At 40.2% G+C, this 60,948-nt stretch overlaps 2 protein-coding genes across 3 annotated transcripts; both read left to right on the forward strand.

Annotated features, from left to right (window-relative positions):
- The first annotated feature begins 33,799 nt into the window (after positions 1 to 33,799).
- Positions 33,800 to 52,595, forward strand: LOC115035829 (serine palmitoyltransferase 2-like). Its single transcript, XM_029493851.1, has 12 exons — positions 33,800 to 34,158; positions 36,430 to 36,624; positions 37,663 to 37,817; positions 38,712 to 38,860; positions 40,486 to 40,610; positions 41,415 to 41,508; positions 42,446 to 42,551; positions 43,017 to 43,236; positions 44,055 to 44,181; positions 46,389 to 46,524; positions 46,985 to 47,114; positions 49,915 to 52,595. Exons 1-12 carry the CDS (start codon positions 34,006 to 34,008, stop codon positions 50,032 to 50,034), a joined length of 1,710 nt encoding a protein of 569 aa, XP_029349711.1. The 5' UTR covers positions 33,800 to 34,005; the 3' UTR covers positions 50,035 to 52,595.
- A 3,075-nt stretch (positions 52,596 to 55,670) lies between these two features.
- On the forward strand, positions 55,671 to 60,573 carry LOC115036450 (alcohol dehydrogenase 1-like). Of its 2 annotated transcripts, XM_029494645.1 has the most exons (10): positions 55,671 to 55,739; positions 55,832 to 55,888; positions 56,648 to 56,749; positions 57,829 to 57,970; positions 58,143 to 58,230; positions 58,714 to 58,933; positions 59,249 to 59,509; positions 59,648 to 59,780; positions 60,120 to 60,258; positions 60,355 to 60,573. In XM_029494645.1, exons 2-10 carry the CDS (start codon positions 55,871 to 55,873, stop codon positions 60,386 to 60,388), a joined length of 1,137 nt encoding a protein of 378 aa, XP_029350505.1. In that variant the 5' UTR covers positions 55,671 to 55,739; positions 55,832 to 55,870; the 3' UTR covers positions 60,389 to 60,573. The 2 variants fall into 2 exon arrangements, with proteins under 2 accessions (XP_029350505.1, XP_029350504.1); XM_029494644.1 differs by having other exon boundaries at positions 55,716 to 55,888.
- The last annotated feature ends 375 nt before the right edge of the window (positions 60,574 to 60,948 follow it).

Genomic DNA, 60,948 nt, shown 5'->3' on the forward strand with positions numbered 1-60,948 from the left:
CCTCACCTTCTTCCAGCCATGTTCAGCCTTGATCCTCCTTTCATTCCCGGCTCTGGCCCTGGCTCCCTCTGGAGTTTAGCCCCGGTCCTAGCTCTGGTCCACTTCCATTAATGTCCCTGCTCTGTCCCTGTTAGCCTGCCCCTGTATTCACACGCTGTTTGCTCCATAGACTCAAGTGGATGCAGACTCCAGGGCTAAGAAGTGAAGCCAATGCTGAAGAGCCTTAAGCCTGCATTGTATCCAATAACTAACAGGGGGAAACTCCACTGGTGGGAAAAAGGAGTGTGATTGTGGTGAAGTCTCCGTGAATATGGCCTTACCTGTCACTTGATTTATTACCTCAGTAAATAGTTTCCTCGTGAGTTTCAGGTCTTCTTCAAAGCAGCATGATGTTCATTTTCATAGAGAAAATTGGACCGGCAGGGTTTGCATTCGATTGTGCAGTGTGATTATCTGCCTGTAGCACACATAGCGACCCTTCTGCCAATCAGGACAGAGTAAAGAGCAGGTCAGATCTACCCCTCACTCTTCCTCGGCTCCATGTTCTCTTTGGTTTTGGTTTCAAAAAAATGTAGCTATGACACTTGTGTTGACACTGGTTTCCCCCCCCATGACTCCCACCCAGCTCCACATATATATCTATGTATGTATATCAGAGACCCAGTTACCAAACCAGCTCCACTTACTACCAGTCTGCAGCCGTTATTCAATACTTCTTCAATAAACTTTTATTCTAGTTTTTTCCTCCCTCCAGCATCTATATTGTCTGCAGAGCTTTGTTCAATTATAGACCTAGCAGTCGCTTCATCACAGTTACATTCTTTGTTAATGCTCCTTTTTACAATATGAACTCTGATTTATGTGTCTCTTTGCTAAAAACTCTTTTGCACTTAATTTGGTCCCAACCCATTAAGAGCAGCAACTAATGATTATTGTCATCATTAGTTAATCTGATGATTTTTTTTTTTTTTTTTCTTTCCTTTGCTCGTTTTGTCTGTAAAATGTCAAATAAATGTTAATCCCATTTCCCCGGAGTCCTTGGTGATGTCATCAGTCATCTGGTCTTGCCAACAGTTGACCTTAAATTGATGTAAAATAAAACTTTTTAAATGACTAATTCATAATCAGAAAAGTTGCAGCACCGCACGCCGAGTGATAGTTCCTCAAGCTGGCTGTCTGGGTTTTTACCAACTTGTCACTGTAAAACACAAAAATGAAAATTAAGATTTGAATTGTTTACACTCCGGTGAGATCTAATCATTACACATGAACTGTTTCAGCAAAAACGGGATATGCTTATTTCTCCATGTGTTATCTTCCATTCTTTTATGACGGGAGTGAGAATATTTATGTTATATTATGAGTGAATCATAATTACATCTATCTCCAAAAAAAAAAATAAATAAATAAACTGCTGAGTTTGGAACAAACAACATTTTCATCAAACAAGATGGCCTTTGTAAATCCAATGTCATTCTTGAAAATAACCAAAAGACATAAAAATGAGGGATGTGCCAATTTCTGAGTTCGTTCACATCCCCAAATTAACCCAACAGATTTTGCTGGATTTTCTCAGAGGCAGGGAGAAAACAGAAAATGAGCAATAAGGGCAATGAGGAATGGCATGCAACAAAATGATCAGTAGGACTCCTGATTTGTTTTTACTCCATCCCTCTCTTCCTCCACTTACGCGGAGGCCTCTTCCCAGTCGGACATGCCTCCACAAGAAGGTGCCCAGGGAACTTTATTACTTTCACATTTGCGAACCAGCTCAACCTTCTTTTTGGATGTAAAGGAGCAGCACCTCAACTCTGAGGTCAACTTATCTACGAAGTTCCTGCACAAAGGTCCACATTACTGCTGCTACTACAACCTCCGCTTCCAACTGACCTTCATACAAGATACTGGAACGTATTCACCTGGGGCCCTGGCTCACCTTCGATGTGGAGGGAGGACTCCACAGCACATTGAACTGAGGCATGTAAATCAAATGCAAAAAGAGTGCAGTTTGTGCAGGAGTGTGAGGAAATCACACGACTTCTGATGTTATTTATTAGCTCAGAAAGAATTTAAGTATTCGGTCTCAGTCCTTAAATGCAGCTCAATGTTCATTTTTGAAATCATGGTCCCATTTAAGAAAAAAAAAAAAAGCCCAAGCAGAGAGCAGGTCAGATCCACTTCACACGCAACAGTTCACTCCTGAGAGCGCCTTGGGGCCCACAGGAAAAAGTGCAATGGCACAAAATCATATTGTGGAAAAACTTTTATATTAAAACGCTGGTTCATTAGGAAACGGTGGACAAACCCACACACTCAGGGGTGTGTGTGCTATTTCAGCAAGGCTATTTCAGCAAGGTGGGCACTGGACGGGAAAATAAATAGACACTTGCATTGCAATTTTCTTGGCTGTAAGACAAGAATCCTTTTTTTTTTGCTTTGTCGTGAACATGAGATGCTGCAATTTGGTCACATTGTTTATACCATTTCCACTTTGGAAGCCAGGAATATGGGAGGGAAATTCAGGAGAGTTACTTCAGAGAGAGATACACACTAATCCCCGAACATACTCCTTTACTGTTGTCATACAATGAACGGCATATGATGAAATCCCTTTAAATCTCTTTGTGGTATGATTCAATTGAGTAACATGAGAATAAACACAAAGACACACACACACACACACACATACAGACTAACATGGTGAACTTCAAAGCTTATTTAACTTCTAGAAGGACAACCAATTAAGTATCATGTCTGGTTTCCACCAGACATATTATTTAGAATCGAGGCCAAACAGTTCAAACTCAGTTTCATCAGAGCAGAGTCTTGTTTCTCACAGTCGGGGAGTCCTTATGTTGAAGGTTTTGTTGTTGTTGTTGTTGTTGTTGTTGTTTTCTAAACCATCATTGAGGAGAGACAGGCAGCTCCTTGCTCTTCGGTGTTCATTTTTCGCTTGCATTTTCTGCTCTAGGATGCTTTTAACATGGAAGCATTGATACATGTCTGGTTTCACCTTGTCAGGTCGATTGAATTAAATGCAGGGTGATGAGGGAAACAATTTTCATCTTATTTCAGCAAGGTTACCAGATAAAAGTTGTGGAAAAAGTAAAGTAAAGAGGTGTGAGCACTTCCCAACTTGTGAAGTGCAGGAACAGTTGACCCCAAAACTAATCAAAAGCAATTAATTTTCTAAAACTATGTCAAACATAAATGGCATTGCAGATTTAAAGAAACAAAAAAAAAAAAAAACAAAACAAAACATGAAGATATTTCTGAATAGCACATCAGTGTTGTGTTCTCAACAGTGTTTTCCCTCCTTCAGGTGGTCCAATATTAGGACAAACTACTTTGTAGTTAGCTTGTTAGTTTACTTTAATTTTCTCTGACCATTAAAACTTGGCTAAGTTGCTAAATTAGTCTGTCTGAATGCAGTCAAAAGATAGCAGCATGAAACTAGTTACCAGTGTGGGACATTCAAATGTCATCATCTGGACTCTATTTAGCTATTTGTCATTTCTTATTAGACTCAATAATCAATGTGTTACACACGAGCATGCCGTGTTTTGGTGTGATTTGAGATTATACAAACTATTTTGTCCATTCAGGAAAGTTAGTTCAACAACTATTGGCTATGTTTATTCAATTTGATCTGACAACAAGCGCTAATGGATCAACTCAACTACAATCCACAGGAGGAGAAGGGAAAGTGCCATTTAAGTGGGTAGTTAACACATTTTGCTCTGATTTGATTTGTGTATCTATTCCAGGGAATTACTCAGGAATAGTGTACGCTTCCTGTGGGATGGCACTGGCATCCAGGCAGGCTGAGAAACTGTTCATTTATTTGATTTCTTTCCCAACCCTAGCACGATATCAATCAAGCCCGTAGTGGATCAAGTAAAACCAAATGAATCTGAACTCACTTGGTGCCTGAATACTTTGTTTTCATTTCCATGAAAAAAGAGAATAGACATTTTCATCATATATTGATGCCGTAAAGGCACAAATGGGTGGATGAAATTCCTCAGATGGCAGCAGATAAAATAATTGACACCAGGAGAAAAGAATTAAACAAGCAAAGAACAAAAAAAAAAAAGAAGGAGGAATTTAAAACTTTCCCTCTATGTCACCGGCAAACAAATCCTTTGTTTGGATTCCCCGAGAAAGAAAGCTGAAAGGAATGCCTTCCACACATCAGTGCTATTTTCTTTCAGTTTTTCATAGTTTTCACCTTTTTTTTTATACCAGTCATCTGTTGCTGATGCAGTAATAATATACCATTGTTGTCGGCAACAATGGTATATTGTTGCAGCAAATCCTGACATTTACATTCAGTTTTTCTATGCATCTTTTCAGTTCTATTTCCTTTCATTTTGGCATGAGTCTTTGTGGTCACGATGTTCCTACAGGAAGAAGATATGATGGATAAATGCAGAGGCTGGTTTTGGCTATTCTCAGAGGGTTATTTCAGATTTAATTAGTAATGAGATCACGAGAAATCAATCTGTGGGATTATGGTTCACAGGTATCTTCCCTCCTTCCCCCTTCCACTACCTTTTTAATCACACAACACAAAACATACAGCTATGCTGTGCCTCAGAGGTTTCCAGTATTGCATTTTATGATCCATTGATCCCAGCCCAAAAAAAAAAAAAAAAGACTTAATGAGACACTGCTTCCACTACACAATCAGTGAGCTGCTGAAGGTTCTGGCCTGTCATTACGCCATCCACAGTTCCAGTCATGACATTTATGGTGATTTATAATTTGGGGAAAATCCAATAATCGCTTTAACTAAAATTGTGGAATTGAAATTATTTACCAACACATCAACGCCGTAAAGTCTCCGGAGTCTTTTTGGTTGGATTTATGTGGATGGCGTCGAGGTACTGACTCACTCGGGCTTCCTCTCTTGTCCACACACAGTCACACCGGTGTGCACATTAATGGACAGTCAAGATTGGTTGGGAAGGAATGAGGGTGGCTAGATTGGATTTCCAAGGGAATCTCATTTCAGTCAACTCTAGTCTGAGAGGGAGAGAGAGACAGAGAGGACAGTATGTCCTGCCTATTATCTAGGTTACCACAGTGATAGTGTAGAGGTGTGTGATGGGAAGCGCTGTGCAGAGGATGAAACTTCCAACAGCGGGCCTTTTAATTTTGCCACTTGGAGAACGTGTGTCTGAAAATGTTCCCGTGTGTTCGTGTGTGAGATAAGTATTTTGGTCCTGTGAGAATATTTCTGAGGCTTCAAGGAGACTCAGTTTGATCCCTGCGACACACAGCTTGTGCCATTTTCTCTTGCACCACATGTGAATAATCACTGGGATTGAGAAAATTAAAAGGAGGAAAGATTCTTAAAAAAAAAAAAAAAAGAAAAAAGGATGGACGCATTTAAGATGCAATTTTCAGATGCGGGGAAGTAATGAGATATGTTTTTCGGTTGGTCCTGTCACATGCTACTTTACTACACTAACACTTCTGGTCTCATTAGCTCATAATTGCAGTTTCTTTGGAAGCACTCACTCTCTTTTTTTTTGGTTGGTAAAAAGCTCTTGGCTCAATTTCATTAAGCGCTTCTTCTTGATTGGTAGGTGAACAAATATTCATGCTAATGCCGGCAAAATCAAAATGATGAATAGTCCCTTTAACATATCTGAAAGATCTGACAGGGGAAAGTTGTGAACAAATTCTCATTAACATGCCCAGCAGATATTGTACGTTGCAACATCTGATATTATTTAAAGTCTTGTATCTATTTTAATCTCTGGTTTAGTCTCCATCAACCCCGGAGGGGAATGATTTAGGTATTTAATTGCTCAATTTTCCACTATGGTAAACAACTGGTTGTTAAGTGTGTCTGTCAGCTGTTTGGCTTTGTGCAGTGTGCAATTACTTCCTGGTACTTTTTTTTTCTTTTTCCTTTTTTTTTTTTTTTTTTGATTCACGAGAGTGGCGGGGGAAAAAAATTAATGATCAGTTCAAAATCAGAATAGTGAGAGGTCCTCAGCATGAGCGGGAGGTTAGGCGAACATTTTCTGTGTGTTTCTTCAGACTGAGACTTTCAGTTTGTCGTTCGATTACTGTTAAAACAGAAATGCTGATTAAATCTGCTTCATATTCTGCTCTAATGATAATGACAGATGTTCTATCAATACTACAGTTTTTTTTTTTTGTTTTTTCTTCTTTCTTTTTAGGAACTGAATGTCGTTCATAAGGTTTGTGTCCCGTTATTAGCAGCGTTGTTAGCTTGGCTTTTGACACCATGAGTTGGACTTCGACTCCTTGACTTGTCTCCCACCTAAGATACATAACAGCTCCACAGCTCTGTCACTCCCATCTGAGAATGTGATCACCCCACCTATGGTTTCCCTTTCCAGTCAGCCGGTGTGAGGCTCCTGTGGAACTTAATCTGTCCAAACTGCAGAGCTGAATGGCTTCTTCTCTGAGGCCCTCTGAGATCAGTTTCTCTCAGGTTTTTCGGGTCAGCTTGCCGCCATCTCCTTCATGGAACGCTTTCCTGAGAAGGATTGCCCCTCTCTGTTTGGCAAGTGCAACCAAAACGAGGCAGCTGGTTGTATGGCCCAGCTACCTGGCTTAGGAGTCCCCTCCTGTTCATTGGGTTCGGCGTCCCAGGTCTCACCTCTTCTTTGAGAAGATCCTTGCCAACTTTCATCTTCTGTTCCTTTTGGAAAAGTTAATTGAGGTCATATAGAGTTTGTCCTCTTCCATTTGGTATTTTCAACTTTCATTTGATTGGGAAGAATCAAGGTTTTACTTCGTCCTTACTTTCTTTCTCAGGAGTTTTGCTTCTGTTTCTTGCCCCCCACTGTCCCCTGAGCCCTTTGTCCAGCTATTTTAGGTCATTATGGGAAGTTAAGAGGTCAGCCACATAACTGTCCTCTTCAAGGGCTCAGCATTCATCCTCCAAGTGAGCAAATACGGGCAGTCCTCCTGTTAACGGCATAGCCAACTGTGCAATGCAACCAGCCAGTTTGTCCCCAATGTTGACTCTTGTGATAGCATATTCACTGATGTCTTCATCTGGACTCTGTCTCCAGAGAAATCTGTGCAAATGCATCTCATACTCCTCTAGCCACACTGAGTTAGACATTTCCTCTGAACCTCAGCAGAACAGCTCTGATTGGAACGAGAACATCGGGTCCCTTCAGCAGAATATCAGAATATCATTAATGCTGAGTCCTTTAAATTTCTGGCTGCTGTTCCATATAATTCTCACTGGAGTCGTCACTGAATGAAGGTTTGGTGCCACCAGATGGCTTGTATACCAAACTGGTCCTTTCCGGTTGTTCATCGTTTTTATGGCAGCACCTCGTTCAACCATCTCAAGGATTTGGGATGCATATTCAACTTACTCTTTCCTCAGCTGTCTTTCTGTCCTCAAGAACGCTGCCTGCCCTTCAGCTCTGTTGTTGGGGAGCGAGGCGGGATCTACAGTCCATGGATATTTTGCATCCCAGTGTGGTGTTGTTGAGTGAGCAGCCTATAGAGTATTTCTTCCTGATATTTTAGAAGTTCTAACAGCATGTCAAAGTAGTTTCCGGACCTTATTCTTTGGATCGTAAATAATAACATTGAAAGCCTGACGTCTTTTAGGATCTGGTCGTCCACACCATCCAGGAGCTGAATTTTCTTGACTTCTGCAGAGTCCTGATGACTTTCTGTGCATTTGCAGGTTTTCCCAGTCTTTCCTCCATCTGCAATATTCATTTTTACAGCCACTGAAGTGCTTGGCTTAATCTTCTCGATTTGTATTGCTGGTGTGGGCAGTGCTCTCCAGACTCCTGCAGGAACAAATTCAGCTTTCCTCAGTTCAAGCCTGTGACTGGCTGCTCCCAGCTCTCTCTGTCTGTTGTTTAGTCCTTCCCTTGACGACGCAGGGATCCATCTCTCTCAAGCTGACATGACTGTTGTGGCCTCCTTTATCTGCTTCTCCAAGAGACTCATACTGTATGTACTTCAAATCCCTCCAAGTTGGTGCTTTCTACACGTACGTTATTTGATATCAATAGTGTTTTCTGCTTCTAAGCTTGCTTTGGCCATACCTTTTCCACAGATTTGGCAGGACATTGTCTCTTACTTCTTCAAATTTAGTTTCAGCTTCATTGGCAGTCCTCTCACTGTTGCCCTCTTGCTGCTCTTGAAGAACTGCCTCCCCCTCTTCTTCAGGCCTTGAAATGTTAGCCAGCAATCCTGTCTTTTAGTCATCACTGGCTTCAAGACATTTCCTGAAACAGTCTGAGAGTTTGGTTAACTCTGCTCCAAGCATGCTGCTTGCCCCTCTGGTGATGAAGTTGGCCTGTTTGATGAAACAGTATTTTTGCAGTGGTCCTCTCTTTTTTGAGCTGCTTAACAGTCTTCCCCAGGACATTTTCTGCCATCTTGATTTCCTCTGTGTCAACAGCTAATCTTTGGATGTCTGAAGAATTTTATCCTCAGGTCCAGGCTGCTCCGTCTGCATTTCAACTGTCAAGTTATTAGCTTTTCCCTTTCAACTTCAGCCCAACTCGAAATGGCCTGGCTCCATAAACCCCAAAGGACGTGAGGACAACTCTTCCAACTCAACATCTATTTTTATTTTCTTGTTTGGTGAATAGTTGAGTGGAGTTCATCAGGTTGAAAACCTTCAAAGACATAAGGTAGACAAGTTAAGTTAAGTTAAGTACAAATTATAAATAACCAAAGCCAATATTATTATCTAATCAATTTCAACATTTTTTACAGTACATCAGTCAAAATAAATAATAAAAATCAAGGAAAGACTTTTTAAACAGTTTTAACCCTTTTAACTCTGTAATTGTTTTAACTGAACTATTTAACTATTTTTACATTTTTATTTTTATAAAATATTTTACATAAATAACAGCTTCAACATAAGTTAAATGAGCTGTATATTACAAACAAAACCCAAACTGAAATACATGCAGCCAATGTTTGAATCAACATCTATCTGCAAGTAATACAAGAACATATATAAACATCAAATATTATCAAGTCAACGTTTTGTTTTGTTTTTTTTTTACAATACCAGGGATATCTTCAGGAGGAACCATGAGTTGAATATTGCTTTCTGCTTCTGCTGAGATGTGTCGGAGTTCGTTGCCAGTGTAGAGTGAGAGCTGTTTTCCTCACAGGCTTATTCACTACAGTGATGAGCAGCCCGTTCTGCTCTGCTGGTGGTGCATTTTGGGACTCGTGGGTAATTGTTTGAATTGATGAGAATAACTGAATATCCTGAACCTTTTGCAGCTCTTAGATTTACCTCAACAGCCTGAGGTTGACATTGTACTAGATTATGATCCAAACTCAAACTCAAATGAAGTGCTGAACACATACAGTGTGTTTGTTCAGACTGAGTTCGAGGTCAATTTATCAGCAAACAAACACAAAACATTCAATTTCCCTTTATTCTTTTGCCTGCATTTGATTTTCATACAGCCAAGTCCAGATTAGCTTTGTTATAACAGTTTAGTGAAAAAAAAAACGTTCTTGTTGTATGCACAGTCAGAACAGCATCAAAACACACAGACCAGAGGAATACAAAACTAAAGCCAACAAGCAGAGATGAAAGTGGTACTTCTGCTGCCAAATGCGGGCCTTGATTTCAGATGATTGGATAGGAGAAGTAAAGAAGGAGAAGTTTAGAGGTCAACAGGAAAAAGAAGGAGACGGGCAAAGAAAAGAAAACTTCAGCAGCTGCCTATGACAAAGCTCTCTCACCTCTGTAGCTGGTGGATAAGAAGAAGGGATAAAATAAGAAAGTACAGAGGAGGGAGAACTGTGTGGAAAGCAAGAGAGGCAGGGAGGGAAAGTGGCTGACTGATAGAAGACTATAAAAGTCCCATTAAGCTCTCAGTCTTGATTGCTCTATAATTAAATGTCCATTTTCTTTGCCTACATAGACATTGTGTGTGTGTCTGTGTGTGCGTTTACGTGTGTGCATGTGGGCTCATGCCCAGGTGTAAAAGTCAGCCATTAGTTGTCGAGTCTGAGTGGTGTTGCTTAGACACTGACACTTGCACATCAGGGTGCCAGGTTCCAGTAGCCTGCCAAATTGATTTCAGGTCAGAATCAGTCAATTAAATAAAGACACAAACAGTTCCAGAGTCCAGAACCGAGTCTCTGTAATCATAGTGTGTTTACCCCGGGAGCTGACATGAAGGGAGTGCCATTAAACAGCCTTCGTGTGGCAGGATGGGAAATAAGTTAACAACAACCCAAATCACTGCGCTAGAGGTTATCCAATGAGGTTAGCCAAAGAGTTTGGAAAGCTGGAGAGAGTGGTAAATAATTCATACTGTCATTAAAGGCGGCGCAGGAACAAGCAGCTTCACAATCAAAGACAAAGTCCAGCTGCGAATGCTGGGCTGTGCAGCTTGGCTTGACCAGCAGAGCCCAGCGCAGGAATCACTGATACATGGTGATGTCCAGAGCCCCCGCTGCCAGCCTATAACACTGGCATAATTGTCTAAACCTCATGTTTAGTCATATCTATCGGAGGGATGTGCAGGAATCCTGCTGGTCTGTTAACCCTAATAAGGAAACATTAGTTACGCTGGCTCCAAGGGAGACAGAGGTAGTTGCTGCTGCCCATTCAAGGCCTTTTGCTGTCACTGAAGGCCTCAACATCATTGCATAAGGGAAAACTGTCAGCAGGATGGGCACAGGGAGAGCTGGCAGAGCGCCTCCCCTAACAGGATCGACAACTTCAGGATTGTCTCCCCCCTTCATCGGGTTGAACACTCCCTTTACAGGGTTTTCAGACTTTTCATGGATCACAAAACACATTCACAAGAAAAAAAAAAAAAAAACAAAAAAAACACAGAAAGGCTCAAGACATGAAGAAAATATAAAGTCTAAAATTTAAAAAGGAAATCATATTTTGTAACAGCTCACGCTGAAATCAGCAAGAATGCGTAGCTTCGGTTTTAATGGATCCAAAATCCAAAAAGGTCACGCTGGTCAGTTAACTTGGATTCTTTGTTGTCTTCAGCTTGCACTCACGCCCCTCCATCTGTTTCTTTTCATTTTGCGCAATTCAATACCTCCACAGCATATATCACTGCTTTTTAGTATGAGAGGCAAAATAAATAGAAAGCTGGAAACGTTCTACAGTGCAGTGTTTAAAATGTAGGTGTGTAAAAGTAACATGTGCAAAGTAGTTCATTTAGCTTTATATATAATGTGTTTTCTACTGAAATCTGGCAAACAAAAACAGCAAGTGAGCTGTTACGTACATAGTGAACAGGTGTAGCAACATTTTCTGCAACAAATCGGGACATTGACAAATGCAGTAGAATGAGATGCAGTTAATTTAAGCCTCTTTGAACATCTTCTGTTAAGGGTCCTGCAATCAGAGCAGGTAGAAAACTGGGGATGAAATGCAGTGGCATTGTGAAATAACTAGATTTCAGGCTTAACTGGTTTGGATTCAGTGTCAGCGAGTCAGTCAGGAGGTGTTTACCTGGAGCTGATTTATACACCGGTCTATTCTCCAATATAAACAGACCTGCTAGCTATAACTATTAAACGCCGTGAACAAAGCAGACGTGATACCGGCTGAAGAATTAGACGTCTTCTCCCCTCCAAAAACAAACAGACCCGCGGATTAAACCTCGTAGAAACGACAAATAAAGCCAAGCTTCAGATCCCAGCAGCAAACTGGGCGAGGGTGGACTGGATGCATGCATGTTCACAGTGCATGGGCAATCCAGATTTGACAATTCTGACGTGATGAAGTCTGAGCAACCAGGGGAAACCCACACATTCACAGTACGAAGATGTAAGATCCAGAGCCTTCTTGTGAGGCTGCAATTCATGGAAGGAAAAAGGGTAAAGCATTCATCTTCAACCACTTATCCGTTTCTGGGTCGTGGAGCCAATCCCAGCTGACATTGGGCGAGAGCGGGGTCACTCTGGACTGGTCACCACTCAGATTTAGAGTCACCAGTTAACCCAGATGTGATGTCTTTGGATGGTGGGAGGAAACCCACACAGACACAATAAAGCATGCAAACTCCACACAGTAAGGCCCCAGGCTGGGGCCTGAACCTGCAACCTTCTTATTGTGGGGCAACAGCGCTAACCACTATGCCACCGGGCATCCCCTTTGGTAGCACATGTCACAGAAATTTTTTTTTTAAATGTAATTTTAACCTTCTGTTAGACCAAAAGGCCAAGCCATAATGTCGCTGAAAGGCGACCAAATGATTAAAATCCCATACTTCTCTCGAGCTTTGAGAATTTGAGAATGCTACATTTAACTTCAATGAATTAATGGTAATTCATAAGCACATATCGCAGTTTCTCCATGAACTGCTCTTTCAAGTAAGTACTGCTTACAATGGAACATGCTCACATTCAGTCTTTCCGACAGCTATAACATGCTCATACACTGGCAGGAATGTGTGGCCACAGTAGTTGACCTGGGCTTCTGAGTTACAGCTCATCAGCAACAACCTGCTCAGTATCTCCTTCCACCCGTCTTACAGCATGATGCCAAAAGGCACACATTCGTGGGTTGGGGCTTTGAAAGATTTAGCGGGCACGAGTGGAAGAGAAATGCTTTGAAAAGTCCTGTGTGGTCTACTGAGAGCCTTCGTCGTGGAACAGCCACCACTCAGTGCTGCATCTGTCTTAGAGTGAGAGAGACACAAGTGCAGCAGCAAACACACAAACAAAAACGTAATAGTACATGGAAGCTGTGTTGGGAACCACTCGTGTGAAGTGTGTCTCTCCTCCAACAGAGCAGATCTACGCCTCCACCCTCTCCACCCTCTCCACCCCGCCTGACTGGTATGCTGCACTCACCTGTGGAATATTCAGGAGGACGCCAAACGCCCATATGTTATAGCGGAGCAAAAACATGCGAGCTTGTTTGGCAAATGCTTCTAGATGATGTCAGCTTGTAATGAAGTTATTTTGGTGTTTTTTTTTTTTTTTTTGTTTTTTTTTTTTTAATTCCTTTCTTTTTTAGCTAAGCAGCCATGTAATGAGCTGACTGATGCACAGGCTGATGTACAGGCTGCTGCTCAGGGCGATGAGGTCCACTTTGCATCAATTGATTTGCCCAGTTGGGCTTAATCTTGTGATAATGACCCCCTAGCATGCTGCATAATATTACTTAGTCATTGAAACTGAAAATGTGCTTTCTTCACTGAATTGTTATTTTACCTACAATTTTGTTGGTATATTTGAAATATTCTGAAATATTATATATGCAGATGTATTGTGCTTCCATACTCACCAAATACACCAAATACACCTACATCCGATCGCCTCCGCCCTTATTCATATTCTACTCTCTCTCTCTGGTTCACTATTTTATACAGTTTTTTATACAGTTGGAATAACTCAATGACCCTGCAGGGAAAAAATACAATTTCATCTGTGGCTTTGTTATTTTTTCGTGCCATCTATACAGATCAGAAAGAAGCAGTTAAAGCCCTGAAATGCGTGTTTGTGTTGTTTGTTTCTTCTCCATTGTTGCCCTAACTTTTCTATTTCTTGTTTCTGGAGCCTCAGGATGATCGCTGCAAATTAGCTCGACATCAATTTTGAGTGGTGACCTGATGACAGTCTCATAGCATGTTGTCAACAGAAGATGTTCCAGCAAATCCTGCCTGGAATTTCCGAACAACACGAAAAGCCAACAGCGTTGGAAAAAGACTAAATAGATCACCATTATACATGCAGCACTTATTTCTGCTACCATGCTGACAACAAACGGCACAAAGAGGATAATTGTTGTATGGCAGGCAGATTCTATCATTGGCATTTTGCCAAAATAAGCAGAGAGTAAATGTAAATTGGCAGGCGTAGTGAGCAAAATAATGAAGTTACAGTGAATGGAAAGTTGGTAAGTGTTTGGTGTTTATGACAAAATTAAAAATCCTTCCAGGAAGTTGAACAGTAGTGGTTTTAGTTCCAGAACAGCAGCTGGATTTTATACAATGAAAAGTAGCAGCACTTGTTCACCAACCAACTTTGTGAGCAGCTCCCCGCAGTAACTCTGAGCCTCCTTTATTCCTTTTTTGCATAATGACACAAGACAGTGGCACTAATGACACCAACCGGTGTTACATTACATCCCAGCTCTTTTAAGGCTTCTTAAATGTTTCAGAGGGTGAGGTTGCATTTTAGACAACTACCTCGTCCCCTCTCTGTGTGACTCAGTTTGAGGCTGTCTCAGTATGCTAATTTGCTCCTGAACACTCTATATTGGCACTGAAAGCTTCCCTAACATTTTCTATTAACGTGCCCCCCCCCCCCCCCCCCCCGTCTGTTAAGAAAGTAGCAAAATATATGTTTTTCCTCTTGTGTACCTTTTTTTTTTTTTTTAACAATGCTAGCAGCAGGGCTCATGGGATGGCAATGATGGTAAATTGTTCTAAATTTGTTCCACATTGAAATGTCTACAACTGTCACAGGGAGTGCCATGGAACTGTGCACAAATAGTCATGTTCCCAAAGGATTATCCCTCTTTCCTCGCCTGCCTTTTTATTTGCCATCAGAGGACTACATTTCTGCTTTTTGTCTGATGGTTCTCCAAAGCCATGGGTTTTTATATGACTAATATTCATTTGCTTTACGACTAAATACTCGAAAATCCAACGGCATTCCCATCATCCTCACCTGTACGTCGGAATGGGATTTTTAGTGTAGTTTCGAATCTTTTTGTTCCCCAAAGTGATTGGTAGTTTGAAAAAGCTCAAACATGAATACAATGAGGCTGTAAAGGTGGACCGGTGAGTTAATCAATTTTCATGTCCAGCATGATGATCATTTAGCTTGTCAACAGCCATTCTTTATAAGAGACTTAAACATTTAGAAGGAAATCTTTATTACATGTCTTGAATAAATGAGATGTCGATTCCCATAGCCTTTTAAATTTTAAACCTTTAAAGGTGTCTGGCTCAAGCTTCCAAATTGGAGCAAGGACGCAAAGGTAAAGATGTTGTGACACAATTTGTTGTGTTGTGATGTGTGTCCAGCTCATTTTCCCTTAGAGTTGATTACCCTCACCTGCATAAAACAGTCCTGATGCAGAATAGCTCCTCTGTTCTCACTGAGGTATTTAGTGCTCACCTACTCTGAAGAAACAGAAGCACTGGGCATGCTGGGAGAACAGTTTACACAGATTGACACATATTACCTAAAAGCCAGATGGATGTTCGTTGGAACATTTAGCCGATTATGACTTTGGCAACAATTTAAGTCCCTATACGGGCACTCAAGCTCCTCCCTAGTTCCCGGACAACTGGAGAGCATGAGGTATGAGTCCCTGCCCACCAATTAGTTTGCCTTGCTTTTTTGCTCATTCTTAAAAAAGGTACAGTATGACAAAAAAAAAAAAAAGTTTTGCAGTCCAAATGAATTGGATGGAGCATTCACTGACTCCAGTTCCGATCATCTGCCCACCACGGTGTTGAAACTGCATGGCTCACTCTGTGCTCAGAGACAACAGAGTGCACTGCAGCCCTAAAACAAGTTTTAAAAGCAAACAATAAGATATCTGTTTTTTATTGCTTTATTATTTTATTCATTGCTAGTTATTCAACATTTTTACTGTTTTATTAAGCAACCCAGTGAGGGTGACAGACAAAAGGTACAGCATTTCTTTGCATTGACTGCAAATTGTGTTTTTAATGTATTTGACGCGAAGGCAAATCTATCTGGTGTAGAAGTAGCCATTTATCTTTTCAGCAGGTTCAGCGCAAGCAGAGCCCAAAAGAAGTGGAATCTATACAGGGAGAGGATTTGTGCTTTCTTATCTGCTTTACGGGGAAATCCTCGTCACAGGTCATGTCAGTGTACTTAAGTGAGCAGAGATGTTTGGGTAAATCAAAGTTTTACCAATGGAAATCTGAATAGAAGAAGGAATTTGTCACTCGTGCTCATAAATGTCTTGGAAAATTGTGAATAAGCTTGCTTGTACTGCCACGTAGACGGAGGGGAAAACATGACAGGAGGGACAACAAAGAAAATACACAAAAACCCTGGAGTGTAGGGGAACCACGTATGCTCAGTATGCTCAGCGCCGGGAAGAGTGTTGGATAAATATCACTCTGTGTAGCCTTTATCCTGGTTTGGGACTGGTTATATCCTGGTTGTGTGTTATCCCCGATTCTTTTCAACAGGAAAAAGGCATTCTCAATGTCTGTAGGCTCATCATCGCTCTCTGCGAACTAAATGTACACACAAACACACACAGAAAAAATTTTATGCGTTAAATCTCAAAAAACAGGCCATGGCCAGTGCCATCAGAAAATCCAGCATACAGTATTTCATAAGTTCTATTTGCATTGTAATGAAGCACAGAATACACGTTTGATAACATGCACAATCATTTGTTTGCACAATTAATATTGATTGGAAAAGGTCCAATGTATCAGGAGAGGAACCGCATAAAGAAATTAATATTAAAAGTTCAATATTAATGTCAAAAAGTACACGGGCATTATCCCGCTAATTTTAAAATCTCCTTTACCAAGCTCAGGACCTTGTCAATGCAATCACACAGAAAACAGACTATGCACATTCTCATTATGGAGTGGTGTGAAAGTGTAACTAGTGTTGGATGTGAGTTGGACTGAAATATTTTTACACTGTGTGTAGGAGTGTAGCAACATAACAATAGAGTAACAAATCAATTTTATTCTGTGTATAATGTCAGACAAAAGTATAAAAAAAATATTGAAAGGGACTCCAATTTATTATATTTTTTTTTATTACCCACAGTTGAAATCACAGAAACAGAAAAATGACCAATACTGGTCATTTTAAAGGGAACCAATCAAGCTGATCTCCTGCTCTTTTTCATCTGAGGATTCCAAAAGTATCCATGTTTGATTTGCAGTTGAACAATAAACCTTTATATATCCTAAAAGGCCTCGTCATGCCAACCTTTTGATGAGACTGTGACTGAAATAGGCAATATCAGCAACAGGCTAATGTCCAACAGCCCTTGATGTTTTGTTTCAAAGGAATTACATTTGCACTTCATTATATCAAACCATGCCCATGTTTAATATGGGCACATCAACATTTAATCTTGTGCAATTGACAATCATCTTTAAATGAATAAGGTCAATTAGTTCTCCAAAGCATACTTCTCAGAGTGACACTCCAGTGAGTTACACATCTTCTTCTAAAGGACCGTGAAAGCAGGGAAGGTGATTCCTGTGTGTTCTCAGGTGAATTCATATTTTACTATTTAAATTTGATCTTACGTACGACCGAGATTCCTTGGCCTACAGAAAAATGCAGTAAAGAGCCATACATCAGTTTTCTGCCTGCTGCAGAGCCAGCATAGAATTGCTGTTTACTTACTAGCCTGGAAGAAGCGTTGCAAGTTGAACATCATAGTTTTACTTATTTCTCTGGTGGTGAAGAGCAGCTCTCTTAGCATGCTAACCAGTCAGCCTTGGCCTATTTTCGTCACTTTCATGGCAGCCCCCAAAACTGCACTGAAGATGTAGCATATCATAACCTCTTGTCCTGTAAATGCAACAATCTCTGAAGTTCTTTTCAATCACCACTGTGACCTCCTGTTCCCAAAATAGCACCTTCGTATATCACGCAGTTACAATAACACAATGAAATTGGTGTCTAAGCTGGGCCAAGCCAGTGACCATCATTTCAGGTAATTTTGAATGTAGGAGCAAGAAATTTCATGGTGGATAGGCAGACCTCTAGTATTTTGATCTTAGAGGAAATTGTCACCTTTATGGGCACATAGAGCTGAGTGTCTACAGCATAACAGTGGAAATTCATTTCAAGGTTGGGGTGAAATATAAAGGGAGAAAAGCAGAGGCCCAAGAACTGTGCCCTGGGGTTCCCAGTATTTCAGAGAGTCCATATAGCGTTATTACAGGAAGCACACTGAGTTAAGTCAGAGAAGACTTTCACCAGGTGAGGGCCAGGCCAGAGACACCAAATTTGCATTCCAGCTGGAAGGGGCAATGCCATGATCTCTGGTACCGAAAGCTCTCCTGCTGCTGCTCCTTCTGTTATGTCAGACTGGTGGAGCGGTTCTCCCTGTAGACTTTTTGTGATTCCTTGCCTTAACTAGTGCACTTAGATAGCATTTCAAGTCAGCACCACAGATCTGTTGTGTAATGACGCTGAAAGATTCATTAGGAGAAACAGGCTGCGACATCATCATTAATTTAACACATTTCCACTGTTGTTTCATTACAATTGTCCATGACCTGATCAGTCTCATTTAAAGTAAAAAAAATAAAATAAAATAAAAACTCAAAATTCTCAGTAGCAATTGAATTTAAATCCAGTTATTTTGACCAACCCATTAAGTTCAGCAAACGGTATGATTTGATCAAACAAAAAATCTCAGTTGGGAAAAACATTTTTTTTTTTTTTTTTTTGCTTCTTTCTTTCACCGTATCCTCTTTTTACTGTTAGACTGCGGTGCGCAGCCTCACCATTTTGTCCACGGCCACATTAAAGGCCGACAGTCCTGTAGAAACCATAGGTTGTTGTCGGATGATTTAAATCTCCCCTTTTCTCCTACCTCTCTATCTCCTTCCCTCTGTTCGCTTCTCTCTATCTTTGCCTCATGAATACTGAGTGGCACATCAAATATTCATAGCACATACACACAACGCACATGTGTGCTCTAGTATACACCCAAATGCGCGCACGCACGCACACACACACACACACACACAAGCTTTGATACAGGCTCTAACAAAATATCTGCACGCACTCAACCTTGCGTCCTGAGTCTTATGCACTTGAACGCACCCATACACACATATAGGTGCGACATTGCAATCATTCACATGCTGCAAGAGAAACATTGTGCAGCCATGAAAGTTTAATACACCGGGTGTCCACTGGATTCACAAACAGACACACAAAGCCACAACTGTGCACAGAAACACTACGTCTCTTTCTTTTTCACTTACAGCCATTAAAGTTTCATCTACAGAATGTCAAGTGGATTCATTTTATTGAGCTGTTTGTAGTACCTGTATTTTTATACTCCTGAAATATTTAAAACATATTCATACTCCTTGGCACAGCCAACAACATCATAAGCCCACTGTATGGTTTGGGACTGCTAGATGGTTTTATATCCATTGGCAAGGGAGAAAAAAAAAAAGTAATATAGCTCTTTATCATGCAATTCCCTGAGGCGTAAAGCTGTGCCAACTGCTGTACTGGGCTTTAAATCTGTCTGCAGTAGATACTGTTAACCTTCACTCAGTCTTCTGTGCCTCAGCAACAGCCTGGATAGGCCAGTATATTCACAGCTCATGAACATGGCTCCCTGTAAATGATTAGATCTCACCAACCTGTTATCTAATGACCACACCGCCAACTGACCAAAAACGAATGCTTTGTCTGCCACGCCTGAAGCCCAAAAGGCGATGTATAACTGAAGAAAATGACTATGTGTACATGAGAGCCAACAAAATCATCACACTGGCGCTCTGAGACAAAATAACATTTGCGCTCACATTCACAAATACAGGCATTTTCAACCAACACGATTGGGGGACAATGCTAACCACTGCACAGCTTTGCCACCCGTCTTACATTGTGATATTATGTAGCCGCCAAGCAACGATGAGACGAAGACCTTGTGCCGTTCTCAATAAAGCTGGAGCAGCATTTGCTCCACCCTGGGAATGGGAATGAAATTTGGCCACTGGAAGCAGGGAGGACATAGAGAGGTAGGAGAAGCATGTGACGTGAACTGGACTAGACTAGACTGAAGCTTCTGGCTTGGATCAGTGTGACATTATACATTGCATTGCTGGCGCATGGTTGCTCACTGCATATGTGAGGAGGTGTATAGGTGTTCTTCATAAAGTGCTCAGTGAACGTACTCGATATCAGAGGAAATGGCACACAGTAAACATAGATCACTAGGCAGCAAATATGCAGTAATTCTGGACAAAGCCCAGCTGTTGGTTTCAAGCAATCAACACAGCCAGTACAAGTAAACAAGCATTTTAACTGCAGGACACACCCTGGTACTATTTATGAGTGATCCATATTATGGACTACCTCATGTTGCAGGTCCAGAGAATGCAATGAATGTGTAAAAATGTTATATTATGTACCGTTTTCTACAAACTGATTCCTTTTTTTTTTTTTTTGTAGTCGATAAGGACCATCACATTATTTCACTTGTGTTTTGTTTACAACATTTATTTACAATGTGTAGACTAGTAGAACTTATGAAAAACCACTTACAGGAAGATAAGTGTGCCCTTTGGACAGATATTGTATTGAAAAACAGTTTCTTCCCTTTTCTAGAAAAGCAATGAGTTGTATAATATTAGAGAAGAAGCCATTTTTCAATAGGAAAACCTAATTTCCATATGCTGAGGTACCCTTGGAAAAAACATAGCCCCTGCCATTTCATTGATTTCTGTTTTTTGCTGTTGTTGACCTTACATTCAAACTCCCATTGGAAGGTGGTGAGCAGATGTTTTTTTTCTCTCTCTCTCTCTCTCTCTCTCTCAGGAATGAGAAGTATCACTTAAAAAGAGGCAGGTTTCACAGAGCCACTGATCTAAATTTAAGAACATAAAGGTTGCAAATGCAGGATCAAAGTCTGTTTGAAAAATAATGAGAGAAAGGGGGACAGAGGGAGGGCAACGCAATCAAGGCGAGAGGAGGAAGGATGAAGCAATGAAAACAGAAAATGGAGTGGATGCAAAGTCAGATGGTAACAATGGATTCAGTTCAGAGTTAGCTGGAATTAGTCTACCGCTATTGAAATTAGCGAGTTCTTTCATTGCCTGACCAAAAACATGAATAGCCCATATTATTTTGTGTGCATATGATTTTACATATTGGATATTCCATTCCAAGGCCAAATGCAGCAGTAGCCAATATTTAACGAAGGCCCTCTGCAAAATATTACACACTGACAGCAGGAATGTGATCTGATTCAACCAGGAGAGCTTTCAATAATGAGAGACGAAAGGTATGAGAAATATATTGTCAAGATTGGTGTGTGGGTGGTCCATAAGTTTAAGGCGTGTCCTATCAGAGGAATATTTTAACCCAGCACCTCAACACTGGTGGACATGATGAGGAATGGAGCTCAAAGATGGGATGTGTTAATGAAAATGAAATTTCTACTTGGATGGTTTGATTGTAGATAGCTTGGCATCCATTGTTGAGGCCAAAGGGTAGAGGTGGTTCACAGAAATTGCACTGGGCTGAAATGACAGCTGACCGGGAACAGCTTTAATGTTCAGCAACTAGCCTAGTGATTGGCTGAAGGCTAGCACATCGGGTTTTGACTGGATGAAGAGGAGATGTTTGTGACTTCGGAGGCATAGCGAGGAGATCTCCTGAGTAATTTTTGCTCAGCTTGATTAGCAGAGTCAACACTGATCCTGGGAGATAAAGTCAGGCTGGAGATCAGCTTTCCAGATGTTGCGTTAGTTTGAGGCAAACCGGGAAAAAACTTCTCTCATTGTCATGCACGAGCACATGTTACAACAAAGAGCAAGAGCCTTCATCAACTTGATGGCAAGATTTGTAGGGGCAGAAATGTGTAATACATCGGTAGATGTATGTACATAAGATTTCCTCGAAGTGGAAATCAGGGACTTCAAACCAGCCAATTCAACTAGCAGTAAAGGGTTGTTGTCATACCTCTGGCCACATAAAGTGGCGTTGAAGTACGACATCAACAAGGTGAGTTTTTTGTTTTGTTTTGTTTTGTTTGTTTTTTTTTTTTCTTTAAACTGTATCATTACTCTAACTCCAAACTTCACTTCCTTCCTTCTCAGCATACTCAGATTTGGTAGAGGTTCTGTTGATCTGGCGTTCTTCATGTATTGTAGCATGGTGTTGTTTTGATTTAAGGTCGGGTCAGGCTAACTGCTGTCTCTGTTGTGTATTCTTGGAACTGTGGGCTTGTTGTGTCCGCCTGGAGGTGTTAAGTCTGGATAACTCCCAGTTGGTGCTTGAGCCAGGATGGTCTGGTCTCTTTGAATGAATTCTATATGTGCATTGTCAGTTTCACTTAGCTCACTGCATCTCATCCACTTTCTGTTGTTACTCTCTGAGTCATCTGTGCTCAGTGGATGCAGCAAGCTTATTAAATATATGTATTTATATCTTGGAGGCTCTTGTGTGTACACAGCAATCTTCTGTCCTCACATATAAGTTGATTACAGCTGCCAACACTGGTCGGCCCATGGTCCTTATTCTCTATTGTTTCAAGAGGGAAATTTGTCGAGCATTCCTGTGGCAAAAGGAATCTGCGCTGGGAACTATAAACAATGTTCAGACACAGACCAAAGTGCAAAGAAAAGGCACAAAACAGAAGTCTCAAGTCAGCAAATGGGAGAAACTACATTATAACGCCGGCTGCCCTGTCACAAAACCCAGATCAACAGCGCTGAGCTTTCACTAAAACACAATCTGTGGCAAAAAGTGACAAGACCCAGGAGCAGAGAGAGGGAAAGTGTGTAATCACATCAACAGGTGTTTCTGAAGATTAAGCAGGCTCAGCCACTGGCTGAGAATCCTTAAAATAATTCCACTTGGTGCAAACTGGGTTCAGTGCCTTGGACAGCTCCTGTGGCGCCGGCAGCAGCAGGATGCGCCGAGGCTGCCGTTGGGCGTCATCCTCACAGGGACCGGTTACCAAGCCAACACGACATATTTGAAGTCGGGATATTTCAGAAGAAGCTGCTTTGATTTGTTGTTGCAGTGAAGTGCTCTGATTTTACTTCATGATTCAAGTAACAAACATTGTTGGAAATTTCTAAAAGGTTAACAGTCAGGTGAATTTAGCAAAAAATAAACTTAAATGAACAAAGGTACGCATGTCATATATAACTGCCACAGCTCCCAGCCTGGAGCCTCGCTGTGTGGAGTTTGCATGCTCTTCCCGTTCCTGTGTGGGTTTCCTTCGGGTTCCTCCGGGTTCCTCCAGTTTCCTCCCACTGTCCAAAGATATCATGTTTGGGTTAACTGGTGACTCTAAACTGTCTGTAGGTCTGAGTGTGAGTGGTTGTTGGTCTCTGTCTGTCTCTGTGTGTTGGCCCTGTGATGAACTGGTGACCTGTCCAGGGTGACCCCACCCTCACCCAGAGTGAGCTGGGATTGGCTCCAGAACTCCCACGACCCAGAAACGGATAAGTGGTAAAAGATGAATGAATGAATGTACACTGTGTATCATTTTAATGGTACAGCGGGTAAATGTGCTGATTTGAACAATTTTATCTATCTTGCAGGGTTGCTGATTAAACTGCTGATTATATTTTGTATTCATATTTTTAATCTACACAGTAACCAGTACGTACATTTTTTAAATAAATGTAACGCATCAAAATTTCCAACATTACACAAATGTGAAGTAGCATAGAATGCACAGCTACAAGTGTCTCAAATTTGCATGTGAAGTACTTGAGTAAATGTACTTCAGTGGGTGAATGTGACCTGCCTTTGGTTTTAGGTTGCTTGGAGACTGGAGTTTCAGTATGAATGTTGGGAATGCCCCTGATAATTGGCTCAAGTTTGTGATTAGGTAGGGTTAGGGTTAGTGGTCAGTTGGCTAGTGGGTCAAATATCATGTAATTTGGAATTGTTGACATTTTGCTGACAGCTCTAATGGTGTGCTGTTTTGTTCAAAGTGTAAACTCAAAGATGCAACAGGAGCAGCTGTACTGGTTACAGTTGTGCAATCCTTTACTTTTTTTTATGAATAATCTATAATGGACTATGATTTTGAACACATAGGTCTTTTAAACTATTCTTTCTGCATCTGAGTCCTTTAATATCTACTTCCTTTAGGGGAGAAAAAAAAGTTTGCTCTTACTCTTCTTACTGTTATTCAGCAAAAGAAACCTGGGGACACAAACTCTCATCCATTGCAAAACATCAAAACGGTGACGAATAAGAGTATCCAGCCTTTGAGGAGGAAAAAAAAAAAAAAAAAGAGCTTGTTGCTGTGTTGAGTAATTTCAAATGTTCACGGTCAACCCATTTGAAAGACTATTTTCTGTTTATCAGCTGGCTTGAATAAGACACACAGTCAGACACACAATTGCCTTGGAGAAAAGGTAGACACTGTCAGCAATAGTCTTTCTTCTTCCCCTTGTTCACATTTTCTCCTTCAACCGTGGTTTCATATTCCCCGCTGTCTCTACCTGTCCTTCTCTCTTCCTTTCTTCACCCCCCTTTCTGTCACTGCCTCTCCCCACCTCACATTTCCTGTCCCTCACTTAGCAAAGTGAAGAGCGACAACTCTACTACCTTGATATTCCCTCAGGGGCCCTGTGAAAAAACAAGAAGTGATGTGGGCCTAATGCTGGCCTAGTTGGAAAAAGTTTCTGCTCAAAATACAACTCTTTCAGGTATTACAGCGTCTCCACTGTGGCCATGATACAAAATGAATGGCTTTTCAGTGCACACTAGCTAAAAATAATAAACACCTATTCTGTTAATAATGTTTGAGTTTGAAGGCTTGAAAAATTCTGTAGCTTCTATTTGGTCTGAAAATAATGAGTTGATGCTAAAATAAAAATGGAAGAAGAACAACTTGGATGGCAGGATGGTAGATGATTTGAAATATGTTGTAACCTTTACTTCATGGACACAATACTTTAATACTTTGAGGTGCGCAAGAGCCTGTAGTGAAAAGTGTGTGCATTTAATTTATGTGCTATCCTGAGAAGTGTCTGCCAGCACAGGAGGCTTTTTCCATGGGGCCATTTATATCACACTGGATTAGAACTGGTTTACCATAAACGATATTTCGGCATGGTCATTAAAAGGATGGCCTTGGATATGTTTCACTGACTTAGTTTATTGTCCCACGGGACAAAGAAGCAAGCTGAATCTTCCTTTGGGTTTTCCCTGACTGTAATTAGTAACCATAACTTTAGTACCTGTAGGGGTTATCCAGAGGCCACATGCTGGATAAAGCTGTTTTAATACTCAATGGGGGTCATTCTCAGGGGATCGGGGTCTCTCGTATATACCTGGAGTACTACCAGTAGAGAGGGCCATTCTGGGAACTTTACTGTGCAGAGGCGGGGCTATAAATATATCGCCGTTTATATACTGAGGGACGAGAAAGAGAGCGACAGCCAGACACAGTAAAAATATCTATACTTTCTCTACATTTTCATTTCAGCCCTTTCCACTTTCAAACAGCGAAAGGTCTGATCTCGGGGGTTTTATAGGTGCAGAGATCAGCTTTTTAATATCAGCAAAGTTCTGACTATTAAAACTGGTTAAAGTTATCCCTGTAATCTATCATTGATAGGTGGAGATGGCCTGCCCTCATTACCAATTCAAGGGGATTGAGGAGAAGAAGGTGAGAGGAGTTAAGGAGGGAGCCAGAGAGATTGAGAAACTCGTGAAATGCACAGAAGGGATGAGACTGTGTTTGAATTTGCTTTGAGGGATTTTTTTTTTTTTTTTCACCTTTCATTAATGAGTATTTGTGTGTTGAGTGTTGTGCAAATGCACATGTTTTGTATTGCAGACCAACATTTTAGCAGTGCGGGGTAATAAAACCCCTAGTTAGTTAAAATTTTCAAAAAGAAACGTGTTTGATAAGAATTAAATTATACAGAACACAAACTGAAAGCTGTTGCCATCTTCGCTGTGCTACTGCAGGCAGATACATCTGAAAAATCACTGTCATATAGTTGTTATTTTTACCCCGCCATGCCTCTGAGAGCACACCAAACTGAGGTGCTGTCTGAGAGTTTTTTCCTGAAAAAAACATCCCAAATTTCAAGTAATAAATACATTTCAGAAGTCTGAAACGCACAACTTAAAGAGACGTTCAAGAAATATGGAATAAAAATCTCATTGTTCCTCAGAGCTGGAGTGAAGTTAAAAAAAAAAAAAAAAAAAAAACGAAAACGAATACCTTTCATATAACAATGAGGCAGTGGAAAGTGAGGGTATCAAAGCTATGCTAAAAACTCAGGCAGCTATAATGCCAAAAGAAACAATGCACGACAACGCAGCATCCATTGAAGTCGGGGTGCTGCTGTGCGCCCTCTCCATTTTAGCTGTTTGGAAAGCAAAGTGTGCAGAATGGCTTTTTGTTCTTCCTGAAGGGTAATCAAACCGTAAAATCTCTTCATTCCCATTCCTAATGGGTCTTTGCACACAGCACACGAGGACATGACAGCCCTGCTTGTGCTGTTCCTCTGCTGCCCACTGGTTGCCTCCACTGAGTTCCCCTCCAGTGTGGATGAGCTGACCTAAATTCCTGCCACCCCAGCTGCCTCTCATCAACAGGTACTGTGTATGTTTGTCTGTGTGTGTTTATACAAATCCGCACATTTGTTCATCGCTGGCAAATAATTTAACCAAATGCAAGAAGACGCAAGATTTATCTCATCATAGAAAGGCACAATTGTGAATAATCCAGCTACTGATGGACGACGTTGGAAAGACACTGGTATTATACTTTCACAATTATCACAAACTCATGATTTTAACAAGCCTGTGAAAAACTGCCCCTTAGAGAGTAAAAAAGGGGGAAAAGTGCCCATTCAAGGAGAAAGAATGGGAGGGTGGTGCTCATACATTATACATGCACAAGTTTTTCTGACTTATTTTCTATAAAGGAAATCTAGAAATATAAGTGCACTTCTAAACTAAAACAAAGGGCAGGTGCTTTGTCGAAAGTGAGTGAGCAATAAAAGGAGGAATAAATGGCCCATACACTGCAGAGTTCCAATTTTCACTTATTTATCGCACCAATAAATGAATTCATAAAATGAAATGGGTGCAGTGAATAAGAGAAAATTAGATCCTTGCAATCGTAGCGTCTTTGATACATTTTAATTCTCTTTTTCTTTTTCAAAGGAAATTTGAAAAATTTGACAGTTTAATTTGGTTGTTACAGATTACAAACAAGCTTCTCCATCAATTATTCAGTTGCAGACTGACATGCTGCTATGAACAACTTAACTTTCAACAGGCTAAGGTTTATAGTCCATTCCTTGGAACAAACCAGGGTTATTGATTTCTTCTCCAATTGAAAGGATGTTTGTATTTACTAGTTATATAGCCACGATGTTGTCTTTATATAGCTTTGTACTCCATGTTCTGCTAATGATTTTCAAACAGATGTCGGAAATGTTTTCAAAAGAAAACAACAAATGGTCATGATGATAGTCTTGGATCTGATGATATATTACACACTCATATTCTTTGATTATTGAGCAGCTTTTAAAGTCTGTCTTTATAATTCTATTTTCCAAAGACCTTTGGTTTAGCTTGAACCGTCTTATTAGTTATACAGGACTGCCACCTTGTGGCTACAGGCAACACACCCCCTCAGAAATACTGTCATACCTCAGCACGTGTGGATATTATTATTATAAATATAAATTAGGCAGTCTGTTTGTTTTTTTCTTTTTACTCTAAGGTCAGAGGATGAAGTTACTAAAAGCTGACTGACAGTGACTATGAACACCGAACCTAAGCCTCATGATTGAAGCCTGCAATCTTTTTATGATATTTGATGTTTTTAAGGGCAAAAAATCTATATCTTTAAAGACATTGAAAATCAGCAGGGGTGGCAGAATTATGGGGTAGGCACCGTCCTTTAAAGCCTGTATTGATTGAATGCTGCTTCCCAGCCTCTGGGCCAAAACACTAAAATACTCTGAAGCCCAGAACTGGATCAAACTGAGTAGTCTGTACATGCCTGGGGGATATACAGCAGTTTGTGTGTGTGTGTGTGTGTGTGTGTCAATTAGCTTCTTCTATCTTTTCTCCTTCTAATTGGTATCTTTCTTTTCTTATTGCCTATCTTCAGATTTCAAACATCCATACGGCCCAATTTTTTTCTAACCATCTCTTCTTTCTTTACTTTCTTTACAAAATGCTCCCAAAGGCAAAAAGAGCTATTCCAGTCAAACCTCTGGCACAGACAGAAAATGAGGGACAGAAGAAGAAAGAGGAAGAGGAAAAAGGAGAGTGAAGGGGGATACAGAGAACAGATTCCCTCCCCAGAGAACTTATTATACATTACCACCAAGCTCTGTACAGCGGCACCACCAAGGCCATCAAAAAAAAAAAAAAGGAAAAGAAAATTATGTGACTTTTATTTCCTTCATTTTCTTTGCAATTGCTAATAAAACACACACAGCCTCTCCACATACATCCACTGTGCAGCACAGATTTTTAAGGCTCACATTTAAGGCACGCCATTCAGTAAATTTATTCATGTGCTAATTTCCAGCTGAGTAATTCTGTTTTGGAACATCACTGTAAGTGATGGTGGGTGTTCATCGATGACTCAAAACCATCAATATTTTTCAGTCTGTTAGTGAAAAGCTACTTTGATTAAATGTTACGGTTACATTTTTATTGACTAGAGGAAGAGATTATGCAGTGTGTACTGCAGCTGGGAAAATATGGGAAATATTATGTTATTCACAATACAGCATGATATATAACACTGTTATCCAGTCCATCCTCCATATATGGGGAAAAAAAACGTACAAACACCAGGACAGTATTCATTGACTTTTAAGTAACAATGGTTAAATGCAAAAATTACAGCTACAGCTTCTTATAAAATGAAGGAGGGTAATGAATGAATAAATAAGGGGTGAGAATTAAAAAAAAAAACCTTAAAATGGCTGCAAGCAAAGTTGAATATTCCAAAATATCCTCAGCTGTTTCCTGTGTCCCTCAATATGTTTCTTGACCTGCTCCTTATCTATCTACATTATGCCAACATTAGCTTTTTTTCAGTCAGCATACAGAAATATATTATATGAAAATTGTGTTCATATGTCAAGAGTGAGGGGCATTCATTGATTCATCTTCTACTGTTGATCTGTTTACAGGTCGTGGGGGGTGCTGGAGCCAATCCCAGCTCACATTGGGTGAGGGGTGGGGTCACCCTGGACAGGTCACCAGTCCATCACAGGGCCATCACACAGAGGCAGGCAGAGACCAACAACCACTCACACTCACACTCAGACAGTTTCAGCTATGTACATTCTGTACATAGTGGTTATATAGTGTGATTGTTGGTCTCCGTCTGTCTCTGTGTGTTGGCCCCGTGATGGACTGGTAACCTGTCCAGGGTGTACCCCGCCCTTGCCCAATGTGAGTTGGGATTGGCTCCAGCACTTCCCACGACCCGGAAACAGATAAGTGGTAGAAGATGAATGAATGAATGTTGGAATCATATATGTTGTCGATGTGTATGTAAAATGGTGTAAAGTTACACCTGCATACTTTCATGTTATTTCACAACAATAAATCCTTGCTGAGGATAGTGAGTGGTGTCCACCTATCTACACATTACAGCACAAAGGGAATTTTCTCTCATTACAGCTGATTACACGCTAAAAGAGGCTGTCAAATCTGACTGCTGTATGTTTCCGTCAGGGTTTCAGATAATACTATATCATTAGATAGTGTGTCTAATGATATAGTGCAGCAGAGCCACTACCAGAACCCAGCAGGTGAGTGATCCACCGATAAAATGAAGTGAAATCACAAGTATTCAAAGCTGTCCTTGAGCTGTCCTTGAATACAGCAAATGCATATCAGCACATACACAACAGCTTCCAGAAAAAACAAGGTACAGTGATAAATGACCTCCAAAACATCAACAACTGCATAGAGAGTAACAAGACAAAGCAAGACACAGATAAATGGTTTTTACTGGCTCATTTTCTTGCTAATTCAGTCCTGGAGTCAAGGTTTTGTTTTTTGTTTTTTTTTTTCCTTACAGCTGAAGAAGCACTCGTAGCAATATTGAGACAGATAATGCACACTTTCATTTAGATGTGCCCCCGTGGTACTGTGCATGCTGATTCAATGAAGTCCGTTATTGAGCATTTGAATGGCAAAAGGCCCTCGATTATCAACATCAGTAATGTTAGTAGCTCCAAGTGGGCTCTCTCTTTGCCATTGGTCAAAATGCCCTGAATATATACACATACATTTAGGTTTTGTCAGTGAAGCTTAAAACAAAAATCCCCACAATATTGCACACAGTCAAGGAATGGCTCAGTCAACAGCTGAACTCATACACGTTAGAAATATCTGTATGTCAGAGATTCAGAGAGAACATTCAGCTTCCTCGTCTTGAATTTGCGAACTGAATTACTTTTTTGAAGCATGCATGGGATTAACGTACAGGAAGTGCAGGTGAGAGATTTAGATAGCTGTAACACTCGCAGTCTCTTCTGCAGCAGCATCAGACTCATGATCAAGCTGATGACCGCAAGGCCTTAGAGTGATGCTGTAGCGATGATTGATGTTGCTGTTTCGCAGGTATTCAGCCCAACATCAGAACAGAAGGGTCTAATGATTAGTCCTTGGCAGAGTACAGTGTGCTGAGGACCTGGAGAGAGGATGAGGTCAAAGAAGCGCCAGCTGATTGGGAAGTTTGAGAGCAATGGCAGCTTCCTTTTTCAGTGAAAAGGAGATCCAGAGTGATTGGCAAATGTAAGAGGGAACATTTATAAAACCTACTAACGTGTTTTTCATGTAAAACATTCTTCTCTGTGTAACTAAGATAATATTGTAAAATCTGCACTGAGATATATAAATATTGTCGTCAGCTTGTGCTAGTTTGTAAGCTGGAGATGGGAAGTTAACTTACACTCAGCAGGAGGGCAAACCCTAATGTCTGCATCAGACAGACTTTAGATACTCGATTAAAAAATACCTCTTTCAGATGTAAACCCAAACTACAGGATTAGTTAGCGAAAGAAGCTTTCTCTATATTTGCTCTTGCTACATCACCAGCGTTATTAACATATTTTAGCCTACCAGACTTGGCAAAAATACATCAACAATAGTTTCATTTATAAGACAAGAGGTCATAAACATTTTTTTGTTTCTGTTTTTGTTTTTTTATTATTATTATTATACAACAAATAGAGACTGAGGAGGAGCAGAGTCTGAGGCCAGGGGATAACTGCTCGTCTTGTTGTCTTCAGAAGAATAAATAAAATAAAAAAGTTGCTTTCCTCTGCCAGAGACATCTCACAGTCAAGTAATGCAGTTTGGTTTTGAACTCTGAAGGGCTGCTAATGCTAACATTGACCATGGAGTAAAAACCACATTTATAAATAACACCTTTAAAGAAAAATGTTATTAGTAAAAGACAATCAAGAGCTTTGACTTACATAGACCCAGTTGATGAGCTAAAAACAGACACACGGTGGCCTCTGATCTTGTCCATGCCTTAGCATGGGTCTCTGGAGAGAAGGAAATCATTACAGGAAGTGTAACGCCTGCAGTCCCTTAGATGAACCTGGACAGCGATGCAGGTGGTGCCACTGCACAGCTAGCCCTGCAGAAACACAGCAGAGTAATGAACTCCTGCCCCACAGGACTGCATTTCAATTGCCCTTCAAGCCGCACAGGCATTTCACCAACTTGGTTTTGCATTATGGATAAATCACTCAGTTAAGTGAGCCTTACAATTTTGGAGGCTTGCTGGAAGAAGCTGACAGAATTTGGAGTGTAAAGCAGCTGCAGCTCCTCAGTAATGTGGATGCCCTCGCAGCCAAACCTCACTGCCTTCTGCGGCGTACTAGAGCCTGAAGGACAGAGGCATGATCCCTAGTGGAATTTATTTGCCTATACACCTAATTTAATGCTGCTATCCATCCAGTGATGTGACTTGGTCAACAACAACTTGGGAAGATCGTGTCCCCCGTCTGGACCAACAGGGGCTTGCCAGTAATCGGCATTACCATACCAGGATGGATCTTCACAAACAGCAGGATTTTGTCAGTGAAGTCGAGAGAGAATTGATGACGCCTGTTTTTGTGTTCCATAATTAATTTGATTTACAGCGCACAGCTACTGCAGGTGCATGTGTAACAGAGTCTTTATCTATATGTCTAGTCTCTGTTAGACAATGTGGAATTACACAAAATATGTGTTTATAGTTGTTGCCTGACATGTTAGTCTTCCAAAGTGTAAATGTGAGAGACGCTTATGATGCGTGTCCCAAAGTGCACTTTTGTGCCTCTGCTGTAAAGCGAGTCTCCTACACTTATCTATTTTAGTTTTCCTGCTCTGTGGGAGACACAAGTTTGTTTGTGAGCCAAAACATTTATCTGAGTATCAGAGTGAGTTCAGCTCCAAGTGCGTAAACGTGCCGTTTCATGTCATGTTTATGGTTTAGTCATTTTATCATTCTTGACTGGAAGATTGTGTTATTTACTACATTTTGTCAGGTGTGTTTTCTGTACTTTCAGTGTGTTGTGTGCCCATTTTGTTTTTGTGCTCTGTAGGAGGGAGCTAAGTCACTCTATCACTGTATTATTCACTTCTTGGTTATTATTGCCATTTTCTTTTTTAGGATATTCTCTACTTATTTATTCACCTTTCCTCTTTGCTGTTGTTGTTACTAATTTTAAATGTCCGTTTAAATGTAAGTGCTGAAAGCTATGGGAAACCAGAGTCCAAAAGTGTATGTGCAGAAATACTTGGCAAATAAAGCTGATGCTGATTTTTTTTTTTTTTTTTAGTTTTGATTAGACAGCTCACCTCCAAAGAGATGTTTGTCTGGTCTAATTAGATAGCTTTATAGATGTATGTTACACACTGGGATCCATGACACTCCGATGCTGTCTGATTAAGTTGTTTATACATATGATATTGGTAAGAAAAACATCCCATTTTCTTTTTACAGGCCACTTCCCAGGGACTACAGAAGTTATTCCCCTCATAAATTGGTATTGTTATACTTGTGCTGGTTTCTCTATAAACTCAAACCACTAGAGGGAGCAGCTAAATTGGAATTTCCACAAGACAAAAAGAGCAACAGTTATTGCGAAGATGGATGAAGGCCAAGTTATGACTCAGCACAGTTAAGTTTATTTATCATATATGTGTCTTGCAAAAGAACTGAAGCTGAGGAGATTTTTTTTGGTGGAGGTTTAGATTAGGAGTTATCACATAAAGAGAGAGATGAGAATGAAGGAAATGAAGAAGAAAATGAAATGAATGCAGGAGACTCATATGAGCAGACAGATAAAAAGACAGACAGTGAGCTGGAAAGTGTATCTTTGATCCTTGACATTACTCAACCCATATATACACAAATTGCCTCCAAAATATGATTAAATGGGAGACCAGTTTACATCTGTAATGCTGAAGCTGCCCTGCTACCTGATGCTTGGGAGAGAGAGATGTCAGAGGGAGTGGATAAACATGCAGAAAGCTGTGGAAAATGAAAGTTGCAAAGGAAAGACGGACATGAGGTGAAACAAATGCAGGATGTCTCTCTGCATCAAAATAAGGAAGCCATGCTTCCGAGATTAACACAACCAAGAATAACAAAAGGAATGTTGTTTTTTTAAAATTGATAACATAACGAAATCCAAACAATTAGAAATACCTGTTTTCTGCTTTACTTTATTTTCAAGTAAAGAAACTCACGTGATTGAGGTAATCGAGAATTATAAAAATTTTGTCATTTTGTCCAATCAAAAGTATTCTTACATTTGCTGCATATTTACTAATATATATAATCATTTATTTTGTTTTTCGAGAAACTGCTTACATTGAAAACGTGCTGTGGTAAATGCTTATTAATTTCTTATGAATGTACAATTTTTTATCTTATTATTCTTATTACACTAACTGAAATGGTGGTAAAGTGGAAAAGTGAACGCGATATGAAATTGAAGTAGTCGTGAGGCAAGCCCCGCCCCGCCCCGCCCCGCCCCCTCCTGCAGGCTCCGCTGTGACTAATGGGCGTTGATTTCCGGTATTCACTGTCCGGATTTTCAGGTTTCACCGTGTGCGGCTAAATGTGTGTGAGCGCGCGCGCGTGCGTGTTTGCGTGAGTGAGTGAGTGAGTTTACAGTGCAGCCGTAGGACAAAAAAGAGCGGAACAGAGAGAGAGAGGCGTCTGCAGCTCGGAAACTGTCACCGCTTTGCACCGCGGGCAGCCTCCGTGTTGATACATGCGAGTTACCGTCGCGGCTCCACTACCGCCGTTGGCCAGCAGCCATGACCGAGAGCCCCGCCGCCAAACCGGCAGAGGGGGAAGCCCGTCAGCCCGTCAAGAACGGACTGAAGCCGGAGCGGAACGGCTTGGTGAAGACCCTCCACCGCTGCTATGAGCCGCAGCACAAGCGCCACGACCAGCCCGAGGAGGAGGAGGTGAGGCCCGGGATGGGACGGAGGGGAGGAGGCGGTGTGGGGAAGCACACGGTTTGTTGTCTTTTCATCAACTCTTGCGTTATTTCTGCGCGATAAAACACACGTTTGAACGCGACCCGTGACGGTCCTGCTGACACACTAACCACCAAACTCCTTGCAGAAATCTGTATATTTAAGACTTTCCCGTCACCAGTCGTCTTTTCCCCATAACGGCGCGCATCACGAACCGTTGTTGAATCATGTTTGGGGCGTTTTTATAATTCGGTTTAATCATAATTGCTCCGGGCATTACATGGATGTGTTAAAATCCCAACTTCGTGAACACCCGCATCGAGCTCCTCCGCCCCCGTCTGTGGTCTCACAGGAGGAAGGGTGTCAAAATACAAAAAGGCGGGTATGACAGCCGTGAAAGTTGACATTGCACTCGGCTGTAACTGTTTTAGTGAGTAATATCTGAGTCGGATTTGAGAGGAGGCGCAGCTTAAGCTTGACATTGTGACTGCAATGTAAAGTAGAGTAGAGTTATACAGTAACTCCCAGGAATTCCTGAAAATAATCCCACAGCAGCTCGTGATGGTTGGCCTGGACGGCCAGCAATTTGAGAATTTGAAGGTTGCAAACTCAAGTCATCTGTGTCAAAGGCTGGCATCAAACTTTCTGTTGTGTCTAAACCGAAATGTTTTTACAGCAATTGTTTCTCACCCATTCACCACCTATTCAGTTAATGGTATCCTTTGGGACCACATGCATTGAAACCACCCCCCCCCCCTTTTTTTTTTTTTTTCCAAAGAAGCTAATGAAATTTCCACCCTTGGGTGCACCCTCTGTTGCTGTCCCAATTAACCGGTCCCTTCTGACTACACGATTAGATGCTGACACACATGGGTTTTTTGACTCACAGATATGTTGTGCTACAGTCATTTGAATGTAAATATTACACCGCAGAACTGGAGGGAAAAGTTTTTTTTTTTGTTTTTTTTCCAAGCAATTGGGTCTCTGTGTAGACTTTGGAACTTTTTTTGAAGCAGTTTTTCTGTTTTACAAGGCAAACATTTTCAGTGACTGTCGTAGTGTGATGATAATATTTCAGCGAGATAGGTATTAGCAAAAGCATAGTAATGATAGTTATCTGCAGTAAAATAAGGGGGAGAGAATGAGTGCTCATAGGTAGGTCTCATCACTAGAGATCATGGTGTGTGAAACAAACCCAGTATCTGTTGCTGAACTGCACTGGTCAACTTAGAGACTGAGCCTCAGCTGATTGCAGTTCATGCACATGTCAGCAGAGCGACTCTGTAAGGTATTTGAGAGAGAGAGAGAGGCATGACTGGTCACATGTAGAGCCTAATAGCCATTAGCACAGAGACAAGCATGATGAGAAAAGAAAAATGTGCGACTTCTATGTGAGTTTGTGCCCACTGGTTTATAAATATGGAGGAAGTAGGCACACAGAGTTGAATTATCTCTATGAAAGGTGGAAGCATGTAGTGTTTATAAATGCATTGTGGATTGAATGGCACAGAAACTAACCCTACCAGTACACAGATTTCTATCAACGCTGCCAGTTCTTCCCTTATTTGGCAGTCAAATCTTCTCCCCTACAATATATCACACAGTGTTTTCTCTGCTGGTAAGCGAGTGAACAATTGATCTGAACTCTCGTCTTCCTGCCATCTACAATTTAGCTGCATTTAAATTGGGAATTTGTGAAACCTCACGTAACTCTACCAAAATACTAAAAGCTTGTTTTCTCATTAGACTGAAGAAAGGGAAGTCACAGAAAATAATAGTGTAATCTTACATTTTAAATACCAAGCTTTATTCCTTACAAGGTCTTGGTGAGGAGAAATGTATTTTTCATGGGAGGAAAGTTATTATTTTACCTCAATCTATATTGCCTTCTTATTAAACCCAAAAGTAAGCTGAATACATTGTTCAAATGCCATATTAGCATAATGTTTCTCCTCATCAACTCAGTGAGAGTGGATTTTTGGAGTTTTCATGTTTCATTGGTTTTAGAACATAACCCAAATCTGACAGACCCCGGTCTGAATATCTGTGAAATACTATAATAGGGTTTGAAAACTGTTAACTGAGCTATTACAAATGAATTGTTGTTAATGTGTTAGGTGGATAATGCAATAGCAATCCAAAACAGCTTTTTTTCCTCTTAATTGCCCAATTTCATTAAAAGTAGTTTTTTTGTGTGTTTTTGTTTATAATAATATGTTTGTTTGTTTGTTTTTTTACATTTGTTTTTCTGTTTTCCAGGTACACCTGGCCTCCTGCTATGGCGGCCTGTATGGTCGGCCCTTCATTGAGTCTTTTGAGGAGACGCCCATGCTGGTAGCAGTGCTCACATACATGGGCTACGGCATCTTGACCATCTTTGGCTACCTCCGCGACTTTCTCCGTCACTGGCAGATTGAAAAGTGCTCCATTGCCAGAGAGAAAGAGAATCAAAAGGTAACAGAAATGCACAGACTGTAGTTCTTAAAAGTACAATTGAACAACCAAACGAATTGAGGAATTATCTTTTCATTCATCCATTTACTTTTAACCACTTATCTGTCAGGGTCAATTGGGATGTATTCAGGATTTAATTCAAAACAATTATCAGGCATGACTGGAAAAGCTGAAGGTTTGATGTTTGATGAAGCAGACATGAGCATTGTGCAGTCATTTCACTGTACCTTTTTTATAATGACTGGAATCATTATTATTGGCTGCATGGTGGCAATGCTGTGAGCAAAATTGCTGTCAAGGAAATGGAGGCACAGTGCATTTCAGGTTTGGAATGAAACAGATGTGGTAGACGGAGTTGTCATCATTACAGAGAAACAGCAGGAAAAAAAATTCTGTTTTCTTCACACCTCAAAGCCACCAAAAATGAGAAGCAGCAGCACAGGCCTCACATTTCACACGTGTTAAGCTATATAGCTTCAAGTTCTGGAGTTTGAAAGAAGGAAACTCTGAACTCTGACTGAAACTCTGACTGAAACTCAAACTTGAAGTATTCTCCCTGATGTGATTTTCTTCACAATGGTGTGCATACTTAAGGATGCATTTTTGTCAACACATGTCTAATGGCGCATTTATCTGCACATTTGGAACATGCCTTTTCACCACTCAAATTGTTTTCAAAGTCTTATGTAATGTTTGATAGTGAAGCCCATTGTTTAAAGTATGTGGTTCTGTTGAGGAAAGGAAGCTTGTGGAATATATGTGGGGGAAGCCAGCAAATCACCCCAAGGATATCCCACAGATATTTCCTCCAAAAGCTAGGGAAAATGAACTTCCTCGAGCATGTGTTTAAATGTCAAAGATCATATTTCTAGAGATTAAATTCCTTGCAGCTTTCAAAAATATGAATGGTATTTGGTTGTTTGAATTCACCCATAGTTTTTGAACTGATAAAAAGAGCATACATAGTTTTCAGTGAGGTTCCTCGATTTCCTAGTTCATTTTTTTAAAATAATGTTCTCTTTATTCACTGGTGTCTAGGACTTTGTTCCCCTCTATCAGGATTTTGAGAACTTTTATACCAGGAACCTCTACATGCGGATCAGGGACAACTGGAACAGGCCAATTTGCAGCGTCCCTGGGGCCAAAATGGACCTGATGGAAAGAACATCCCGCGATTACAACTGGACTTTTGAGTGAGAAATACTTTTTTTTCCAGGACTGTTAATACAATAATCTACAAACTAGCCTCCAGGTATTCGAATGTGCAGAGACAGAGGTTACAAACAGCAAGACAGATCAAATTTGACCTAGTTTAGGTCTAGTTTTGTGTGTACTAACACTCTTATCTCTGACAAGTACAAAGGCAAGTGGGACATTTCAGGTTAGACAAAGGAATTATACACATAGGCCAGATCTGACCATAAGTCACAACAGAATAAATATGGTCTGTCGTCCCGTTGTATGAAAGATAAAAAAGTGGTACTAACGGAAATATGTTACATTTTTAGATATGAACAAAACAATGGATATCCTTGTTATTGCCATCCATATATCAGTCAGTTTTGTTATTTTCCATGATTTTCTTGGGTCTTCAAAATGTAAGTTTCTAAAAGATTACAACTTTTTCAGAACCAAATTTCAAATGATCTTTTGTCTGACTCCAAAATCAAGGCATTATCCACAATTTATTCTTTTTGTCCTTTGCATAAACAAAGGACACAGCTCAGGTGCCAGAAAAACTGAAATTTATTTTACTCAACCCAGTAAACTCAAATTTAAGATGAGCCACATATGCTTTACAAAGTTTCAACAGCAAGAAACACAGAGGCACATACTTCCCCAATGCTGATTAGAACCTCATTTCATGGTAGTTTTATATGAAGTGTGTGTGTGAGGGCAGAGAGAAAATGAGGAGATATTTGCATGAAAAAAAAAATGGGTAAACAGAGGACTTTCATGCTGTCCAACCCTTCACTCCAGTTCAGTCTACCTTCTAACACCTGATTTTTATTAATGGAACCAATAGGCCTGGGAAAATATTGGCTTCCTCACATTGATTGTTTCCTCTGTCTGATTGCATCTCCCAGGTATACAGATCGGGTTGTGCAGGATGTGATTAACTTGGGCTCGTATAATTATCTCGGCTTTGCTGAAAATACTGGTCCGTGTGCTGACTCTGCATGTGAGGTCACCATGAAGTACGGCGTTGGAGTTACGAGCACCAGGCAGGAGATCGGTACAAACATACATCAGACACATCCACTGTTATTGGAACTTAACAGAAACAACATGGAAGTATTTATTTAATACAGTGAGCAAATCACAGGCCAGTGAAAATAGAAATAATGGCTTCAATTTTACCACAGTGTTAGCATCATATATCACAAATTTACAAACTTACAGATAAAATGTTTGTTCGTTCTATACAAAAAATGAACATTTTAATTCCCCATCGTCTTTATTTCTGAAAAACTCTCCAAACCTACCTCCACATAGGTTGGCGTAGGTTGACATAAAACATACCAACGTAACAACAAAAAAAACAGCAAATCTTGTGAGATGCTATATCTGGAAATACTTAGTTTTGTTTAGTTTTTTTTAACAGAAATTACTTTTAATTTTTAATAGTTCTCTAACTTTTGAGTAGTCATTTAATTTTTTTACATATGTAGACCTAGTGGAGCCTAAAAGCAAGTCAAACTCTTTTTCATATTTTAAATTATGCATTTTTACATCAATGTTTGCTAGCTATCAGTTACTCTTCTCTGTCTTGTGGGGTGTTAAAAAGTTGTTTAAAAAAAAAAAAAAAAACTCAACGGAGCACCTTTAAGCCTTAACCTTCAGACTTCACACAAGTTAAATAAGACAAGAAAACAGGAGGGAGAAACTACAATTTCATATCGACAAAAAAAATATGCTGTTTTTTTTTTTTTTTTTTTTTCCGGTTTTTTTGGGTTTTTTTTAAAGAACCACTTTTTTAAAGTAATTCTCTTAAATGATCTGTAATTGTAAGCTACCCAGAGCACCATCAAGCTTGTCTGAAGCCAGACTCCAAAGCAGGTCAGATAGAATCCAGATGAGCCTGGACGAAGTTAAATAAACCATCTGCAGATATTTACTGTTGCTGCTCTTTTTCCTCAGAAACAGTCTGCCCATATTTGAATCAGTTTTTTGTGTTTTATATGTCAGCTGGAAATATGCTTATTCATTTTCATATCCACCATCATGTCTAGTTACCATATATGACGCTAAAGCCAAATGTAAATACATGTATCATTCCACATTTAAAACCAACCTGCTCACCAGCGCCTCTCTATCTGGCTCACCTTTGAACAGGTTACTAGCCAATCTCCCAAAAAACCAAAGACCTGGCAACCTCACTTTGACAACACTCCAGTAGGCGATCTATGGCTAGCCAAGAACATTGTACCACCTGACATTTTTACACCTTGTTTAAGTGCGGCAAAAAGACTTTAGATACAAGATGTTAATTCTAGAGCTTTTTTGTGTGGTGTGCTGGTATGTCTATTTTTGGACATTGAAGATGTTTTCCCTCCTTTCAGTCGTTATGCTAAGCTAAGCTTGGCTATTGATTATTATTAAATGAACAAGGATGAGAGTGATGTTATTCTTCCCATCAAATTCACAGCAAGAAAGCAAAAAAGCAGGCTTCTAAATGCTTTGTAAATAACTGCCCTTCTGACTCTTAATTAATGCTTTTACATTGTCTGAAAAGGGGTATTGATTATAGGTTAATGGACAACAATGGCGATTTATGATCCCCAAAAAAAGCAAAAAGTCAAGTTAATACTTCCTGATGCCACTTTAGATCTTTAGACCTATTTATGGTCTGCATCTCAGGCAACCTGGACAGACACGAGGAGATGGAGAAACTGGTGGCTAAATTCCTGGGTGTGGAGTCAGCCATGGCGTTTGGGATGGGGTTTGCAACCAACTCCATGAACATACCAGCGCTGGCTGGCAAGGTAAAACCACAGCAGATGATTGGTATCTCAGCAGAGCTGAGTTATTTTCTCAGCACACATTTCTTATCTCAGTTTCGCATATTTTCCCTTTCTCTCATCTGTCCTTAATCTCACCCTGATTTCCTCCCTTTTATATTCGGCAAATGTAAGTTTTGGTTCGAGTGTAACCTTGTGTATTAATGCCAAATACTGTGTAGTGTTGGGTACCAGTTGTACCAAATACACACTAAGAAACCCTGTGGCTTCATATCAGGATGAAATTCGTCCTGCTTATACAAAGTCAAGAGTAGTTTAACGGCATATCAAGGTGAAAAGTACCAGACGGTTCAGACTAGTCTGTTTTGTCACGATAGCTGGTATTGTTTGGCACGTAGACAACTCAAAACACAGTTATGAGGAACCATTGTAGAGTGTAAGAGCACTGCTTTAAATTCTGTGAACCTTTTTGATGAGCATGGGTGTACATTTCCACCAGGAGAAAGACCTTCCACAGTTATCTATCAAGGTAGGTGCATAGGCACAGCATGGGTTGATACAAAGTGACTTCAAGAACTGGAAAAACAAACAATTTATTTTCAACTTTTAGTGCTAGACCTTTTCTCATGTATATGATTCTCCAACCATGGGCAAATAATTGGTTTGTTTTGCAAGTTCGACGTGCAAATGTGCAAAATGTTTTTGTCCAACACCTGAGCAAGTGCTAACAATGATTTTTAAATCAGTACATGTAATACCATCTGATACCTGAGACTGGAAAAAATCTTAATGTTTTATTAATAAATGGTCTGGTCTGACATGCTACAGGGCTGTCTGATTCTGAGTGATGAGCTGAACCATGCCTCTCTGGTGCTGGGAGCCAGACTCTCTGGGTCGACTATCAGAGTCTTCAAACACAACAGTGAGTCTGTGATTACAAATGGGTTCTTCTGCCCACTGCTTGAAATACAGTTACAGGTCCATTAACTTTTTTTCTATGCACCTGCATCCACGTGCCAGTTTTTGTTTGTCAGCTCCTCAACTCATGTTGTTTGTCTTTATCTTTTTTCGTTGATTTATTCTCCTTGTACGTCTGTTGTCCCGTACCATAATGTACTTGGGGCAATCATATGTTTTATTTTATAAGCACTTCCATATGCTGTAGCTCTAGCTGTCTCCTCTCTTTAGCTTACCAAGGAAAATCTGGTATAATGTGTGCATACTGTTGGAGGGCATTTTAGCATTTTATGTATTAAGTATACTTGTGGGAGACAATTTGAATATCTCAAACTTGGTAAAACATGAACGTTAAAATAATGACTGAATCTAGCTGTTTCAGTAATCCAGTCTTGTTCTTGCAAGCTTATAGTGAAACTCTCATGGCTACCAAAACCCAGTTTATCTCAGATTTTTTAGCAACAAACTAACATTTATGATTTTTAACAAAAATCTGGTTGGTATTCATGAGTTGATGATTGTTTATTGAGGCCTGTACAAAACAAGTATGTTCTTATATGTCAGGAGGAAATGGGTTGTAGGCCAGGGTGTCTACTATAGTAAAAAAAATCCACACTTGGCCATATTGCAATTTTGATAGAATTTTTACTGTGCAAACTTATCAGCCACTTCTTGTCTGTGGAGTTAAACCAAACCGAATCTGCTGATTTTCTGTTTCAAATAAAGAAACAGTATCAGCAGGCCTGCCCACTCTGCCTTTCAGGGTGTATTGAGACTTGGTGGTGACTGTGTTTTAAATGTTAAAAATACATTTCTGATTAACTAAAAACCGCTCGTGAGTTTTGGAACGTTTTGATACCACAACTTCCTCTTATTGTACCTATCTACTGATTTTCTGTCAGATATGCAGAGCCTTGAAAAACTTCTGAGAGAAGCCATAGTTCATGGGCAACCCAGGACTCACAGACCATGGAAGAAGATCCTCATAGTTGTGGAAGGCATTTACAGGTAGTTACTTATCTTTTATAGGAATAGATATTTTGGGACACTGGCAGGCATATGAATTTTACAACACACAATCTCTGAATTATTTTTTACTGACCTCCTTAGCAGTTGTGGAGCTTATTGAGGTTTGCAGTAAGTGTCAGCCGTACTGAAAGAACCTCCAGTGAACTTACGCTTTGCAGCAAAAGTGTCAAAGACCAGAGAAAATAGAACTTGGCCTTTTTCAAGTCCTTGTGATTTCCTTCCTTTTCAATATGACTGACTGCGTGCCCAACTTGGAAAGTCAGAATTTGTGTGTCAACTGAAACTGTAGTCATGTTTTCCACTCTTGTTGCCTGTGACATCATTAACTCAGTCATATATTTTATGTCAACATAATATTTGTTGCAAAACAAATTAACACATGATGGCATTTGCTTGACACCGACTGTAATGTTTTTTGTCTCCCCCCCGTTTTCCTCCCCCCAGCATGGAGGGTAGTATAGTCCGCCTGCCAGAAGTGATCGCCCTGAAGAAGCGCTACCGGGCTTACCTTTACCTAGACGAGGCCCACAGCATAGGAGCACTGGGGCCCAAAGGAAGAGGTGTGGTCGATTACTTTGGCCTAGATCCCTGTGATGTGGATGTTATGATGGGCACATTTACGAAGAGTTTTGGTGCTGCGGGTGGATACATCGCAGGGAAACGGGTGAGGATGTAGCATAGTTTCTTTTTTTTTTTTCTTTTTTTTTCTGCATCTCTAGTGCTTTTGAAGGTAGGATACATAAAAATAGGAATGTTCTTTCCAGCATAAGCTAAATACAAGTTTAATACAGGCTGTAAATAGTTTTCCAGTTCGATAAAACACGCTAAATGCATTCTCTTAAACAGTAATCAGACGTTTCAGTGTCCATCGAAGGTTTTAACTATCATTGAAATGACGCCTGTCATCTTCGCAATGTGGATTTACAGCCTTGTAGTTCTACTATGCTGCATTCCTGACATCCTGACATATTGGCTTTGTGCCATTGCAGATTACGACACTAGTTTATCCAAGCAAGGTTAAATCCTGATTTCCAGGAAATGCTGAAAATATCTGACATCTTAGAACTGACTGTTCTTACACATATGTAGACTGACGTACTTAAATATACCAAAACATTTACAAGATGAACAACCAAGATGCATAACCTGATGCATCAGGTGTTGATAGCCTGGATGTCTTTCAGATATTTTAACTAAGAAAGGAAAGTTTAACATTTAACATAAAGTTTAAAGTTTTTTGTGCAAGTTAAAGGAAAAAAAATATTTACTTAAAATTATATTTTCATCAACAACTGCATAACAATTCACAATGAAACCTGAGCCTCTTATATCTTTGTATTATATAAAAAGGTATATATTCCATTATTCTTCATATGAGTGAGCAAAGCAAGCAGTTTGTCTGAAGTCTTAAGCTGTAGAGCAGTAAGTGCAGTCCTGTTCATGTATATTTACTCACATATCCTGTTTATCTGCTTGGTTTAGGAGCTTATCGAGTACCTGCGCTCCCATTCTCACAGTGCAGTCTACGCCACCTCCATGTCTCCTCCTGTGGTGGAGCAAATCATCACTTCTATGAAGTGCATTATGGGAGAGGATGGCACAACAATAGGTGACTCCAAAGTCTAAAAGATACACAAGGCAGAATATAAACCATGACAGTACATGTGCATTACACAGACAATACCAATATTCAATAGATTTTTTTTTAATACTATAAATGCTTTATAGGATATGCATTTATAGTTCAAGCTTCCTCTCAACCTCCCTACATTTATCTAATTAATTTTCCAAAAAAAAGGATAAAACACAACCAATATTAAACACTTAAATAGGTGAAGCCGTCATTACTATTATCATCTAACATTTTTTACTATAAAGGGCCGGAATTAAAAAAACAAAACAACAAAATTTCCACATTGTAAAAAGAAGTCATTTGTTAAGTTCCAGCATATTTGACTTTATATTCCAATATAAACAGAGATGTTTTTGAATGTAGACAATGAACCAATTCTGACTGCTGTTACAGGCCCCTTGATGTCTTCGGAAGGAAGTTTAAAGCTGAAAGAAAGCTTTCCTGAAATGGCATCTGAAATCCCCTATCAGATCAAACAATATCAATCAAAGTCACATTTATGACAGTGTTGCCTCTTAAGGTTGAAATTAGGTGAAATGAAGACAAAAACCTGACAAGGAAGGATTTTGAAGGCATGAAATTGAGTTTCATGTTTCTTGAGAATGCTCAAGGAGGTGCTGCGAAATAAATGGAAATCACTGCAATAAAAGACGCTTACCTCGTGCTAGTACAGCCCTCACTGTTCTCTTTTATAATTTAACAACAGCTCAGCAAAGAGCAGAGTAATTAAGAGAGCAGGAGCTTCCAGGACTTTTCATTGAATATCCAGAATAATTATAGGCCAATAAAGGTAAATATAGACCAGGAGTTACAAACATTCAACTGTGTTTGCGTAACACAGCTAATTAGACTGGAAAATAATAAAAACCAAAAAGATTATTCATTCAGAGACAATCTTGAGGAAACTCATCCAGTGAATTAAGGCAAATTACATATTTTTAAAGACTTTTGAAATGACCACTAGATAAACTTTCTTAATATTCATTGTAAAATCAGCACATCAGGGTTTACTCTGAATTATTGGTTTACTCTAATTTAATCTAAATAGCTGTTGTAGTCACCATTAGCCACCAGGTGTCAGTGCAAACTACAGTCTCTTCCAGCAGCAAGCCTCTCCCTGGCTTGATTCTGTAGCATTGCCAGCATTCATTCACTGCCTTGTTTTGTTTTTTTTAATGAATGGCATTTTATGTAGTTAATATTTGAACTGCCTTTGTGGCGAGAGTCATTCCTCTCAGGTGGTTCACAGCTCCACCTGCTTCCTTGGGACTGGCTAAACCCAAACTCGAGCACAGTTCTGAGCCACATTTTTAACATTGACCGTCAAAATCAAAATGTTACAAACTGTTGGAGGCTATTAAAGGCAGTCCACCTAAAATACTGTCTTCAACCTACATAGGCATTTATTACCATCTTTGCATGGGCATGGGCATTTCATGGGCATTTCATTGGCTAGTCCAGGCAAATCACAATCCAGAAGAGTTTTAAAGTCTTCGTCTGCAAAAATCTTAAAAATTTATTTTTTTGTATGAGAAAACGTGAAAGCAAATTTGTGTGCACAAGACACAGAGTTTGTCACTTTGTTTTTGATGCAAGCCCAGCTTTTCAAAGAACCCAGTGAACAAAAGCTGCTGTGGGAGGAGAAAAAAATATTAAAAACCAGGACCTTTATCTCCCTAAGCTGCCAGGATGTTGTGACACTCGCATGTTTCCTCATACTCATCTCATGAATGTGATTGTTTTCAGCTGCTCGTCAAACATCTTTTTTTTTTTTTTTTAACTCCCCTTTTTTTTTTTTTCCAAAGCAACTGCCACTCTTGCTGATTTCCTTTCTTTTTCTCTTCAACCAGAAATATCTTGTAAAGAAAGAAACATCTTTGAAAGGGAGAGGGGTCTTTGTTAAACTGTGTCATTTCTCATACATTTTACTTCAACAAAGTTTTTTTTTTTTTTTTTTTTTTTTTTTTTACTTTGGGTAGTAAATTGTATTTCACAGTGATGAAGGACATTGAGTGCAATTCAATACAGTAAATAAAAATCCACATAACATTCATTGATAACACATCTAACTTGATGTGACTGTGTCCGAAATGTTCATAATGGGCATGTACATCACTGTACAGAAATGTGGTTAACTTGCAGTGTCTCTGTCTACTCACGTCATCTTTTCTCGTCACCTCCAGGCTGCAAACGCGTGCGACAGCTGGCTGACAACACAGTCTATTTCCGCAAGAGGCTTCGAGAAATGGGCTTCATCACCTATGGCAACAATGACTCTCCTGTTGTTCCCATGATGCTCTACATGCCCGCTAAGATAGGGTGAGCCTCTAACTTTGAGTGAATGCTGCGAGGAGACTTCGTCCACCAAGTCAATTAAAATCAAAGTGATGAATAATATAACTGTATATTAAATGTTGGCATTTAATGACTCTGACAATATCATTATCCTTTGTTGGATATCTCTCCAGTTATTAAACAAGCTTACAATTAATCTTAAGCAATAGGGTTGAGCCTTGAACCTTACTTTGACCTTGCAAATAGTAATTTGACTGACGTTGATATTAGCTCACTAAATCATCTCTCCTCAAAGAGTAGATGATAATAAATCAATTGAGGAGAGAAAAAAAAAAAAAAACACCTCTCAGCTTACTAAATTATAAGTGTCTTAAGAGTTTCTCGTAACATGGTCAGCTGCTCATTCCTGACGTTCAGAAAACAATATGGCATTTTATTGATGTCTCATATTTTTCTCTGTGTTTCTCCATGTTTATTCCACCAGAGCGTTTGGCAGGGAGATGCTGAAGAGGAACATTGGCGTGGTGGTCGTGGGCTTCCCTGCTACACCCATTATTGAATCCCGGGCACGCTTCTGCATCTCAGCCGCCCACACAAAAGACATGCTTGACAGGGTGAGTAAACACTTCCACTATTAAGCGACATACTTTTAGATGGATACGAAACATTTCTCACATTATTTATTTTTTTTTTTTTTACTTTCTACTCTCTAACAAACACTATACTGACTCTTGGACAGAACAATTAACTTTCACTGCCGAAATTTCCCTCTAACTAAGGATATACAGTTCCTGCACACTGACCATGTTGCCAAACCTGCATTGTTTTTCTTTTTTTTTTTTTTTTATGAAAAAAGCATTTTTAGGGAGCAAGGGTGTTGATAGTGACTAGTCATCCGTAGCCAGATCTGACCATGCTATGCCCACACAGGAGGAAAGGTCTGGATGAAGCCATTATAATACTGTGAAAAACACTCTCTGGGCTTTCAACACTTTCTTTAATTAGTCAGAATTGTCAGTCCTAAGCCTAATTGCCTGAAGCTCTTCCAGTGCCTTGGCCAAGACTTGCTTCAGGGGGTCATGGCTAATTACTGCACTTGTGTACATTTTTTTATTTTTTTTTTGTTTGTTTGTTTTTTTGTCACAGTTTTCTAATGTGTAGCTTGTTATCTTGATTTGCTAGGAGGGAGAGTGGGATATAAATGTCAATATTCTACCGTATAGTCCTGAAAAGTTAGCGCTCGCCACTTTCAAGGATTTCAAAGACCCACAAAGAGATAAAGCAATACAGCGCCGTGACATTAAAAGCAAGCAGGGCAGTTTAGTGGGTTGAAAACAGCTTTGAAACTGAGAGGACTTAGGGTACATCTCTTGTGGAGACTTTCAGAAACACTGCATGTTGTGTCTGACATCATTATAAATGCATGATTCAGGTAATCTGAATCTCACAAGAAATTGAGTTGAAGTGACTCCCCATTAAAAAAAAAAAAAAAAAAAAAAAAAATATATATATATATATATATAAATAAACAAACAAACAACAACAAAAAAAAACCATCAGCTGGATCACTCTGCAGCAGAAATTCCCATAAATCCCCTGTTTAGATGTCAGACCTCCACTCCAGCCACTCTCTTTACTCATTGTGTTGGGCTACAATAGGACAGAGCTTTGATTGCTCATGGGAACAGTTTGTGTTACTCTCAGAGATTTGAGGGAATTTCTTTTGGGTCAAAAATGTATTAGGACTCAAGGGTGATGTGATTGCAGACAACAAACTGTGAAGTTGGAAGTCTAAGCTCAACTTTCACTGTGGTCACAAGAATTCACTCATTATTCATTCATTCATCTTGTACTGCTTATCCATTTCTGGGTCGGAGTGGGTGCTGGAACAAATCCCAGCTCACATTGGGTGAGGGCGGGGTCACCCAGGACAGGTGGCCAGTCCATCACAGGGCCAACACACAGAGACCAACAACCACTCACACTCACACTCAGACCTACAGACAGTTTAGTTTAACATGATGTGTTTGGACGGTGGGAGGAAACCCATGCAGACACAGGGAGAACATGCAAACAGAGAAAGGAACCAAACCTGCAACTTTATTATTGTGGGGCAACAGCGCTGACCACTATGTGCCGTGCTGCCCTCATTATGTCAAAATATAACAGAATTGGATTTAAAATGCCATCACTTATTAATTTTACCTCAATGGTTAAAGGGCAACTGCATTCTTTCATCATAATACTCAGCACTGTAATTTAGCACCTCAAGGAGAATCCTTTATCATATTTTCAACAACAGCACTCTTTGTTTAGAGCAAAGCCCAAAGTTGTGATTCTAGTTTATTGACTTGTTTGAGTCCACCTCTTTTTTTCCTGAGATGGCCACCCAAACGACGGAGGACCTGTTCCTTTGCTGGTCCACAAAAAGCTTAGTCGTCTGTATCTGGCATGTTTCCCACTGACTAAATATGCTGGAAAAATACACTTGGTGTGTCCTTGAGGTTGAGCTAGCTCAGAGGCAGGGTCTCCAAGTAGTACTGTCTATAATGTCCTTCAGAAAACATTAACAAATAACCCATAGACAGGCGGTGAGTATGCTGTTGTGATGCTCAAATGTATCTCTGTTAGCCTTTCTCTCTGTATCATTCCTACACACTTTGATGTGTCACATGTGACATTTTTTTTCTTCTCATTTACACACCCACACCCAGACATACAAAAAACTTTGACCCTTTTATCATTTTCCTTCTTAAGACTTTTCATGACAGTAACCGCATTGATTTACATCAAATTAGTGATGTTGGTGTGTTAGAGGATTTTTAATAGGGACTTTCTCTAGCCAAGTGGTCTATTGGTGTAATTCCAGGTGAATTAGGGATAACAAAGTCAAGAGAAAGACAAAAATGCAAGTGTTATATATTTGCTGCAAGTGTTGCAAAGCCGAACTAATCATTATTTTTATAATGCCAGAAAACGCCACACAACGCAATCAATCCAGCCAGGAAACTTTGCCACATATTGCTTTTATGTATTACATAATTTTAATCAACCCCATGTATTTTTTGTTAATGTCAACTACATAGAAATCTACAAGTTTCAATTGCACTTAGAAACATTGAAATAATGCAGTTTCAGCCAGAACAAATTGTAGATTTGTTGAGATCTGTATTATATGGTAAGTTTGTGTGTGACTTTACCTGAAACCCAAGCAGAAGGAATAAAATGTGTAGTCCTACAGTAGCATGAAAGTAAGTGGTCTTGTCTGTTTCAGGTAAAGTTTGCGATTTTAATCTTAAGAGAGAGGTGTGTTTTCTCCCCTTAAAGTCTTGCTTGGTGCAGCTTTAAATTGGCTGGAGCCGCGTTTTACCCTTCTTGTTGACAGTTTTTTTTATTTTATAAATGTCTTCATAGGCTCTGAGTGTCATCAGTGAGGTAGGAGACCTTCTTCAGCTCAAGTACTCCCGACACAGAATACAGCCATCTCCAGCGAGGCCATTCGATGATAATGTGTACGAGGACATTGACGACTGACGAACCAATCCTCCCCTGAAGTGGCGTGAACCTGAACAACCCTAGAAAACACCGAACGGGTCAGACAGATCTTCCACAAGTCTTCCACAAGGACAAAGATGTGCACAGGCGCCCTAGCTTGTCATAACGTAACCCCTCCCCCAAAATAAAAAGAAAAACACTTAAAACTGTCATTCAATTCTGCTTGCCTTATGTAAACATTCAGAACCTGTGGTGAACGCACTGAAAAACAGCACTTCTGCTTTCCCCTGTGTTCTTCTATTTCTCTCTCTTTTTGTTTTAAGTGTCTAAAGATTTGGGGTTTCTTTTTAATTTGGGTGTCTGTGTGAATGTTTGTACTCATTGTGCCATCTGTCATGTTAAGCTTTGTTATGTATGTAAAGTGGACAGATGTCTCTGAAACCCAGATTCTCAGATGCCTTTCATATAGTGGTTCAGAAAACTTGATAAATTTAGACTGATTTTAATCATTCAAATTTTTTACTTTAAACAGCTCGGTTTTTGGTTCCATAGACTGAATACAGATGACACTGGATGTTGCATTGTTTGCACAGAACTGTTCCCAGTTCCCAATCTTTTGGCTCCACCTGCTAAGTTTGGTGACTAGATTTATTAAGGTATTTTATCCCAAATATATATATAATTTGGCTGGAATAGAGGCAAGAATATTGATCATTCCATACTGCAGATCTCTGAATGTGCACTCATTGCACAGTTTGGCCACAGCAACACATGGTGGTTTGAGTCTTTTTGGTGGCAGTGGACCTAGTTGTCCTTTTTTTTTTTTTTTTTTATGTTAAACTTTACCAAATTTTGTTTGAGGAGGCAACTCTTGTCAACAAGATCTGCATCCATATTGTTTTATGGATGTGACTTGGCAAATAATTTCTAAAATAGTGCATTTTTATGCTTTTTCCCTAAAAGATATTCCTGTTGAGTAAGCTGAAAATGACATTAAACCCCAAAACAGATTTGTCACACCTCTATCTCCCTGTACAGCATTTTGGGTTTTGACAGTAGAGCTGATTGTTTGGCCTGTATTAATTCAGTCGCAGCTGTCTTGATCTTAAATGGACACTGCCCTACATTTGGACCTCAGCAATACACTTGCAATGTTACATTTGATCGGATGAGTGGGTTTTTCACTAAGTTTAAAGTCAGTCAGACAGATTCCTCCATTACTTGCTCAGTTAAGCAAACGGCGTCTGACATGTAAAGTGGAGAAAAAAAATTGAGGTGCTGGTGGACAGATTAGACAGGGCCAGGCTAGTTGGTTCACTTTGCTTCCAGCCTTTAAGCTAACCTAATTGCTTGCTTGTGCTTCATATTTAACTCAAATGAGCGCAATGTTCTTAATTTAGACTAACTCTAATTAGGGAATAAAATATTTTGAAAAAGTATATTTTTTACTACCATAATGTTGCACCTCAGCTCATTCAGAGACATTTAAAGTGAGTATAAAAGTGGCAAACAGGATTTTTCAGCCATATTATTAATGAAAGAGAATACACTGCACAGACAGAAGAAAGCCCTTGTACTGCATAGTTAATGTAGTATCTTTCATCACGTCTTAAAGTAGCCTTTGTGATCATTTCACTCCATCTCCATTGGCAATAATGTATTTTTGCATTGCTCCAAAGGATCATTTAATGAAATTGTTGCCTATTGTCCCTTATTACAAACTCAGAATATGACCAGAATATGGCTGCAGAAATAGTGATATTTCAGCAGCCAGTAAAAATAAACAATTATTATTGCATCATCAATTGCAAATGAAAATGTGGGTTAAAACGTGAATGTGGAATGTGATCAATAAGTGTCTGTTCAGCCTCTTTTCCCCACAACCGTGTTCCCACCACAGGCATCTATGTTTGTTTTCAATTGACGCATTTAGTGTGTGTTTTACCACTTGAAGTCTTACAGTTCATCTCAAAGGCCAACTTAAACATGACTCACAGATCGCCAGGCCAAAAGTGACCACCACACTAGTCTTAAAGTCTTAATCTCTGTATTTGAAAGGCTGATATCAGTTCTCTGTCATAGTGTAGAGGGTCATTTCAGGAATTTAAAAAAGAAATAAATGAAAAGACATATTTATATATTCAAATCTCCAAGCCTGACAGGAGAATATTTTATTATTTTAAACTAGTCTGCAGTTAATTCAGCAATGATGTGGATTTCCCCTCATTTCCACCTGATTTCCTAGGCGCTTTTTTTTTTTTTTTTTTTTTTTTTTTGTATTTTGAAATAACATCACTGCTTTGTATCTGAATTTGTTTATAAGTGTTATTTTTCTGCTGTGACTCAAAAGTCAATAAGTTTAATCAGTGTGTGGCAGGGGTTGTGTATATCTGTGTGTGCGTTTGCTTGCATGGTTTTGGGTATTGAGCTGTGTTACTGCACCTTTGGTCTTGCTTTTCTCCCACTTAAACAACAGTCGCTAACTGTCGGTTTATCTTTGCAATGCGCTATTGAGCTTTGACACTCATTAGTGAAGGCAGCTGTAAAAAAAAAAAGAAAAAAAAAAAACGTCCTACATGCATACAGTTACACTTGCATGTGTGGACACCGGCAAATATTTTATAAGCCCTTGTTCCTCATGGTGATGCACGTACAGCTTCTCTGCACCACAACCAGCCACATGTGCTCAGTGATGTACACTGTTCTGCTCCACGTCACTCCTTCGAATGTTGTCAGAAAAATCCACACCTCTGGAGGTCCTCTCTTCTTCATGATAATGTTTGTCTTACTTTACCTCGAACCAGGAAGTCTTAACGTAAAATATCATACATTTGTTTTTGGTTCCAAACTAGAAACTATGAGCTAAAAGCTACGAGTTTGTTCTACTGAAAGATACTGAATGTCTTTTAATGGATTTTTAAGTTTGCACACAATAAAAACCCCAAAACCTTGTCTTAATGAAGCCAATGTAAACATGACACAGGATTTTATTGTGCCCTTCTGAATTGCGGATTCTTTCTAAAAAATTGGCAAGATGCTTCAGCTCTATTCTGCCCTGGAAGCTCTGCCCATGAAAACCATCTAATGGTCCTTTAATGAGCTTATCCATTAAATTCTATTGAGCTGTTTGGGGGGGGAAAGAAATGTGCAAAAAGAGAGTGACCTTGCCTTTTTTGTTTGTTTGTTTTTTTGGTGTAACACGAAAGGAAATGCCACTATGAGAGACAGTCCCACTGTTTTGTACAAAGTTTATTTAGCTTCAGTGCGAAGCTGGTGACAATGTGTTGTTTTCCACGAAGTAACCAGGGAAAGATGATTATCCCCATTACTGGCACCATCAAGCTCAAAACAGGCGATGGTTTCAGTGGTGGAGTGAAAGTGACCACTTGTTTTCTGATACAGTGCCTTTTTAAGCAAATTATTTTTTTTTTCTTTTAAGAATTCTGACAAGCATATGTGTCGTAACTCAGATTGTTCATCTTTTGCCATTTTATTTGACCTATTTACTACTTTTATGTTCAACAATACTGATAATTAGCACTGGGTTGTTCTCTGTGTTAACTAATTGCCATGCATTTTATCATAGAAAATGCACTTTTTGCAACATATCAGCAAATAATAAGTATGCTAAGTGTCACCCATGTTAATGACTGTGGGTCATTAAAAAAAATGAATAAAACTGAGCTATTTTTAAATGCCTTCACTTTTAAGACCATTCTTTACATACATAGACAAACTGATAAATCAGCCTCATGTAATTATTTTTTTCTCTGTCAACAGTTCAGACTGTGTACCTTTTAAACTGGTATCCAAATGTGTTTGACCTCACAGACTCCATTTTTCTTTAGGTCTGTACTAAGATCAAAAATACTTAATCCCCGAAGTGGAATTTTGCACATTACTGAGCGTTCAAATGTTTAAGGTGAATACAGACATAACTTTATTCACAGTTACATAAATCACATCCATACATTTTGAATGAGCTATATATCCATACTTTCAAAAACAGTTTAGGTACTCTATAATCTAGTAAAAGCTCAATCCTAACCTTTGTGGACATGGTTTGGAGGAAAGATCATAAAGTTAACCAGGATGGAAGAGACGTTATCTAATTGATGCAGAACCCCCAGACTGCAACATGTTTTGTTTTTTGTTTTGTTTTTTTTTGGGGGGGGGGGCGGGGCTTAAAATGTATTTCAGAGATGTGTTTGAAAAACTATTACATTTTCAGTATTTCAACTTAATAAAAAAAATGGTTAATTACGGCTGATACAGTGAATGTCTAGTCGTTTCTGCTGATATTGCCCAGGTCTAGATCTCATTATTACGAACTGTGGTGAGCGAGAGGCATCACCAAACGCCCGATTGATGGTTCTGTCCAACATCGATTCCTTCATCTTCATGCAGCATTTTTTTTCCCCGACGGCCTCGGCTACCGACAGCGGGCGCTGCTACTCCAGTTAATACGACAACAGCGCACACTCATTGAGCCAATCAAAACGTTTGTTTACTCTGCGCGAGGAGCGTTAAATTGTCTGAGGAATAGACGGAGAAATGCACGTTTCCACTTCCGGCAAGCGGTTCAAAACCAGTGTGCCTCGTTTGCTCCGAAAACGTGGCGTTAATTAAACGAAACAAAGCTCTTTTGAGCAAAGTTATCTTCCCGACTCATCACGCATATATTTACAGCCCCGCAACGTGCAAACGAATGTTCACCAAAGGTATCGTGGATTTTGGGACAACCTAAAAAAAAAAAAAACTTTTAGTGATGTGTTGAAACACGGTTGCTGAGACATTATTTGATGGGGAGACAAAAAAGATCCCGATATCAGCGTCAACAGCAAGCAGAAAGTGTGAAATGTTAGCAGATGATGTGCGGCCACAGCTTGATGCAGCTGGTGAGTCTGCAGATGTTACTGTCCGCAGAGATGAGAAGGGTTAGGACCTGCTTGAAACACACACAAGAGGAGAGGACATATATGCAGCAATAAAAGTGATGCTGGGGAAGAGGGGCATAGACCTGAGGCAGGCTGTCCCTGTCATGGTGGGAAAGGAGAGGGGGGCCTGGGGCTACTTTTATTTCCGGTGAAAGCTAGCTGCGCGCTAATCATTCCCTGCGTTGAAAATTGACAAACGCAGTTAAAATCAAATGAAAAACGTGGACATGGGCGGGCTGCAATAACCAACCGAGGACACAGTTTGTGCTGCTAAACTGAGGGACAGGATGTGGTTCCAATTCATCAGTATTATTTATGCAACTCTGCACTATTTATGTTAAAACAAGTCATTCGCACTCAAACTATTAAAAAGGCCAAAATAGGGGAAACCTAATCAGTGCCAAAGTTTACCAGTGTGGTGGTGGTGGTGGGGGGGGCATTCCTACAATAAGTGAAAATCAGACAGAGCCCAGAAGGACAGCAGGGGCCACCGCCGGACTAAACCAAAACAGACAACAGAGCCGGAAATGTGATCGATGGTGGTCAGATCAAGGTCGCAGCAGTTCTCTGACATGGCGAAAGTCACGAGGCGCCGGCCAAACCACTAAAAATAGATCCTCAGCAGCGCGGCCACTGAGTACATACCTGTAAGAGGCGTGGCCCAAAGCCTGAGAGAGAGAGAGAGAGAGACCGCCTCTGTGTAGAGGCTGCTCCCCCCCGCTGTGATTGGGCCAGAGGAAGCAACACATGGGGCCAATCACCCAAACAGGGCAGACACCCATCCTGCTGCAGCCCCAAGCAGGCAAAGTACTTTTTTTATTATTATAATTATTTATGGAGCACAATATAAAACCTGAAATCCAAATTTCTGTCTGTCTTCCTCTCCGGTCTTCCTCCAGCTCAATTTGCCTCTCAGCTTTTAACCACTGGCCCTGAAAATGGCATCAGCTGGTAAGGTAGGCAGGACATTTAATATGGGAGCAGTCATCTGTAAGACTCGGGAGTCTTGGTGTAAGGTTTCTGTGAGCTGACACATTTGTACGACACTTTATCAAGGAGACAATAAACACACATCAGAAGAGAGTTGCAATCCTAATTTGAATTTGATCAGAAATTTCAAATTTTAGTGCATGGCATGTTGATGAGATTGTTGTTAATTCCTTGATTGAACTGTGGATTTGTGTAATAGACCAAGCTTAGACCAAACAAATAAATGCATCAACACCCCTGTTTTAATGTTTTAATATCATTCTTGCATATCATTATAAGCATGAATTATTCCACTAAAATCAACAGAGAACATCCTGAAAATGTAATACTGAGCAATAAGGAACAACAAAATGGAATTTCCGCTTGCCCTTCACGGTTGGTGAAATATCACACTGTTCACAACTGATTGACTTGGCCCACAAACTATCCAGATAGTTTGTTCTTTCTTTTTTTTTTTCCATCGGTTTATATTGGTAAATATGTAACGTGGCAGGATGTCGAGGAAGGGCCAAAAATTTGTCGTACTGCCATAATAAACAAAACAAAACAAAAATGAATGAAAAACCCTTCTACTTATTTATCAAATAAAATATAACAACTGATACGCCCACCCAATGTTCCTTTATTTGCCCATGCTACATTGATTCTAGGGTTGTTATGCACATTGGCTTGCCAAAGAAATTGTGTGAACTTTAGACTTTGTGCCTTGTCACTGTTTTTTTTAGATCATCAAATGTAAGGCAGCAGTGGCTTGGGAGCCCAACAAGCCTTTGGTGATAGAGGAGATTGAAGTAGCCCCTCCTGAGGCCAACGAGGTCCGCATCAAGGTGAGAAATGTCCATTGTCAAAGGATGTGTACGCACACACAGACGTCACCCTGCATTTGCACCACTGCGGTGAAACTAGTGGCATTATAAACAGCCAAAAGTTCAGGTGCGGGTGGACCAGTCAGTTGCGAAGGAAGAGGTGGGCAAGCCAACAGACAACACTTTATTTCAATACATAAGTTAACTGAAAAAAAGATTAAAATACTGCCAAAGCTGGGTTGTCGGTCTCAGTAGGTAGGTTCTGGTTCTGCCAGTTATCTCTCTGCATCATACCGCTTTCAAGTCGACCCAGGAGTGTCTTTAAGGGAACAGCAGCAGCCTCAGCTCACCCACTGCACACAGTGGCTCCCTCCAGTGTGTGTGTAATGACGATAATAACCTCACTAATTCCAAAATACACACACTGTTTACAATGTGTGTACACTGTGTTTGCACACAGCTCAAATAATAAATCAGTCACCGCAACCAAAAACAAACCGATACAGGTCCACCCGGTTACAGCATGATCGTGTCTGTTGAGCGTGCAGTGGTCTTTGGCTGGCTTTAACTCTTGCCCAAATAAACTTTGATTTGACTTTTAACATTTTATCAACATAAAGTGAAAGGATTACTTTCTCTACTAAACTGAAAGAGGCACTTACCTCGTCAACTCTATGTAGCTTCTTTGATTTCATCCTGGTCATAAAATAATGAGACTGTTATTGGTGGCCAAGAAGATGAACACAGTTAGAACATGGAGACCGCAAGCAGCAACCCTCCGTGCTGCCACCGTTTGTAATGAACACGGCTTGTGATTGAGCTGCTCAACACAACAGGAAAATCCTCAGGTAAATAGTTGGGCCCATAAGCTTCAATTCAAACAAACAAAGCTGCCACCATACCTGCATAATACAAACACAGATTTAGGGGGGTAGAGATGACAATTTTACCCATCGAAAATTCCCTGTAAACTAACAGATTTAGTCATCTTTAGCCAAGTAGCTAATAAAACAAAGTAAACAAAGTAACTGATGTGAAGCTGAGGCCTCATGACACATCGGGACTGTTTTTGTGATTGATGGGATTGATCTTCGGTGCAGATCGTGGCAACAGGGGTCTGTCATACGGACCTTTACCACCTGTTTGAGGGCATGCATAAAGATGGCTTCCCGACAGTCCTCGGCCATGAGGGAGCTGGTATCGTGGAGAGCGTCGGGCCCGGGGTCACTGAATTTCAGCCTGGTTGGTTCTTACAAAGTTTACGGCCAATTTTGTTTTCCCCCTCTCTCCCTCTCTCTCTCTGATCACTTGTGTTTCTTTTCCTGCAATACTTCTCACGTTTGGCTTTACAAAATATGGCAAATTTCTTCTTTTTTTTTTTTTTTTAAATGGCACCCATGCTTTTGGATTTCAGGAGACAAGGTGATCCCTCTGTTCATCTCGCAGTGCAGAGAATGTCGCTTCTGTAAGAGTCCGAAGACCAATCAGTGCGAGCAAGGATGGTGAGCTGTTTCTCATCATGTGTTAATATCATTCAGTCAGGATGTGTTAATGAGGTTACAGCCCAATTTCATGCTGCATTAACATTCTGGGTATTACAATATGCCTTTCTGTCATAGTGCTTACTATTACAAACCATGTGGGTGTGTGAGAAGGAATGAGTAAGTCCAAATATATTCTGGGATTTTCTCACAGCTTCAAAGAAGCACAACAGATCAGTCAAACCATTAGACTATTTGATCCTTGCTAACTTTTTCCCATCTCTGCTTACTCCCTTTATCACCCTTTATCAGCTCACTGCTGCCTAAGCATTGTCCAATATGTGCAGTGTTAACACTCAATATGTGCACACATGATGACAGATTGCAGTCAGGCTGTGTTTTAAGATGCAGAGCATCTCTCTAGTTAACAAGTATTTCTTTATCTCCACAACAGAAGATTTATGCACAAATTGGTGAAGTTTGATAAACGAATTCTGCGTTTAGGGCTGCTCATCGGTATGATGCGATGGCATCAATAGCAACCAGGTTCACCTGTAAGGGGAAGAAGGTGCTGCAGTTTATGGGAACCAGCACCTTCTCTGAGTACACTGTGATGAACCAGATCGCTGTGGCTAAGATCGACCCGGCCGCCCCCCTGGACAAAGTCTGTCTCCTTGGATGTGGTGTCTGCACAGGATTCGGTGCAGCCGTTAATACTGCTAAGGTGAGCGAGGTTGTGACAGCACTCAGCACGTAGATGAATACACCCCCCGTCAGAAAAAGCTTTTATGAGAACATCCTGTATTTTAAAAAAAAACTTGAGTTTTACCAAACATTTATTAACATAAAATGTGCTCACTTAAGATTTTTAAGGTCGGAAAAATAACAAATTAAAGTTTAAAGGGAGAAGTAATCTATCAGTGTGTACTCATTTAAGATGAGCGCTGAACTTTCTTCCCACACCATCTGGAGACAGTTTACTAGTTCACACCTCAGCTTGTTAGAGTTAACATGTTTAACGGAGTCACTGCCACTCTAGGTTGAGCCCGACTCCACCTGTGCCGTGTTCGGTCTGGGAGCTGTGGGTCTGGCTGCAGTCATGGGCTGTAAGGCTGCAGGGGCCAAGAGGATTTTTGCTGTTGACATCAATCCAGATAAGTTTGAGAAGGCCAAAGTGTTCGGTGCCACCGACTTCCTAAACCCCAATGATCACAGCAAACCCATCAGCCAAGTGCTGGCGGAGATGACTGGAGGAGGAGTGGACTACTCTCTGGAGTGCGTTGGCAATGTTGCCGTCATGGTGAGGCAAACTGAGAGGTTTACAAGCAATTTGATGAGGTGCATCAGGAAGGCTCACTATGTTTCCATTAAAAGGGTTAGGGTTAGATAATTTGGGGATTTGAATCCACATTCCTTACAAGCTGTTTCCTCCATCAAGCGCAATGCCTTGGAGTCCTGCGTGAAAGGCTGGGGCGTCAGCGTGGTGGTTGGCTGGACCGACAAGCATGACTTTGCTGCTCGACCCATTCAGCTAATCGCTGGACGCACGTGGAAGGGCTCCTTGTTTGGAGGTGAGGCACGATGCGGATGTCAAATACGACCATCCACATCGCTGTAGCTGTCACCGTCACAGGTTGTTCAAGGTGTCAAGAGGGCGGATCATCACATCAGCATATTAGGCAGGTTATGTGAGTTATGTGAGTTATGAATGGATTAGCCAATCAGCCCCAGCTCCGTCACTCAAACAGTACAGTGTGTGATTATTGTAAATACATGATGGTAGTGTGCTGTTTGTGCGTTGCTATGGAGTTTCAGTGTAACGCTGGTACGCATCTGGGTTCAGGAGGGTCTGAACTTGCTGCAGTTTTGACTCACTCTGGTGGCCCATCATGGGTGTCTCTGTGGCTCAGGCTTTAAGAGCAAGGATGGCGTGCCTGGGATGGTTAGAGCCTACATGGACAAGAAGATCAAGCTGGATGAGTTCATCACACACAACATGGACCTGGTCCAGATCAACGACGCCATTGAACTAATGAAGCACGGTGGATGGTATGTTCATACCTTCTCTCCTAATAATGATCTACTCGCTACATGCAGAGATAAACAACTGACATGTTGTTGTTGTTGTTTTTTTTTGCTCCACAGCATCAGGACTGTTCTGAGTGTTTCTCCACAATGAGACCCCTGCATCGTTTTTCAGTGACGCAAATTCATCCACGGGCCTGCAATGCTGCACAAAAATAAAGAGATCTGTACGTATGACTGACCTTAAACAAACATTTTCTGATGGTTTTTCGTGGCGATTGGGATTGTGAGAATCATCTGTGGTGTTGGATTGTTTATGGAGCCAAGTAAATGGTCAGAACAGATGCACATGGAGTCTGTGAATTTGTCCACAAAACTTTCTCTGCCATGTCACTTAGCACTACATTTTTGCACTACTAAGTTTTGGTTTATTCATATCAATATTGTTGCCTCAACAAATGATCAGAACAAATGATCTGGCAGCATTTTTGTGTTCATCACAGTAACACTGAAGAGTTCATTATAGTAAAAACGTCCACAAATTCTAACCTCATTTGTGGACATGGGTTTGGAGGAAAGATCATAAAGTTAAACAGGACGGGGAAGACGTTATCTACCTGCAAGGTAGAAGCCCTTAAATTGCGCATTTTTTGGGAGGGAACCCTTTTTTTTTATTATAAAATAACTAAATCTGACACTCAGTGTTAGATTTTA

The sequence above is a fragment of the Echeneis naucrates genome, chromosome 22, assembly GCF_900963305.1.
Source record: "Echeneis naucrates chromosome 22, fEcheNa1.1, whole genome shotgun sequence".
Classification (NCBI taxonomy): Eukaryota; Metazoa; Chordata; class Actinopteri; order Carangiformes; family Echeneidae; genus Echeneis; species Echeneis naucrates.

Coding starts and splice junctions, on each gene's coding strand:
- LOC115035829 (XM_029493851.1), top strand. CDS start 34,006: ATGACCGAGAGCCCCGCCGCCAAACCGGCAGAGGGGGAAGCCCGTCAG. Junction 34,159..36,429: donor ACCAGCCCGAGGAGGAGGAG/GTGAGGCCCGGG, acceptor TCTGTTTTCCAG/GTACACCTGGCCTCCTGCTA. Junction 36,625..37,662: donor GAGAGAAAGAGAATCAAAAG/GTAACAGAAATG, acceptor ACTGGTGTCTAG/GACTTTGTTCCCCTCTATCA.
- LOC115036450 (XM_029494645.1), top strand. Junction 58,934..59,248: donor CAGCCGTTAATACTGCTAAG/GTGAGCGAGGTT, acceptor CTGCCACTCTAG/GTTGAGCCCGACTCCACCTG. Junction 60,259..60,354: donor CTAATGAAGCACGGTGGATG/GTATGTTCATAC, acceptor TTTGCTCCACAG/CATCAGGACTGTTCTGAGTG.